General features: G+C 48.8%; 1 protein-coding gene across 3 annotated transcripts; it reads left to right on the plus strand.

Annotated features, from left to right (window-relative positions):
• Window positions 1-10,714: 10,714 nt before the first annotated feature.
• On the plus strand, window positions 10,715-48,692 carry LOC147116156 (uncharacterized). Of its 3 annotated transcripts, none has more exons than XM_085990909.1 (3): window positions 10,715-10,990; window positions 14,850-14,933; window positions 47,249-48,692. In XM_085990909.1, exons 2-3 carry the CDS (start codon window positions 14,890-14,892, stop codon window positions 48,276-48,278), a joined length of 1,074 nt encoding a protein of 357 aa, XP_085847035.1. In that variant the 5' UTR covers window positions 10,715-10,990; window positions 14,850-14,889; the 3' UTR covers window positions 48,279-48,692. The 3 variants fall into 3 exon arrangements, with proteins under 3 accessions (XP_085847035.1, XP_085847034.1, XP_085847036.1); XM_085990908.1 differs by lacking the exon at window positions 10,715-10,990 and adding an exon at window positions 13,785-14,479; XM_085990910.1 differs by lacking the exons at window positions 10,715-10,990; window positions 14,850-14,933 and adding an exon at window positions 45,487-45,569.
• Window positions 48,693-71,805: the final 23,113 nt, after the last annotated feature.

The following is a 71,805-nucleotide window of genomic DNA, read 5'->3' on the forward strand; positions in this document are numbered from 1 at the left end:
AGCTATTCCCCGAATTAAAGTCACCGGCTCGGGCTTTCTTGACGTGGCTGCGAGACAAACATCAAGTGCAGCTTTTGCCGCAAGATGGAGGCGCGTTACGTTGCGCGGCCTGGTGTGATTGACAGCTGAGGGGCGAGGCTGGAGGCTGGGCTCATTGCTCCTGCACAGGGGAAGCCAGGAAACGCTGCAGACACTCAGCAGCTCAGGCACCATCTGTGCGCAGAGAAAGAGAAAGAGATGGAGATGTATGGTTAACGGTTCAGGTCAATGACCTGTTCAGAAATGGAAGATGTTGCAGATGGACAGCCTTTAAACAGAGCTCGGAGTAAACTGATCTACAGAGCACAGAGCAGGATTAAAACGGACAAACTGTTTTATTTGGAAATAGTGGGAATTTGGAGAGGAGGGGGAAGGAGTTGCAGCTTTTTGCCTGCATTACTTGTAGTGCTTTGTGTTACAGGGAGATATTTAATTTCAGTACCCATAACTTAATCCAGATCAAGTAAGTAGTCAAGGGTCTACACTGTAAATTAAGTTACTTAATTACAAATTTAATTACATTGTAGGAGTCTACGTACTCCTAACAAAATATACTGAACTCGGAGAGGTTCAACAGAAAAGGTTTAATTGTTGAGACCACATGTTGAACACAAAAATGGCGTCAGAGACTACACCAAGTCCGACTGCCTTTACTCAGTCCCCAGCTTTGACTGCCCCTCCCCTGTTCTGGGCTTAACTATGTTGCAGATCGAGTTTCTTAAAGGTGTGATCCTTCTTAAAGGCATAACGCCTGATTTATAGTCTACGGACCGAAAAGCAGATTGTGTCCTTTCTGTGATCGGTACGCCACACAGCTCCCCCCAGAATCCGCTAGTAGGGAGTGTACGAACTGGCGTGGCAGCTTGATGGCACGGCCGGAACGGCGGTTGGTGTTGGGAGCGGGTCGGTCGGACGCGTCGGGCTCTTAGGCGGTCTGCCCCGCGGTGGGGGTTGGCCCATTTGAACGGGTTCGTCGGGCTCTAGGTGCGCCAGCTTGAGCCGGTCGACCGACACCTTGTCAGTTCTGCCGCCCACTTGGAGGAGGAAGAACTTGTTCCCCGTCTGGAGTACCTTGTAGGGTCCGTCGTATGGGGGCCGTAGAGGTCCTCGGTGGGTGTCATGGCGCACGAAAACAAATTTTGCCATGTGCAGGCTAGGTGGTACGCGGGTTGCTGGTTCGCCGTGCCGGCCAGTGGGTACCGGAGCGAACTGTTGTGCTCGGTTGGCGAAAGCGCGGCGTTGCTGGTCAGCCGACCAGGGGGTCGTGGCGGTGGGCAGGAACTCTCCGGGTACGCGCAGCGGCTGGCCGTACACGAGTTCCGCCGTCGAGGCTTGCAGGTCTTCCTTGACCGCGGAGCGTAGGCCAAGTAGCACCCACGGGAGGCGGTCGATCCAAGCCTCGTCCTCGAGGCTGGCGCGGAGGGACGCCTTCATGGACCTGTGGAATCGCTCGCACAGTCCGTTGGCTTGGGGGTGGTAAGCCGTGGTGCGGTGAATGGCCACCCCGAGGTTTCGGGCAATGGCGGCCCACAGATCAGAGGTGAACTGCGGGCCTCTATCCGACGTCATGTCGGAGGGGACGCCGAACCGAGCGACCCAGGTCCCGATGAACGCCCTCGCGATGTCGGCGGTGGTGGTGGACGTCAGTGGAATGGCCTCGGGCCAGCGGGTGGTACGGTCCACGATTGTCAGCAGGTGCGTGTGACCTTGTGATGGCGGCAGGGGGCCGACGAGGTCGATGTGGACGTGGTCAAACCTTTCTGGCACGGTGAACTCCTCGAGTGGGGCTTTGACGTGCTGGTGGATTTTGGCACGCTGGCAAGCTATGCAGGATCTGGACCAGACGCGCACATCTTTGCGCAGGCCGCGCCAGACAAATCGGTTGGCCACCAGTCTAATGGACGCGTGGGTGCCGGGGTGTGAGAGGCCGTGGACGATGTCGAACACCCGTTTTCGCTGGGACTACAGGCCGGGGTTGCGCCAAGGAGGTGTCGCATTTGACTGACGGCGGACGGGCCGCAGGCGATGTCGGTCAGTCGCAGCCCTGGGAGGGTTGTGGGCGCGGAGAGCAGATCGGGGTCGGTGTGTTGCTCCGCTGCCAGTTGAGCATAGTCCACTGCCAGGTGGGCGCCGTGGATGGCGGGGCGGGATAGGCAGTCGGCCACCACGTTGTCTCGACCGGAGACGTGCCGGATGTCCGTAGTGAATTCGGACACCGCGGCGAGCTGGCGTTGCCTGGCTGACCACGGGTCTGCAGATTTTGCCATCGCGAATGTCAGTGGTTTGTGGTCGACAAACGCGGTGAAGGGGCGGCCCTCCAGAAGAAATCTAAAATGGCGGACTGCCAGGTACAGTGCGAGGAGCTCGCGGTCAAAGGCGCTGTATTTGGCCTCCGGGGGGCGCAGTTGGCGGCTGAAAAAGGCCAGCGGTTGCCAGGCCCCGTCGACCCAATGTTTGTACACGGCGCCGACCGCGTGGTCGGAGGTGTCCGTGGTGAGGGCCACCCTGGCGTTGGGCTGTGGGTGAGCGAGCATGGTGGCGTCAGCGAGCGCCTTTTTGGTCGAGTCGAAAGCGGTCAAAATGTCCGCCGACCACTCGATCGCCATTCTGTCTTTCTTACCCCGGAGGGCTTCATATAGGGGCCGCATGAGGGAGGCCGCTCCGGGAATGAAGCGGTTGTAAAAGTTGATCATCCCCAAGAACTCCTGGAGGCCTTTGATGGTGGTAGGCCGGGGGAACTGCTGGACGGCTTGCACCTTGGCGGGCAGGGGAATGGCTCCGTCCTGCGTGATGTGGTGGCCGAGGAATTCGATCCTGCTGAGGCCGAATTGGCACTTGGCTGGGCTGATGATGAGCCCGTGCTCACTGAGCCGCTGGAACAGGGTGCGGAGGTGCTCGATGTGTTCCTGCTTGGAGGAACTAGCTACCAGGATGTCATCCAGGTAGAAAAAGAGGAACTTCAGGTCCTGGAGGACCGAGTCCATGAGCCGCTGGAAGGCCTGGGCTGCGTTTTTGACGCCGAAGGGCATTCGGAGGAACTCGAATAGCCCAAAAGGGGTGATTATGGCCGTCTTGGGAACGTCCGTGGGGTGGACTGGCACCTGATGGTAACCGCGCACCAGGTCGACTTTGGAGAAGACTGAGCGGCCGGCCAGTCTAGCCGAGAAGTCTTGAATGTGCGGTATGGGGTACCGATCCGGCGTGGTGGCGTTGTTTAGGCGCCGGTAGTCCCCGCAGGGGCGCCATCCCCCGTCTGGTTTGGTGACTGTGGAGTGGGGAGGCCCAGGGGCTGTTGGAGTGGCGGATGATGCCGAGCTGTTCCATTGTGGCAAACTCGGCCCGCGCGATCTCCAGCTTGGCCGGGTCCAGCCTGTGGGTGTGGGCATACACCGGTGGGCCTGTGGTGGGGATGAAGTGTTCTACCCGGTGCTTAGCAACTTTCGCGGAGAAGGTCGGGTTGGTGAGGGCTGGGAACTCAGCCAGGAGTGCTGAGTAGTCGTCCATTGAGCGGGCGCGGCACTGCCACGCCATTTCGGCGGGTTGGGGGGGGGCCATGGCGCCCAGGATAGGTGACATGGTGTTCATGTCCACGAGGCGGCGCCGAGGCAAGTCGACCAACAGGCCGTGGGCGCACAGGAAAGCCGCACCGAGGAGCGGGGAGAGCACCTTGGCGGTGATAAACTCCCAGTGGTAGCGGCGGCCTGCGAGGTCGATGGTGACGGTGCGGGTGCCGTACGTCCGCATGCCGGTGGCGTTGGCGGCAGCCAGCGCAGGGCCGCGGCTGCCTCGCTGGATCTCTTGGGCGGACGCGGGGATGATGCTGCGCTGCGCGCCCGTGTCGCATAGGAAACGGCGTCCGGAGGCGCTGTCCGTAACGTACAGCAGCGCGCCTGCTTGCCCCATGGCCATTGTGTAGGCCGGTGTGGGGGCGGTTGGAAACGTGCAGGGATGGCTGCAGTGGCGTGCCCGTGCGCCGAACGGGGTATGGAAGTAGCAGTAGCCCTGGGTCAGAGGGCGTGGGGGCCTCGTGGCCGAGCTGTGTGGCCGCGCGATAGAGGGTGGAGCGCGCGCCGACGCTGCGGAGGCCAGGTCGGGGGTGATGGCGTGGTTGGAGCCGGCGGACAGGAGCTTGTCGGCCAGGTCCGTGAGGCTGGACGCCACGATCGCCGGGCGGATGCTGGGGGGTAGTTGGCGGATAAAGAGCGTGCGGAAGAGGGAGCCGGGTGGTTTCTCGTCGGTCAGAGCAAACGTGTGAGAGCAAGTCTGACGGCGTGGAGTCACCGAGGCCCGGGAGGTCGAGGAGGTGGCAGTTGCGCACGAATTGGGAGGCTGTGAATTTTTTAAGGAGCGCGGCCTTGAGATGTGCGTACTTGCCTTCCTCCGAAGGGTTTTGTAGTGTTGTCCAGACTTTCGTGATTGTGGAGCTGCCCAGGGAGGTGAGGAGGTAGTCGTACATCGTTGCGTCGGCGGTGATGCCGCGGAGTCGGAATTGTGATTCGGCTTGAAGGAACCAGGCGGTGGCTAGGTTCTCCCAGAACTCCGGCAGCTTCACAGAAACTGCGCTTGTGTCAGCCATGGTTACGCTTAGGAGTCATCCTGAGCGTCGGGGTCACCAATGTAGGAGTCTACGTACTCCTAACAAAATATACTGAACTCGGAGATGTTCAACAGAAAAGGTTTAATTGTTGAGACCACATGTTGAACACAAAAATGGCGTCAGAGACTACACCAAGTCCGACTGCCTTTACTCAGTCCCCAGCTTCGACTGCCCCTCCCCTGCTCTGGGCTTAACTATGTTGCAGATCGAGTTTCTTAAAGGTGTGATCCTTCTTAAAGGCATGACGCCTGATTTATAGTCTACGGACCGAAAAGCGGATTGTGTCCTTTCTGTGATCGGTACGCCACAACATTTAATTAAATAAATCAAGGTCATATGGGGATGGCAGTGCAGGCGGTGTGCTGCAACTGCAGCATGTGGGAGTTTGTGGAGAGCATTGTGATTCCGGACAACCACATTTGTAGTAAGTGCCTGCATCTTGAGGAACTTCAGCTCAGAATTCTTGAGCTGGAGTCTGAGGTGCAGACATTGCAGGACATCATGGATGTGGAGAAGTTACCTGGACACTTCGATCCAGGAGGCAGTCACACCCCTTAGGTTAGGTAGTGGTACAGGTCTGGTTAGTGGTCAGGGACAGGAGGGTGTGACTGCAACTCAGGCAGGTAAGGGGACCCCAGGTGCAGTGCTGGAGGAGTCTCAGCCTTTGCCCTTGTCCAACAGGTATGAGGTTCTTGCTGCTTGTGTGGATGAAGGAAATGCCTGCAGGATGGATGAGCAAGCTGACCATGGTGCAGGAGGCCATTCAAGTGGGGGGAGTGAAAGGGAATGTAGTTGTGGTAGGGGACAGTATAGTCAGGGGGATAGATACTGTTCCCTGAAGCCGCGACCGAGAGTTCCGAAGGTTGTGTTGCCTGCCTGGTGCCAGGGTTAAAGACATCTCCTCACGGCTGAAGGAGAACTTGGAGTGGGAAGGGGAGGATCCAGTTGTGTAGTCCACGTAGGAACCAATGACATCAGTAGAATTTGGAATGAGGTTCTGCCGAGGGAGTTTGAGGAGCTAGGATCCAAATTAAAAATCAGAACCTCAAAAGGTAATGATCACTGGATTGTTACTTGAGCCACGTGCAAATTGGCACAGGGACAAACAGATTGCAGGTTTAAATGCGTGGCTCAAACAGCGGTGTGGGAGGAAGGATTTTCGATTCACTGGCACTAATCCTAGGGAAAGAGGGAGCTGTTCCGTTGGGATGAGCTGCACTTAAACCGGGTTGGGACCAGTGTCCTGGTGAACCAAATCAATAGGGCAGTAGACCGGGCTTTAAACTAATGAAGGGGGGATGGGAGGATTCAGGAAAGAGTAAATTTAAAAGCAGCAAGCGAAATGTCAAGGCTCTAGAGCAGAGCAGAGTTTTGGATAAAAATAGGCAGAGTGGGACAGGAAGGGATACAGAGTAATAGGCATCAGTGACTCGGGAAAAATAGAAATAAATCAAAGCTAAATGCACTATATCTAAATGCACGAAGCATTTGCAGCAAAATAGATGAATTAATAGCGCAGATAGAAATGAATAGATTTGATCTAATCGCCATTATGGAGACGTGGTTGCAATGTGGCCAAAGTTGGGAACTAAATATTCCAGGATACTTAACTTTTAGAAGAGATAGGCAAAATGGAAAAGGAGGAGGGGTAGCCCTGATAAAGGATGGGATAAAGACAGTACAGAGAAAGGATCTTGGCTCTGAAAATCAAGTAGTAGAATCAGTTTGGGTGGAGCTAAGAAACAGCAAGGGGCAGAAAACATTGGTGGGAGTTGTTTATAGGCCCCCAAACAGTGGTTGTAATGTAGGGCAGAGTATAAATCAGGAAATTAGAGCTGCATGTAACAAGGATAATACAGTAATCATGGACTTTAATCTACATAGACTGCGCAAACCAAATTTGCAGTAATAGCGTGGATGACAAATTCATGGAATGTATGCAAGATAGTTTTCTAGATCAGTATGTTAAGGAACCAACTAGGGAACAGGCTATTTTAGATCTAGTATTGTGCAATGAGAAAGGGTTAATTAATAACCTTGTAGTAAAGAGGCCTTTAGGGAAGAGTGACCACAATATGATAGAATTTTATATTGAGTTTGAAAGTGACTTAGTTAAATCCGAAACTAGGGTCTGTGACCCTTCGTCAGAACTGGTAAAAGTTGGAGATGTAACAGGTTTTAAGCAGGTGCAGAGGCAGGGAAAGGGGGGTGATTGAGTGGAGGACCAGGGTGTTGCGGAGGGAGCGGTCCCTTTGGAATGCTGAAAGGGGAGGGGAGGGGAAGATGCGTTTGGTGGTGGGATCATGCTGGAGGTGGCGGAAATGGCAGAGGATGATCCATTGAATGTGGAGGCTGGTGGGGTGAAAAATGAGGACAAGTGGAACATATTGTGGTTCTGGGAGGGAGAAGGGGTTAGAACAGAAGTGCGGGACATGGAACGGACACGGTCGAGGGCCATGCCAACCACGGTAGAGGGGAATCTTCGGTTGAAGAAAAAGGAAGACCTATTGGAAGCACTGGTATGGAAGGTGGCGTCGTCAGAACTGCTGCGGCGGAGACGGAGAAACTGGGAGAATGGAATAGAGTCCTTACAGGAAGCAGGGTGGGAGGAAGTGTAGTCCAGGTAGCTGTGGGAGTCAGTGGGCTTCTAGTGGATGTTTGTCGATAGCCTATCGCCAGAAATGGAGACAGAGAAGTCAAGGAAGGGAAGAGAAGAGTCGAGATGGAACATGTGAAGGTGAGGGAAGGGTGGAAATTGGAAGCAAAGTGAATGAAATTTTCCAGTTCAGGGCGAGAGCAGGAAACGGCAGCAATACAGTCATCAATGTACCAGAAAAAGAGGTGAGGGAGGGGACCCGAGTAGGACTGGAACAAAGAATGTTCCACATATCCCACAAAAAGGCAGGCATAGCTCTGTCCTTGACCTCTTTCACTGTTCCAATGAGGCTCAACGTAAGCTCGAGGAACAGCACCTCATCTTTCGATCAGGCCTTTTACAGCCTTCTGGACTCAACATTGAGTTCAACAACTTCAGACTATAACCCCCCCCCCCATTTTTTCAGGCAGCAGCTGTTGATGATTCTGCCATCCCCATTTGCAACATTTTATCTCTCCTGAGTTCAATCCTAGCACAGATTGTGCCTTGAGTACCTTCTCCCCACCCCCCTTTCCCAGCCTCTGCATCTGCTTAAATCCTGTTACATCTCCAACTTTTACCAGTTCTGACGAAGGGTCACAGACCTGAAACATTAACTCTGTTTCTTTCTACACGGATGCTGCATGGCCTGCTGAGTGTTTCCAGCATTTTCCGTTATTTCAGATTTCCAGCATATTTTGCTATTGTATGATAACATTTTATATTGAATTTGAAAGTGATTTAGTTCAATCCGATACTAGGGTCTTAAATCTAAACAAAGCAAACTACGTAGGTGTGAGGGGCAAGTTGGCTATGGTAGATTAGGAAACTGCATTAAAAGGTATGACGGTAGAGAAGCAATGGCTAGCATTTAAAGAATTAATACATAATTTACAACAAATAAACATTCCTTTAAGGCACAAAAACCCCACAGGAAAAGTGGTCCAACCGTGGCTAACGAGAAGTTAAAGATAGTATTAGATCAAAGGAAGAGGCTTATAATGTTGCCAAAAAGAGTAGTAAGCCTGAGGATTGGGAAGATTTTATAATTCAGCAAAGGAGGACCAAGAAATTGATGAAGAAAGGAAAAATAGAATATGAGAGTAAACTAGCGAGAGACATAAAAACAGACTGCAAAAGCTTGTATAGGTATGTAAAAAGGAAAAGATTAGTGAAAGTAAACGTGGGTCCCTTACAGGCTGAGACAGGAGAAATTATAATGGGGAATAAGGAAATGACAGAGAAATTAAACAAATACTTTGTGTCTGTCTTCACGGAAGAAGACGCAAAGAACTTCCCGGAAAAAATAAATTAGTATTAGTAAAAAAAAGTACTGGAGCAATTAATGGGACTGAAAGCTGATAAATCCCCTGGACCTGATGGCTTACATCCTAAGGTTTTGAAAGATGTGGCTATAGAGATAGTGGATGCATTGGTTGTCATTTTCCAAAATTCCATAGATTCTAGAACGGTTCCCACGGATTGGAAGGTAGCAAATGTAACCCCACTATTTAAGAAAGGAGGCAGACAGAAAACGGGGAACTACAGACCAGTTAGCCTGACATTAGTAGTAGGGAAAAACTCTAGAATCTGTTATTAAGGACGTGGTGACAGGGCACTTAGAAAATAGTAATCGGATTGGGCAGAGTCAACATGGATTTATGAAAGGGAAATCATATTTGACTAATCTGTTAGAGTGTTTTGAGGTTGTAGCTAGCAGAATAGATATGGGGGAACCAGTGGATGTGGTGTATTTGGTTTTTCAGAAGGCATTTGATATGGTGCCACACAAGACGTTATTAAAAAAAATTAGGGCTCATGGGATTGGGGGTAATATACTAGCATGGATTGAGGATTGGTTAATGGACAGAAAACAGAAGGGTAGGAATAAACGGGTCATTTTTGGGTTGGCAGGCTGTAACTAGTGGGGTACCGCAAGGATCAGTGCTTGGGCCTCAGCTATTCACAATCTACAGCAATGATTTGGATGAGGGGACCAAATGTAATGCATGCTGATGATACAAAGCTTGGGTGGGAATGTAAGTTGTGAGGAGGATGCAAAGAGGCTTCAAGGGGATATAGACAAGCTAAGTGAGTGGGCAAGAACATGGCAAATGGAATATAACGTGGAGAAATGTTAAATTATCCACTTTTGTAGGAAAAATAGAAAAGCAGAGTATTTTTTAAATGGTGAGAGATTGGGAAATGTTGGTGTTCAGAGGGACCTGGGTGTCCTTGTACACAAATCACTGAAAGTTAACATGCAGGTACAGCAAGCAATGAGGAAAGCAAATGGTATGTTGGCCTTTATTACAAGAGGATTTGAGTATAAGAGTAAAGATGTCTTACTGCAATTATACAGCGGCCTGGTGAGACCACACCTGGAATATTATGTACAGTTTTGGTCTCTTTACCTAAGGAAGTATATACTTGCCATAGAGGGAGTGCAACGAAGGTTCACCAGACTGGTTCTTGGGATGGGGGGATTGTCCTACGAGGAGAGATTGAGTAGACTAGGCCTATATTCTCTAGAGTTTAGAAGAATGAGAGGTGATTTCATTGAAACATACAAATTCTTACAGGGCTTGACAGTGTTGATGCAGGGAGGATGTTTCCCCTGGCAGAGGAGTGTAGAACCAGGGGTCACATCCTTGGAATAAGGGGTCGGCCATTTAGGACTGGGATGAGAAATTTCTTCACTCTGAGGGTGGTGAATCTTTGGAATTCTCTACCCCAGAGGGCTGTGGAGGCTCAGTTGTTGAGTATATTCAAGACAGAGATCGATAGATTTTTGGATATTAAGGGATATTGGGATAGTGCAGGAAAGTGGAGTTGAGGTCTAAATCAGCCATGGTCTTGTTGAATGGCAGAGCAGGCTCGAGGGGCCAAATGGCCGACTCCCCTTATTTCTTGTGTAGGGGGTGGCGTGTACCCAGTCAGTTATGCCCCTGACTGCCTGTGAGCGGTTCGTATCGCTCCCACACCCCTGGGTTCTCGACACCGGACTTAGGTACAGGCGGCGATACAGAAAACGAGTAAACAAGTGGTTTGGTGTAAGAAAACCAAGATTTTATTAAAACACAAATAAAAATTACAAATACTGAAAGGTCACTATGTAGTTACAGGCTTATCAAAAGAATATATTCAAATGGGAATGGGGAACACATGGCACATCGAGGGAACAACACACATTAATAAAATCCCTTAACCCTTATCCCAGCTATAATACCTAACTAGATTAAGCTAAGAGGGGCCAGGAATTCATGCTCACCAAGTCAAAATCTGCTGAGTTATAACGGTTGTGGGGTTTGGGCTTCGCTCTTTGTGCTCTCTGGGGTCTGCCGTCGTCACGTGGTCTCAGGGCGCTGCAAGGGCGTCGTCCCGGTAAAGGACCCTGAGATTAAAAGTCTTTGCTTGGGTACTTTACCTCACAGGGATGATGGTTCTTCTTCTTCGGGTGGCAGTTGAATTTTGCATGAAGATCGTCGCACGGAAGCTGGATTGAAGGCCTGATTATTCAAATCATCTCGTCTCAATTCGTCTGGCCCGGCCTGGTCTGCCCGTGTTCGCCTGGTGCTGTGCCGGACGTCCCTGATGGATTTGGGGAAGACACGGGCAGTGGCCAGGTAGCAAGCGCAGGAGGAAGAGAGAGCAACGTGGCTATCAATGGGCCTATAATTATACTCCCGTCGAAAGCCCTCATCTGCGTGCCAAATCAGGTCAGTCTATTGTCCAATTTAGGCGGGCTCGTTAATATAATTATACCAATCTAAGTTAACTGGCTTTAGATGACCGTTTATCGCACCTGATGGCCCCAATGTCCGGGTTGTATTGTCATTAATGCATTTTAATCGGCCTGTCCAGCCTTGGTGGCTCCCTTGAGCTGTTTCCGATTAGTTATGCAGACAAACTAATGGCCTTATGCTTAGGCCTAACTGGGCTGATCTGTTTCGATCTGACGCAATGCATATTCAATGTTTGCCTAGCTGTCTGGCTTTTCAAACACAAAGTCCTTTTCACAGAAATGCATTTTAAGTTTCGATTTCCCAAAGCTGCCTGCTTGTGCTGCAGAGTCCATGCTTTTAAAATCTTACAGGCTTTTGGTCATGAGGTGCGGACGCCATCTTTTTGGGTACCCTTTTTAAATTGTCCATACAGGGTCCCTTTTATTAATAACCTTGGGGGAATGTAGGAATTTTGAGAACCTTACATATGTAGGGGAAAAGGGTGCAGTGAAAAGGAGAGGTGTGATTGGGTGGAGGCTAGGGGATGATGAAATGAAAGGTGCTGATGGTTCCAGGCAAAAGGGGAGAGAGAAACAACAACAACTTGTATTTATATAGCGCCTTTTAATGTAGTAAAATCAAACAATAGTACAGCACTTGAAGGAGGCCATTCGGCCCATCAAGTCTATGCCGGCTCTTTCGAAGAGCAATCCAGTTAGTCCCACTCCCCTGTTCTTTCCCCATATCCCTGCATTTTTTTCACTTTCAAGTATTTATCCAATTCCCTTTTGAAAGCTACTATTGAATCAATATCCACCACCCTATCAGGCAGTGCATTCCAAATCTTAACCATTTCGGTTTTTCCTCATGTCGCCTCTGGTTCTTTTGCCAATTAACTTAAATTTGTGCCCTCTGGTTCTCGACCCTTGCACCATTGGAAACATTTTCTCTCTATTTTTTCTATTTAAACCCTTCATGATTTTGAACAACTCCATCAAATCTCCTCTTAGCCTTCTTTGCTCCAAGGAGAACAACCTCAGTTTCTCTAGTCTGTCCACGTAACTGTATTCCCTCATCCCTGGAACCATTCTAGTAAATCTCTTATGTAGCCTATCCAGAGACTTCACATCCTTCCTAAAGTGTGGTGCCCAGAATTGGACACAATACTCCAGGTGGGGCCGAACCAGTGTTTTATAAAGGTTTAGCATAACTTCCTGGCTTTTTTACTCTATGCCTCTATTTATAAAGCTCAGGATCCCATATGCTTTATTGACTGCTTTGCTAACCTGTCCTGCCACTTCAAAGATTTGTGCACAAGCACCCCCAGATGCCTCTGTTCTTGCACCCCTTTTAAAATTGTACCATTTAGTGTGTATGATCTCTCCTCATTCTTCCTACCAAAATGTATTACCTCACATTATCTGTGTTGAATTTCATCTGCCATCTGTCTCTTAATTCCACATGCCTGTCTGTGTCCTCTTGAAATCTATTACTACCTTCCTCACTGTTTACTACACTTCCAAGTTTTGTGCCCTCTGCAAGTTTTGAAATTGTGCCCTGTACCCCCAGGTCCAAGTCATTAATGTATATCAAAAACAGCAGTGGTCCTAGTACTGAACCATGGGGAACGCCACTGTATACCTCTCTCCAGTCCGAAAAAGGCCACCCATTACATTTTTTGCTTGCCAGTGTTTGACTCAGATTTACCCGGGCCAGATCCCTCCTCAATTCGCTGAAATTAGCCCTCCTTCACTTAAGTATTTTTAATCTCGATTGCTCCTTGTCCTTCTCCATAACTAATCTAAACCATATGATACTATGATCACTATTCCCAAGATGCTCCCCCACTGTGACATTCTCCACTTGACCCACTTCATTCTCCAGGAGTAGATTCCTCATTGGGCTGGAAACATATTGATCAAGAAAATTCTCCTGAACACATTTCAGAAATTCCACCCCTTCTCTGCCCGTAACAAAATCACTGCCCCATTCAATATTGGGGTAGCTAAAGTCTCCCCTTATCACTGCTCTATAGTTCATGCACCTCACGGTAATTTCCCTGTGAATCTGCTCCTCTATCTCCTTCCCACTATTTGGTGACCTGGAAAATACACCAAGTAGAGTAATAGTTCCTCTATTGTTTTTCAACTCCAACCAGATAGATTGTATCTTTGATCCCTCAAGGACATTCTCTTTCTAGCACTGGAATATTTTCCTTAATCAAAACTTCTACCCTCCTTTTTTCCCTTCCCCATCTTTCCTGAATACCTTGTACCAGGAATATTAAGTATCCAATCCTTTTTTTTTGGGCCAGGTCTCCATTATCACCACTATCATATTTCCACGTGACTACTTGCACCTGCAGCTCACCAACCTTATTAACCACACTTTGGGCATTTACAAAGAGAGTGGGCAGCACAGAGTGATCCTAAATGGAGTGTTTCTAAACAGAGTGCTAAACTGGGAATTTGGAGAGAGTGGGAGACTCTGGGAAGTACTGGGTAAGTATTAGCTGTAAAAAGTGGAATTTAGTTGAGCATTTTGAATTTAACCTAGAACTTTAAAAACTGTAGTTAACCGAAACTGCCTGCCAGTGGCAGTTACTGTCAGTCGGCTGTAAGTGTTGGTCTTGGATAGGTGCTAATTACTGGGAGCAGGGGAGCTGAGTCTGCATTTGTAACTTGGCTGTGGCTCCAAGTGTATAAAAGTAAACAGTATCTGCTGACGCACAGAGTGGAGTGCTAAATTGGGAATTGGGAGAGAGTGGGAATTCAGAGCAGAGTGGAAAGGAGGAGAGAGCGAGAGGAGTGGCTGGAGATAAAGGTAGGCCCGAGAGTCCAGAGGGAGTGCGAGTGTCAGGGAACGAGGTAAGTGTAAGCATCAGCGCAGGCCCCAAGGATTTTTGCATCGGACATTTTATATGATTGTTACTGCTGATTGACCAGCAGCCTGTTTGGAGAAGATGGGAGGGGCCCAGGTGTTCGTGATGGACAGGAGATTCCAGCCAGGCCTGCAAACTGATGAGATAGCCCCGAAAGGCGGGAACCGGACAAAGGAGAGCCATTGGAAACTAATGGGAAACCACTTAACCCGGGATCGGGTAAGAAGTGCAGCCCATCATCTGCCATTAACACCAGTACCTAGATGAGATAGCCCCGAAAGGCAGGAAATCAGACAAAGAAGGGTGATTAAAAAGACATCACTGCAATACACAGAGCTTATTGAACTTTTAGGGTATAAGAGAAGGCAGCTTTGGCCATTCTCGCTGTCTCTCACCTTCGCGTGCCTTCATCTCTGAACCAAGAACCGAGCACTCCGTCCGACACGGAGAGAAGAAACCACCACGAGCGACAAGAGCCTCGCCTTGCTCTTCGACTGTAGGAATGAACCTCGAAAGTAGGACTTGGATATTGCATCGGCGATACGGAACCAGGAGACACACTCTACACAGGGAAACGGCGAGCAAGAAAATGGACAATCGGGGTGAGCATTGACAAGCCCACGCATCCTTAAGACCACCAGTACTGTGTGAGGGGGTGTTGTGTGTCCCAACCAATCCAGAGGGGCTTAGTGGGGAGGTTCTGTGTGTATCATATAGTGTATGTTCCGGGGTTTGTGGGACAAGTCCATGTTATACTCTGTATAGTAACACAGTGTGATTTTAGGCATCTTAATACAAAACAGGGGCCTGTTCGACGGGCCAAGTTGTATTGTTGTACTGTTTGTTTTACGCCACCAGGCATTTTACGTACTGGAGGCGGGTGTGTGTGTTAACCTTATTAAACACCGTACGGTTGAGTCCGAAAAGCTTGTCTGTGTTCCAATCCCATTCACTGTAATTCCTGTCATCTAGAACTAAGTAGGAGAGGTGATTCGAACCACCTACGTAAGTGATGTCAGCACAAGGGAAGGAGCTGAAGAGAAAAATAACAAATTGGTGAGTAGCTGGTGATTGTTCTTTATTAAGTCTTGAATTTATTTCTATTAAGTTAGTTAATCTATTAAGTAGAGGCATGGCACGGCACCTCAGTCCCGTGGAATGCACATCTTGTACCATGTGGGAACTCCAGGACGCTTCCCGTGTCCAGGACAACCACATGTGCAGGAAGTGTCGTCGGCTGGAGGAGCTCAAGCTCCAGGTTGTGGAGCTTGAGCAGCAGCTGGCATCACTGTGGTGCATCCGTGAGGCTGAGAGCTACGTGGATAGCACGTTTCAGGAGGTGGTCACCCTGCAGTGTAAGGGTGTTGAGGCAGCAAAGAAATGGGTCACCGCCAGACAGACGAGGAGGACCAGGCAGGTAGTGCAGGAGTCCCCTCAGTGCATCTCGCTCTCCAGCCAGTAGAGTGCTGGTGAGGGCGATGGTTCCTCTGGAGAGTACAGCCAGAGCCAAGTCCACGGCACCACGGGTGGCTCAGCTGTACGGGGGGGGGGGGGAGGAGGAAGATCGGGAAAGCAATAGTGGTAGGGGATTCGATAGTTAGGGGAACAGATAGGCGTTTCTGCAGCCGCAGACGTGACTCCAGGATGGTATGTTGCCTCCCTGGTGCCAGGGTCAAGGATGCCACTGTGCAGCTGGAGGACACTCTGAGGGGGGGAGGGTGAACAGCCAGAAGTTGTTGTCCATATTGGTACCAATGACATAGGTAGAAACAGGGATGAAGTCTTGCAGGCAGATTTTAGGGAGCTAGGAAATCGATTAAAAAGCAGGACCACAAAGGTAGTAATCTCTGGATTACTCCTGGTGCCATGAGCTAGTGAGTATAGAAATAGGAGGATAGAGGAGATGAATGCGTGGCTGGAGAGATGGTGCAGGAGGGAGGGCTGGAACATTCGGACCGGTTCTGGGGGAGGTGGGACGTGTACAGGCTGGACAGGTTGCACCTCAGCAGGGCCGGAACCAATGTCCTCGTGGGGCGGGGGGGGGGGGATTGCTAGTGCTGTTGGGAGGATTTAAACTAATTTGGCAGCGGGATGGGCACCAGGATGTAGCATTAGAAAGGAAAAACAAAGTGCATAAATGACTGGGAGAGACAGATAGCACTGAAGTAAGAAATGGTAAGGTATTAGGTGGGGTCAGACGAAGAGAGAATACAAGAAGGTCTAAGACAGGTTTACAGTGCATGTGTGTAAACATGGGAATATGATGTGGCGATAACAGAGACCTGGCTCAAAAAAGGGTAGGATTGGTTTTTAAATATTCCTGGATATAAGGTGTTCAGGAAAGATAGGGAATGAAAGAAAGGAGGTGGGGTGGCAGTATTGGTTAAGGAGAATGTTAGTGCTGGAGAGAGAGGATATCCTGGAGGGGTCAAGGACATAATCTATTTGGTTAGAGTTGAGAAACAATAGAGGTGCCATTACACTACTAGGTGTATTCTATAGGCCACCAACTAGTGAGAAGAATATAGAGGAGCAAATTTGCAGGGAAATTACGGAGGTGGAAGAATAATGGGGGACATCAACTATCCTAACATAGACTGGGATAATAATAGTGTAAAGGGCAGAGAGGGGGGAAGAATTTCTGAAGTGTATTCAGGAGAACTTTCTTGATCTGTACGTTTCCGGCCCAGCGAGGAAGTAGGCATTGCTGGATCTGGTTCTGGGGAATGAGGTGGGTCAAATGGAGCAAGTGTCAGTAGGGGAACATTTAGGGAACAGTGATCACAGTATCATAAGGTTTAAATTAGCTATGGAAAAGGACAGTGAGCGATCTAGAGCAAAAATACATAATTGGAGGAAGGCAAATTTCAGTGAGTTGAGAACGGATCTGGCCCAGGTAAATTGGAATGAAAGATTGGCAGGCAAAACTGTAATTGAACAATGGGCTGCCTTTATAGAGAAGATGGTTCAGGTACAGTTGAGGTACAATCCCACGAGGGGGAAAAGATAGGGCAACTAAAGTCAGAGCTCCCTGGATGACGAAAGAGAGAGAGAGAGAGAGAGAGTGTAAGATGAAGCAGAAAAAGAGCGCGTATGACAGATGTCAAGTTGAGAATACAAGTGAGAATCAGGCTTAATATAGAAAGTTCAGAGGGGAAGTGAAAAAGAAAATAAGAGGGGCAAAGAGAGGGTATGAGAATAGATTGGCAGCTAACATAAAAGCGAATTCAAAAATCTTCTATAGGCATAGTAAACGGGTAGTAAGAGGAAGGGTGGGGCCGATTAGGGTCTAAAAATGAGACCGACGTATGGAGGCAGAGAGCATGGCTGAGGTACTAAATGAGTACGTTGCATCTGACTTCACCAAGGAAGAAGATGCTGCCAAAGTCATAGTGAAAAAGAAGGTAGTGGAGATACTGGATGAGATAAAAATTGATGATAGAGGAGGTACTAGAAAGGCTGGCTGTACTTAAAGTTGATAAGTCACAGGGACTGGATGGGATGCATCCTAGGACACTGAGGGAAGTTAAGGAGCAAATCGTGGAGGCACTGGCCATAATCTTCCAATCCTCCTTGGATACGGGGGTGGCGCCAGAGGACTGGAGAATTGCAAATGTTACACCCTTATTCAAAAATGGGTGTAAGGATAAACCCAGCAACTACAGGCCAGTCAGTTTAACCTCAGTAGTGGGGAAGCTTTTAGGAACGATAATCAGGGACAAAATTAACAGTCATTTGGACAAGTGTGGATTAATTAAGGAAAGCCAGCACGGATTTGTTGAATGCAAATCGTGTTTAACCAACTTGATTGACTTTTTTGATGAGGTAACAGAGAGGGTTGATGAGGGCAATGCGGTTAACATGGATTTCCAAAAGGCTTTCGACAAAGTGCCACATAATAGGCTTGCCAGCAAAGTTGAAGCCCATGGAATAAAAGAGACAGTGGCAGCATGGATATGAAATTGGCTAAGTGACAGGAAACAGAGAGTAGTGGTGAACGGTTGTTTTTCGGACTGGAAGAAGGTATACACAAGGGGTCAATACTAGGACCACTGCTTTTCTTGATATATATTAATGACTTGGACTTGGGTGTACAGAGCACAATTTCAAAATTTGCAGATGACACAAAACTTGGATGTATAGTGAACAGTGAGGAGGATAGTGATAGACTTCTAGAAGACATAGACAGGCTGGTGAAATGGACAGACATGTGGCAGATGAAATTTAATGCAGAAAAATGTGAAGTGATACTTTTTCGTAGGAAGAATGAAGAGAGGCAATATAAACTAAAGGGTACAATGCTAAAGGGGGTGCATGAACAGAGAGACCTGGGGGTATATGTGCACAAATCGTTGAAGGTGGCAGGGCAGGTTGAGAAAGCGGTTAAAAAAAGCTTATGGGATCCTGGGCTTCATAAGTAGAGTCCTTGGGCTGCATTTTACTTACCGAGACAGGGTGGGGGCGGGACTGCTGCCTTCCGGGTTCTAGTCCCGCCCCCAGCGACGTCTGACGAACAGACGTTATTTTGCCCTGATTGGCCTTGTTAAACCCGCCCTGCGGACTTGCCGGCCAATTAATGGAAAGCCGGTCTCAGATGACGTCAGTTGATGACGCTTCATCTGCCAGCTTTCTTAAAGACATATGCACCGCACTTGTTTGACAGATGAATTGTCAGTATCCAAAGATGAGCCCTTGCAATCAGTCTCTCCAATTACTCTCTCCTTAGAATAAAACAGATGGCAGCTGCAGCTGAGATTGCAGAAGCCATCTGTCACTTCTGCCGATGAGATGAGGCTACACAAACACTTAACAGCTTGTCACCTGCAGAAATATCTAACCACATTAAAAATTACTTTCCCAACATTTCCTTCCCTCTGATACTAACCATTGTCCCATTGCATCCTTCACACCACTTCTGCAGCTGTCATCTATACACAAACATTACAACAGAGCACGGTGGCATAGTGGTTAGCACTGTTGCCTCACAGCGCCAGGGACCCGGGTTCAAATCCAGCCTCGGGTGACTGTCTGTGTGGAGTTTGCACATTCTCCCCGTGTTTGCGTGGGTTTCCTCCGGGTGCTCCGGTTTCCTCCCACAGTCCAAAGATGTGCGGGTTAGGTTGATTGGCTATGATAAATTGACCCTTAGTGTTAGGGGGAGTAAATACGCGGGGATAGGGTGGGATATGTGTTGGTGTAGGGGTTACAGGGATCGGGTGGGATATGTGTCGGTGCAGGCTCGATGGGCCGAAATGGCCTCTATCTGCACTGTGTGATTTCTGTGATAACAGACCCACAGCATGCCTCAATTACCCTGGCGGGGTTCCCCGACATCAGGAAGCCTGCAGCAGCAGTCGAAAAATTGGAAAAAGGCTCAACAGGCAGTTAAATGGCTATAATCTTTTCCCCGTCGCTAGGAGTCGGGTCCCTGCGCAAATCAGGGACCCAAGTCCCGGGAAGATTGGTTGGAGGCTTGTTGGGAGTGGGTTTGGGTCCCGCTCCCATTCTTTTGACTTTCCCAGCAGTCCTGCCTCCAAACTCGCCTCCTCAGGGCTGGTATAATCCAGTTCCTAGAGTACAAAAGCAAGGAAGTTATGAAAAACCTATATATAACACTGGTTTGGCCTCAGCTGGAGTATTGCATCCAATTCTGGGCACCACACATTAGGAAGGACGTGAAGGCCTTTGCGAGGGTACAGAAAAGATTTACGAGAATGATTCCAAGGATGAGGGACTTCAGTTATGTGGATAGACTAGAGAAGCTGGGGTTGTTCTCCTTAGAGCAGAGAAGGTTGACAGGAGATTGGATAGAGATGTTCAAAATCACGAGGGGTCTGGACAGAGTAGATAGAGAGAAACTGTTCCCATTGGTGGAAGGGTTGAGAACCAGAGGACGCAGATTTAAGCTGATTGACAAAAAAACCAAAGGCGACATGAGGAATAACTTTTTTACACAGCGAGTGGTTAGGATCTGGAATGCACTGCCTAAAAGGGTGGTGGAGGCAGACTCAATCGTGGCTTTCAAAAGGGAATTGGATAAGTATCTGAGTGCAGGGCTACAGGGGAGTGCTCTTGCAGAGAGCCGGCATGGGCTTGACGGGCCAAATGGCGGCCTCCTGTGCTGTAACCATTCTATGATTCTATACACAAATGCATTCCAAACCTAACTTAGACCTCTTTGTATTTTCTATGATTCCCACCTAATTCTTTATTATTTCTAACTCTAACTGTCTCTCCCAGTCCTCTGCACCTTGTTTCTACTTTTTAATACTACATCTTGATGCCCAACCCCCTGCCAAATTAGTTTAAACCCACCTCCGTAGCACTAGTTAACCTGCCCATGAGGATATTGGTCCCAGCTCTGTTCAGGTGCAACCCGTCCAGCTTGAACAGGTCCCAATGTCCCAGGAATATGAAGCGCTCTGGCATGTCTCTAGCCATGCATTAACCTGCCATATCATCCTATTTCTACTCTCACTAGCACGTGGCACTGGGAGTAATTCAGAAATTACTACCTCTTGAGGTCCTGTTTTTTAACTTCCTCCCTAGCTCCTTAAACTCTGACTGCAGGACCTCAACCCTCTTCCTCCCTGTGTCGTTGGTTCAGACATGGACCATGACTTCTGTCCCAAGGCGCTTCACGGGAATGTTATTGTAATATCCGTGTGTTAATGGAGACACGGAATGCAGGAGTTGGTTTAACAGGTGTTTACTGAACAAAGTCTGGAGGTGAACTAAAAGATACAAGATGCTATACAGGCTTATATACCTGAGTGGTCACTACCGGTATTACAGTACACAGGGGCTCTTAAAGGTACACACACTACAATTCCTCCCCTTTTAGATAATTAGTACATAACATTTTAAGTAATCATTAATTAACATGTTTACAAGAACAATAATCTACACATTTGCTGCAGTTAATCAATTATAAGTCAGTCTCTCTGGAGGCTTCCTGACTCGGTCCAGATAACGCCTCGGTGGTGTAGTAGTTTTCGGTGGTGTAGTAGGTTCTTTTGGCAAGGTCGATTCGGCTTGAATGCCAGTGTCGGGTTCATCTGGTTCCAGTATCACCGGATCGGAGGTAGATACTATGGGTATCTCTGCTTCATCATTAGGCGTATAGAGTTGTGGTGTAGGTTGTCCCTTTTCGGATGACTCTATGATCTGGTCAGCATGGCGCCTTATTATGCTTTCACCAACATCCACGGTATACATCAGCGGTCCTAGTCGTGTGCAAATAGTTCCAGGCTGCCATTTCCCGGTACGGTAGTCCCGGGCCAAAACTTGTTGACCTATCTGGAAGGTTCTAGTTGGCCTTTCATTCATGCCTTGAACTTGCCGGTTCTCTACGTCCCTTCTGATGTTTGGCTTGATCAAATCCAGCCGGCATCTTAGTCGTCTATTGAAAAACATCATGGCGGGAGTTTGGTTTGTAACCACATGTGTTGCATTCCTGTATGCAAACAAGAAGTTATCTACCTTATGTTGTAGATTTATGTCTTCATTACCGGCCTTCTTGAAGGTCTGGACAAACCTTTCAGCTAATCCATTGGTGGCGGGATGGTATGGGGCGGACGTGTAGTGCTTAACCCCATTGTTTTTTAAGCACTTTCTGAATTCTTCGGACACAAATTGCGGTCCATTATCAGAACAGATCTGTTCAGGCAGCCCATTCCTGGCAAATATGGTCCTTAATACTGTGATGGTTTTTTCCGTGGTGGTGGAGGACATCTTTATTACCTCCGGCCACTTGGAGTGTGCATCAACCGCGATTAAGAACATTGAGTCCATAAATGGACCAGCAAAGTCGATATGTACCCTTTGCCATGGAGATGAGGGCCACTCCCATGGATGTAGAGGGGCTTGTGGTGGGGCGTTTTGGACCTTCTGGCATCCTAGACAGCTCTTGGTCATTTCTTCGATGTCTCCATCGATACCTGGCCACCACACAAATGCTCTGGCTAGGTTCTTCATTTTCACTCCACCCAGATGCCCCTCGTGAAGCTCCTTTAGCACTTTATCCTGGAGTTTGGGTGGAATCACCACTCTGGATCCACACATCAAGGTTCCTCGGCACACTTACAGCTGTTCTCTTCTTTGCGAGAATGCTGGCAACAGTGGTTCGCCATGTGCTGGCCATCCCTTCACCGTTAAATCGTAGACTCGTGAGAGAGTCGGGTCATTTCTCGTTTCCTTTTCAATGGTAGAATTTGTTACTGGTAGACATTCTACTATGGTTGAGTGGAACATCTCCACTGGGTCCACTGTAGGTGCCTCTTCTACCGTTGGCAATGGTAGACGCGATAAACCGTCAGCATTCCCATGCTGTTTTGATCCTTTGTATTCTATGTCATATTGGTGTGCCCCTAGGAAAAGGGACCACCTGCAGCCTTTGCGCTGTCATAATGGGAACGCCCTTTTTAGGGTTGAATATGGAGACGAGGGGTTGATGGTCAGTCAGCAAGGTAAATTTTTGTCCGTGTAGGTAATGGTTGAATTTCTTCACTCCCCACACCAGGCTGAGTGCTTCCCTGTCGATCTGGGCATAGTTACGCTCAGCTGAGTTCAATGAGCGTGACGCAAAAGCTATCGGCCGCTCCGAGCCATCAGGGAATCTATGCGATAATACCGCTCCTACGCCGTAAGGGGATGCATCGCACGCCAGTCTGATTGGCAGTGATGGGTTGTAATGAGCCAGCACTTCCTTGGACGTGATCAAGCCTTTGCATTTATGGAAGGCATGTTTACAGTCTTCGCTCCATTTCCAAATTACTCCCGTTTGTAGCAGTGCGTTAAGAGGGTGCAGAACAGTTGACAAGTTCGGTAAAAATTTATGATAGTAATTTATCAATCCCAGGAACGATCTTAATTGTGAGACATTTTCAGGTGCTGGGGCTTTTGTGACCGCTTCAATTTTTTCAGGTGACTTATGCAACCCTTCTTCGTTAATTATATGGCCACAATATGATATTTGTTTCTGGAAAAATTCGCACTTGGGGAGATTTGCTCGTAGGCCCCGTTCTCTCAGCCTAGTGAGCACCTGCTGCAAATTGGCAAGGTGCTTGTTGTCGTTTTCTCCTGTTACAAGGATGTCGTCTAGGTAGCATTGAGTCCCCGGAATCCCTTGCAGGACTTGCTCCATAGCTCTTTGCCAGATAGGTGGAGCCGATGCTACTCCGAAAACCAGTCGATTGTACTGGTACAGGCCTTTGTGTGTGTTTATCGTGAGATACTTTTTAGAGGCCTCCTCAACCTTCATCTGTAGATATGCCTGTGCCAAGTCAATTTTGGTGAAACGTTTCCCTCCGGATAGTGAGGCAAAAATATCTTCTATCCTTGGAAGAGGATACTGTATCGTGTGAAGGACCGGGTTTACAGTCACCTTGAAGTCCCCACAGATGCGAATTTTTCTCTGTTCTTCAGATTTATCATTATTCAACGTTTTCTTCATGACCGGGACGATGGGTGTTGCCCACTCGCTCCAATCTACCTTGGATAACACGCCTGCTTTTTCCAAATTCTCCAGCTCTGCCTCGACTCCTGGACGAATTGCGTATGGCACCGGCCTTGCCTTAAAAAACTTGGGAATTGCTGCATCTTCGACTTTTATTGAGGCGGTGACGCCTTTCAAGGTTCCTAGTTCCTGTTGAAACACTTCTTTGGCGTTAGCCAAGATGTCTTTTAATCGTTCAGGTATGACGTCATCATCATTTTTTTTCTTACTGGTCACCGTCAGTGCCTGAATGGAGTGCCAGTCTAAACGTATCTTCCTGATCCATTCACGTCCCAACAACGGTGGACCACCATCTTGCAGAACGTATAAATACAACTTCTGTATTTCCTTGCCGTTGGACACAACAGGCACCTTTATTTTCCCTCTGGGGTATACTTTCTGCCCCGTATATGTCTTCAAGATAATGGATGTGTCTTTCAAAGGTATATGCAGAAATAGCCGCTCGTAATCCCATCGACTTATGACGGTCAGAGCTGATCCTGTATCTAGCTCCATTTTAACTGGGGACGCCGCTGTCGTGAGGGTAACCCAAATGGTCTGGTAATCTTCTTTGGCAATTACATTATGTAATTTGAGACAGCTTAGTCTCTTGTTTCCGGAGTCGCTATCGCTCTTCTGGTCTTCGGAGCTACTGTCCGTCATCATTTGTACCTTTCTGTACTTTTCCTTATTGATTTTTTTTCTGTCAGTGGATTTTTTGTTTCCAGATCGGCATACACGTGCAATGTGTCCCGTCTTTCTGCATTGCCTGCATGCTTTGTCCTTGAACCAGCAGTCCCTCTGGTCATGGGTGGATCTGCCGCAGCGATAACATCTCTTGAAACCCCGTATCATTTCATGGGTGCCGAAGTCCTGTGGCTTTTGCTGTATCTCTGCAGCTCCTCTTGCTGCTGCTTCGTATGATACAGCCACACTGAAAGCCTTGTCCAGTGTCAAATCTTTCTCAGAAAGTAGCCTTTTCTGTGTTCCTTCACGTAGGAGACCGCAGACGAATTTGTCTCGTAGAGAATCTGCCAGTCCTGCCCCGAATTGGCAGTGCTTTGACAGCTTTCTTAATTCGGTGAGGTAATCAGCATTACTTTCATTCTTGTGCTGATTCCTCCTGAAGAATTTGAATCGTTCCGCTATCAGCAGCGGTGTTGGGTTTAAGTGCTCCTGTAGGGTATCAACAATCTCCTTAAAATTCTTGTCCATCGGTTTGGCTGGTGTGATTAAGTTTCGTAACAGCCCGTATGTTCTTGTGCCCATCAGATTTAGAAGTACCGATGCCTTTTTATCATCCTCTACTTCATTCGCTGTGCAATATACCTCCACTTTTTCCACATATGTGGTCCAATCCTCTATATCACTATCGAAAGCAGTAATATTGCCAGTCTTAGGCATCCTGAAAATCAAAAATGGCGCCTCCCGCGCTTTCCTTTCTTCCCTGCCGAGAAAAAATGGCGCTTCCCGCCGCTGCCGCTGCTGACAACGCTGTTCTCCGCGGTTTTTATTTACACAGATATTTTTAATAGTTGGAGACTCGTTCCCGCCGGACCCTCTGGGACTTTTCCCTCCCTCTACTTGGTCCGAATGCCGACCTGCTTTGCAGCGCCGGCCGTCTCCCGAGTGCTCCACCCTCCGTCTCTGTTTGCCTCCGCCTTCCGACTCGCTGTTCGGCCCCGCTGCAGAGCCACCCGATCGAGCCCCAGCCCGCTGCCCAGGAAGGATTAGTGCAGTACCTGCCACCAGCCCGGCTAGCTGGTGAAACCACAGTTTTTTTTTCTTCGACCTTCGTCTGAGGAATCGATCTCCTTGAGGTGCTGCTGAATTGCAGGTAAGTCCGTTTCCAATTCATCGCCACTGTTGTATCCGTGTGTTAATGGAGACACGGAATGCAGGAGTTGGTTTAACAGGTGTTTACTGAACAAAGTCTGGAGGTGAACTAAAAGATACAAGACGCTATACAGGCTTATATACCCGAGTGGTCACTACCGGTATTACAGTACACGGGCTCTTAAAGGTACATACACTACAGTTATCAAACAAAATTTGACACTGAGCCACATAAGGAGGTATGAGGGTAGATGACCAAAAGCTTGGTCAAAGAGGTAGGTTTTAAGGAGCATCTTAAAGGAGGAAAGAGAGGTGGAGCGGTTCAGAGAGGGAATTCCAGAGCTTATGGCTTTGGCAGCTGAAGGCATGGTCACCAATGTTGGAAAGATTAAAATCGGTGCTACTTAAGAGGCCAGAATTGGAGTAACGCAGAGATCTCTGAGGGTTGTAGGGCTGGAGGAGGTTACAGAGATAGGGAAGGGCAAGGCCATGGAGGGATTTGAAAACAAGGATGAGAATTTTAAAATCGAGACGTTGCTTAACCAGGAGCCAATTAAACTTAGCGAGCACAGGGGTGATGGGTGAACAGAACTTGGTGCGAGTTAGGATATGGGCAGCAGAGATTTAGATGAGCTTAAGTTTATGGAGGGTGGAAGATAGGAAGACGACCAGGAGTGCGTTCGAATAGTCAAGTCTTGAGGTAACAAAGGCATTGATGAAGGTTTCAACAGCAGATGAGCTGAGGCAGGGCTGGAGTCGGGTGATGTTATGGAGGTGGAAATAGACAGCCTTTGGCGCAGATATGTGGTTGGAAGCTCATCTTAGGGTCAAATATGACACCAAGGTTGCGAACGGTCTGGTTCAGCCTCAGACAATTGCCAGGGAGAGGAACAAAAGCTGGGACCAGAGGTGGAAATGGTTACAGCAGAATAACAGTGGACGGGAAGCATGGAGAACTGGTAAAGAGAAGAAGGCTCCTATGACCCGGAAATGTGGCGGAGAAAGCTGGGCAGACCCAGGGGTGCGAACCACACCCCTCAGGCCATGTACTGATAGGGATCCACACCGCAAGCACCAGCCCATCCCCCCGCCCCCCCCATCCACCCTGCACCCCCCCCCCCGGGCCATGTACTGATGGGGGTTCCACACCCCAAGCACCAGCCCCGCCCCCCCCCCGAGGCCATGTACTGATAGGGATCCACACCGCAAGCACCAGCCCATCCCCCCGCCCCCCCCATCCACCCTGCACCCCCCCCCCCGGGCCATGTACTGATGGGGGTTCCACACCCCAAGCACCAGCCCCGCCCCCCCCCCCCAAGGCCATGTACTGATAGGGATCCACACCCCAAGGACTAGCCCAGCCCAGCATCCCCTCCCCAGGCCATGTACTGATAGGGATCCGCACCCCAAGGACTAGCCCAGCCCCCACTCCCAGTGGCTCTGTTGCAGCCATCCTCTGTTACCAGCACCTGCAGTCCAAAAGAGAATAGGAGCGGTGGCTAAGATCTGAAGTTGTTAAACTCAATGCTGAGGCCGGAAGTCTGTAAAGTGCCTCATAGAAAGATGAGATGCTGTTCCTCGAGCTTGCATTGAGCTTTATTGGAACAGGCTGAGGACAGAGGTCAGAGTGGGAGTGGGACGGAGAATTAAATTGGCAAGCAACCAGAAGCTCCTGGTCACGCTTCTGGCTGTACGGAGGTGTTTTACAAAGCGATCACCCAATCTGTGTTTGGTTTCCCCAGTGTAGCGGAGACTGCATTCTGAGCAGTGAATACAGTACACGAGGATGGAAGAAGTAAGTTGCTGTCTCAGCCAGAAGGAGTGTTTGGAGCCCTGGATGGTGATGTGGGGGGAATGAAAGGGCAGGTGTCCCATCTCCGGCACTCGCATGGGGAGGTGCCAGAGGAAGAATAGCTGCTGTTGGGGTCGTGGACTCCGAGGGAATGGTCTCTTCAGATTGAAGAAAGTGGAGGGGAAAATGTATTTAGTGGTGGCATTGCACTGGAGTTGGCGGAAATGGCAGAGGATGATCTATCAAATGTATAGGCTGGTGGGGTGGAAGGTGAGAACAAGGGAGACCCTGTCGTGGTTCTGGGAGGGTGGATAGGGGGTGCGAGCATAAGTATGGGAAATGGGATGGACACGGTCAAGGGCCCTGTCAGTCAACGTGGAAGGGAATCCTCGGCTGAGGAAAAAGGAGTGGCAGGAGACAGAAAGTAGGGATAATGGGTAGGTACTCTAATTGGCAGGATGTGACAAGCGGTGTCCCGCAGAGATCTGTGTTGGGGCCTCAACTATTCACAGTATTTATTAACGACTTAGATGACGGAATAGAAAGTCATATATCCAAATTTGCTGATGACGCAAAGATAGGCAGCATTGTAGGCAGTGCAGATGAAAGCTTAAAATTACAACGGGATATTGATAGATTAAGTGAATGGGCAAAACTGTGACAAATGGATTTCAATGTAGGCAAATGTGAGGTTGTGGCGGAGCCACCAGGGGGACTCTGATCTAATGTACATAATTATCTTTGGCAAATTATTAGCTACAGAATGAATCTGTATCTTTGCTCATATCATTGCATGTACATAGCGCGGTCCCTTTAAGAATGAGACCAAACGCGATGACGTCATCACGTTGATCACGTGATACTCCAGCGGTGGGAAAACGTGATGACGTCAGGCTGGGGAGCCGCCCTAGCCAGTCCTCGTGGAGCCAGCAAAGAGTACAGACCTGTAATGTAGTTCTCCTGTGTTTTTGTTTTGAACTCTGTTGATTAGTATTAAACATCGTTTGTTTGATAGACTGACTTGACCTCAGTCCTTTAGTTAGGAATGTAGCCATTCCTACAGTGGTGACCCCGAATTTTCGTGAACAATTTTCGCGGAAGAAGTGAAGTGCGACGAAACATGGAAGCGAACTCTGTGGCTTTGAAGCTCCCACAGTTTTGGGAACAACAGGTGGCCTCCTGGTTCATCCAAGCAGAAGCACAATTCGATCTCCGAAACATCGTCGTGGATCAGACCCATTACCTTTACGTGGTCTCCGCACTCGACAGCTCCACGGCTTCATGGATCATCAGCCTGCTCGAAAACCCCCCGGTTGACAGTAAGTATAATACTATTAAAGCGCGGTTAATACAGATCTTCGGGCTCACGAAGGCGGAGCGTGCCCGCCGGCTACTCGCTTTGCCCGGGCTTGGCGATTCCAAGCCATCTGAGTTAATGAGCCAGATGCTCACGCTCCTTGGCTCAGAACCACAATGTTTCCTCTTTCGGGAGTTATTCCTGAGTCAACTACCCGAGCAGGTTCAGGCTGCCCTCACCAGATCAGAAGCCACAGGTTGTGCAGCACTTGCTGCAGAAGCAGATACGATTTATGCGGTCATGCAGCAATCCTGCGCCGCCACGAGGCACCCCTCCCCCGCGAACGCTGCCCCGACGCCTCTATCCCCCGGCTTGTGTTTTTACCACGCCCGTTTCGGCGCGAACGCCAGAGACTGCCGCCCTCCCTGCAGTTTCGCGCCTAAAAAAAACCCAACTTCAACACCAGCAGCAACTCCAGAAAAGGAGGACCGAGTCTGAGGGACGTTCTGCGGCCGCGATGGCGATTGGAAATTCCGGGAAGCTCCTCCACATTACAGATTCCCTCTCAGGCCGGCGCTTTTTATGCGACACCGGGGCGCAGTGTAGCATCCTTCCTGCCTCAGCACTCGATATTCAGTCTGGGATGCACATCCTCTCCCTCGTGGCAGCTAATGGTGGGCCCATTCATTCCTTTGGCAAACGGCGGGTCCAGGTGTGCTTCGGCGGGCAACGGTTTCAGTGGGAATTTATTACAGCCAAGGTTTCGCAAGCCATCCTCAGCGCGGATTTCTTATGCGCCAACAGCTTCTTGGTGGATGTAAGAAATCGTCGATTGGTCAACGCGGCCACCTTCCACTCCATCCCTTGCTTCCGCATTTCCGCAACGTCGCACACTGTCTCCTGCGCGTTGTCCTCGCCGGACGAGTTCACTCGCCTATTAGGTGAATTCCCGGAGCTGACCAAGCCCACTTTCTCCTCCTCGGCCACTAAGCATGGTGTCGAACACCACATTACTACAACTGGCTCTCCGGTTTACGCGCGAGCTCGGCGCCTGGAACCCGGCAAGCTCGCGGCTGCGAAGGCAGAGTTTGCCACGATGGAACGGCTGGGGATTATTCGCCGGTCGAATAGTCCCTGGTCCTCGCCTCTCCATATCGTCCTGAAACCCGGCGGTGGATGGCGGTCATGCGGGGACTACCGACGCCTTAATGACGCCACTACTCCCTGTTAAATCTGTGAGTTGTTCAAGTAATTAATACTCAGACTTAATCAGTAACAATAAAACAGGTCTTTACTGGTTGGAGGTAGGGACTATACGTAGGTCTTTACTTCATGCCCACAGGCGGGAACTGAGGGGAGATCAGAACCCACAGTACTATTTATATCCCTATGGCCAGGAGTGGTACTGCGTATCACTACGCCCAACAAGTAGTGCAGTCCTGTCCATAGGTTCAAAGTAGCACACATATTACATACACAACATTCCTCCCTTCCTAGCTTTACAGTCATCTCCCCATTTAACATAACGTAATAACATATATACATATATACCTTCAGGTTTACATAACAGAATAACATAGATACATAGATAACTTCATGTCAAAACAGATCACAGATTCAGTCTCTGCGGAAAACAGTTCACAGATTCAATCTCTGTGGTGGAGTCGGTTCACGTTGCTGGAGTGACTCATTCAATAGTCCTTCCATGGATTTAACAGTTTGAACTTCCGAACTGAATTGGCTCCGTTCGGGGGGACCACGTGTGTGATCTGGTAGAGGTGATAATGGTTCAGATGGGTCATCTTCTGTTTTTACTTTTCCTTTTCTGCTTCTTGGAGACTCTCTGGGCTCCATTGTCAGCTGCCACAGCTGCCAGCTGCATGCGCAGTTCCTCCTTCTCTTCCTCCTGTTTCCGTCGTAGAGCCAGCTTCTCCCGATGTTCCGTAGACTTTTGGTGCTCCTCCATGATTTCTGCACTTTGGGAGTCGAAGTTACAAGCTGGGCAGGACAGGACATCGTAATATTCGGTGTCGTCCACCAGGTCATAGTAATATTCGGTGTCGTCCTGAGCTAGACCAGTGAGAGGGTCGTCTATTTCCTCCATACCCAGCTGGACGTTAGCCAGCTCTTGTTCCAAATCCAGACATCTTTCCTGAAGAGACTTCTTCATGTGTACCTCTGCATCCAGCTTTTTCTGGGCTTTCAGCAAGTCGTTTACTAGTGACCTCATTTGTGATTTTAATACTTCAACTTCCTTTGGAGATTGATTCATCGGACTATGCAATCCCTCTACCGGAGCAGCTGTTTCAGCGGTCTGTTGTTCTACGTTGACGTGAGTCAGCGTACTTTTGGCATCCAAGGGCTGCTCTTTTGCAGTCATCTCAGTCTGTGCTGCCACCTCAGCTCTTCCAATAACCTTTGAGAGCTCCGAACCCCTTTCGTTTGAATATTGAAGTTCGTGTTCAAGTTTTTCCCATTTCAGAGTCCTGTCCTTCAGCATATGCAGGAGTTGGCTGACCATTAACTCCTCTGACATCAGACGTTTTGTGTGCTCCTGTTCCATTTTCTCCATCAGCTGCTTCTGTTGTCTTTCCAGATTCTCCAACTCTATATCAAAGAACTCTTTCGTTGCATTCAACTCTTGCTCACAACGGCGAAGCATTTGTTCTAATTGCTGTTGTAGTTTGAAATGGAGTTGAGTTCGAGCCCGGTGTCCCTCAGAAATGGGCACATCAGTAGACTTGCCAGACTCAGAATCCACAGTTAAACTATGTTGTTGTTGCTCAGTGGAATTCTGTGCTGAAACTTTGTCTTTTGCACCTGAGTTGGGCTTACCATCATCCGTTCCAGAGTCTGGGCCGACTATCTTCACCGAGTTCTCACTCGTTATTGTTTGTAGGAAATGCCAGTCCATATTCATTTTCCTAATCCACTCCCGTCCTAGTAGTGGAGGACCTCCTTCAGATATCACATATACGTCCATTATTTGACTGTCTTCGCCCTTGTGGACCACTGCAACTTCTCTTTTCCCGATGGGGTACACTCTTTGCCCCGTGTATGTTTCCAATATAATCCCCGTATCCTGTAGGGGAATATGTTGGAATAACTTTCCGTAATCTTTCTTATTTATGACCGTCAATGCCGATCCAGTGTCCAATTCCAGTTTTACTTGGACTCCTTCTATCTGAAGAGTGACCCAAATTGTCTGGAGGTCTGCACCCTTACCAGCGTTGAGTACTCTTAAGCTAGCCAGTTCATTACTGCTAGCGTCTGAATCGGACTCCTGTTCGGTCACCTTGTGTACCTTTGCGTATTTTCCTTGCGGTGACTTCTTGTTGCTGGTCTTCTTCGCTGACCTGCATACTCTAGCTATATGTCCAAGCCTACCACAAGTTCTACATTCTTGGTTTTTAAACCAACACTGGTTCTGATCATGCGTTGTCTTTCCACAACGATAACATTTGCCAGAACTCACACCCAATTTGTGTGCACTGAGCTCCGGTGACCGTAGCTGCATTACTGCCGTGCCTCTCGCTGCGGCTTCGTGTGCTGCTGCCATAGTGACCGCCTTCTCAAGCGTCAGCTCATTCTCCTCGAGCAGTCGCTTTTGTGTATCCTGTTTAAATAAACCAGACACAAATTTGTCTCGAAGTGCCTCTGTCAGTCCCGTTCCAAACTGGCAATATTTCGCTAATTTACGCAATTCCAGCAAATAATCAGCATTGCTTTCGTGCTGTAGCTGCCTTCTGTCGTAAAATTTAAATCGTTCCGCTAGCATCAGCGGCGTGGGGTTTAGATGATCTTTCAGGACAGTAACAATCTCATCGAACGTCTTATCCGCCGGTTCATCTGGTGATAACAGGTGTTTCAATTGCCCGTATGTCTTCGCACCCATTAAATTTAATAATGTTAGAGCTTTATCTTGGTCACGAATTTTATTGGCCTTACAATAATGTTTTACTCTTTCAACATATATGGCCCAATCTTCGAGGTCACTATCAAAGGTGCTAATATTCCCGTGTTTAGGCATTGTAGATTTGCAATTTCTCAGATTTTTTTTTTTTACTGCTATCCAAGATGGCGGCTTCCCGCTCTTGCCGTCGTCCTCCGCCCACAAAATGGCGGTTTTCCCGCGCTTGGCGGTCTTCACCCGTCCCCCAACGCCGTCTCCCTTCAGCCCCCGAGTGCGGCCCTTATCTTCGCCGCGATCGCCCGAGTGCGGCCCTTATCAGCGGATGCGATCGCTGGATCGCGAAGCGGCTCTCGGCTCTTATCAGGAGATGCGATCGCTCCGTTGAAACGCCTCCCGCTCGAAGCGGCTCTCACGCCCTATTCCTCCAGCTCCCCCAGCCCCGTTCGTGCGGCCAACGCGGTCGACTGCCTGTCGTGTCACTGCCCGGCTCAGACAACGGCTTACCCACCACCAAGCTGGAGAAGAAGCTGACGGTCGCCGATGGAGGCTCCGAGGTCAGGATGTCTTCCAGTGGGGTGGAGAGGGTGGAAACCTCTCTGCAACGTCCTGGCTGTGGACGAAGCTGCCGTGGAGTGACTGCCGCAGGGTCCGAATCAGACTCGTCGCCAGTGTTAAATCTGTGAGTTGTTCAAGTAATTAATACTCAGACTTAATCAGTAACAATAAAACAGGTCTTTACTGGTTGGAGGTAGGGACTATACGTAGGTCTTTACTTCATGCCCACAGGCGGGAACTGAGGGGAGATCAGTACCCACAGTACTATTTATACCCCTATGGCCAGGAGTGGTACTGTGTATCACTATGCCCTACAAGTAGTGCAGTCCTGTCCATAGGTTCAAAGTAGCACACATATTACATACACAACACTCCCGATCGGTACCCGATCCCGCATATACAAGATTTCTCCGCCCATTTGGCGGGAAACTCAATCTTCTCCAAGGTCGACCTCGTCCGTGGCTACCACCAAGTTCCCGTACACCCGCAGGACATCCAGAAAATGGCTGTCATCACTCCCTTTGGACTGTTCGAGTTTCTACGGATGCCATTTGGGCTCAAGAACGCCGCACAGGCTTTTCAACGACTAATGGACTCGGTCCTGCGGGATCTTCCCTTTTTATTTGTCTACCTTGACAACATCCTGATAGCCAGCTCTACCAAAGAGGAACACGTCTGCCATCTCCGCACCCTCTTTCGGCGCCTCAGCCAACATGGCCTCATAATCAACACGGCCAAGTGTCAGTTCGGCCTACAACAGATTGACTTCTTGGACCACCGCATTACTTCGGAGGGCGCAATTCCGCTGCAGTCAAAGGTCGAAGCAATTACAGCATTCCCAAGGCCGCAGTCCACCAAGGCTCTTCAAGAATTCCTGGGCATGGTGAATTTCTACCACCGCTTTGTGCCCAAGGCAGCACGATTCATGCAGCCCCTCTATGAGGCCCTCAAAGGCAAGGCTGGAAAGGATACAATAGCCTGGACGGTAGAAATGGACAACGCTTTCAACAACACAAAAACCGCTCTAGCCAATACAACTATGTTGGCGCACCCTCTGCCAGGTGCCACCATCGCCCTTACCACCGACGCTTCCGACAATGCCATAGGCGCTGTGCAGGAACAGTGGGTCAACGGGACGTGGCAACCACTGGCATTTTTCAGCCGCCAACTCCGGCGCAACAAACGCAAATACAGCACTTTCGACCGGGAGTTGCTGGCGCTGTTCCTGGCTATCCGCCATTTCCATTTTTTGTTAGAAGGACGTCCCTTCACTGCGTTTGTAGACCACAAACCACTGACATTTGCCATGGCCAAGACCGCCGAACCGTGGTAGGCTCGGCAGCAGTGACAGCTAACTTTCATTTCAGAATTCACGACAGAAGTCCAACACGTAGCTGGCAAGGACAGCTTGGTAGCTGATTGCCTTTCTCGCGCGACCGTACGGGCGGTCCAGCTGGGCATCGATTATGCCCTCATGGCTACCGATCAGGCATCCGTCCCTGAAATGCAGGCGTATCGCACCGACACCTCTAGCCTCCAACCGACCGATGTGCAATTCCACGCTGCAGGCACCTCGTTACTCTGCGATGTCTCCATGGGAGATCCCCGCCCGATCGGTCCAGCCACCTGGCGCCGCAAAGTTTTTGACGCCATACATGGGCTTTCGCATCCTGGCGTGAAGGCATCTCAAAAATTAATGTCGGCTAAGTTCATCTGGAGAGGAATGCGTAAGGATATCCGCGACTGGGCTAACACCTGCGTCGTCTGTCAAATGTCTAAGGTGCAACGTCACGTTAAGGCCCCATTGGCCATGTTCGCAGTACCAGAACGTCGATTCGACCATGTCAACGTGGACCTCGTCGGGCCGCTTCCACCATCGCAGAGGTTCACACACATCCTCACCATGGTCGATCGTACTACTAGATGGCCAGAGGCAGTTCCTCTGGCGTCTACTACGTCCGCTGATGTCGCCAGAGCATTCCTCTCCTCGTGGGTCGCACGTTTCGGGGTTCCTGTGGACATTTCTTCAGACCGCGGTCCACAGTTCTCTTCTGAGCTCTGGAACGCTGTGGCCCAGGGTCTCGGCACCAAGCTTCAACGTACCACAGCCTATCACCCGCAAGCAAACGGTTTGTGCGAACGTTTCCACAGATCGTTAAAGGCATCGCTGAGGGCCAGCCTCCAAGGCGCCGGATGGGTGGATAAGCTTCCGTGGGTCATGTTTGGTCTCCGCACGGCACCCAAAGAGGACCAGCAATCGTCCACCGCGGAGCTCGTGTACGGCCAGCCACTCCGCATACCGGGAGATTTCCTGCCGCTTCCAACTGAGCCGTGGTCCGCAGCCGAACAACTCAGCAGCCACCGGGAAACAGCCAGGGCTTTTGCGCCTATCCCAACTTCGCATCACGGCCTTCCATCTTCACACATACCAGCGGAGCTAAAGAATGCTGAATTTGTATTCATTCGTCATGATGCCCATAGGGATCCGCTCAAGGCCCCTTACACAGGCCCTTTTCGCGTACTGGGGACAGGCGACAAGAGTTTCTCTGTAGACATCGGTGGTAAACCCGACCACATATCCATTGACCATCTCAAACCGGCACACCTGGACATCGACCGGCCGGTAGAGACTGCACAGCCACCACGACGTGGTCGACCTCCCGCTGCATCCACGCCAGGCCGAAGGCTTCCATCCGCCAGCCCGCCCACTGTTCAACAACGTCCACTGCAAGAACACAGGAGTTGCTCTGACAGGCTTGTCAGACCTCCTAGTCGATTGACTTTTACTGTTAAAGACAATTCTGGGGGGGGGGCGCATGTGGCGGAGCCACCAGGGGGACTCTGATCTAATGTACATAATTATCTTTAACAAATTATTAGCTACAGAATGAATCTGTATCTTTGTTCATATCATTGCATGTACATAGCGTGGTCCCTTTAAGAATGAGACCAAACGCGATGACGTGATCACGTGATCCTCCAGCGGCAGGAAAACGTGATGACGTCAGGCTGGGGAGCCGCCCTAGCCAGTCCACGTGGAGCCAGCAAAGAGTACAGACCTGTAATGTAGTTCTCCTGTGTTTTCGTTTTAAACTCTGTTGATTAGTATTAAACATTGTTTGTTTGATAGACTGACTCGACCTCAGTCCTTTAGTTGGGAATCTAGCCATTCCTACAAGGTCATCCATTTTGAACCTAAAAAGGATAGAACAGGGTACTTTCTAAATGGTGAAAAGCTTAAAACAGTGGCAGTCCAGAGACTTGGAGGTCCAGGTACATAGATCATTAAAATGTCATGAACAGGTACAGAAAATAATCAAAAAGGCTAATGGAATGCTGGCCTTTATATCTAGAGGACTTGAATACAAGGGGGTAGAAATTATGCTGCAGCTATACAAAACCCTGGTTAGACCACACCTGGAGTACTGTGAGCAGTTCTGGGCAGCACATCTTAGGAAGGATATATTGGCCTTGGCGTGAGTGCAGCGTAGGTTTACCAGAATGATACCCGGACTCCAAGGGTTAAATTATGAGGAGAGATTACACAAATTAGGGTTGTATTCTCTAGAATTTTAAAGTTTATGGAGTGATCTGATCGAAGTTCTCAAGATATTAAGGGGAACAGATAGGGTCAATAGCGAGAAACTATTTCTGCTGGTTGGGGATTCTAGGAGTAGGGGGCATAGTCTTAAAAATTAGAGCCAGACTTTTCAGGAGTGAAATTAGGAAACACTTCTACACATACGGTGTGATAGAAGTTTGGAACTCTCTTCTGCAAATGACAATTGGTGCTAGATCAATTGTTAATTTTAAATCTGAGATTGTTAGATTTTTGTTAACCAAAGGTATTCGGGGATAAGAGCCAAAGGCGGGTATATGGAGTTAGGTCGTAGATCAGCCATGAGCTCATTGAATGGTGGAGCAGGCTCAACGGGCTCAATGACCTACTCCTGTTCCTATGTTCCTATTTTGGAAGAACTGGTGTGGAAGGTGTCATCATTGGAACAGATACGACAGAGTCAGAGAAACAAGGAGAAAGGAATGGAGTCCTTGCAGGAAGTGCAGTGGGAAGAAGTATAATCAAGGTAGCTGTGGGAATGGTGGGTTCATACTAGATGTCAGTGAACAGCCACTCCCCAGAGATGGAGGTAGAGAAGTTGAGGAAGGGAAGAGCCAAAAAATAGACTGAGCCAAAGAAGGAACTATTAGGAAGGGTGACCAAAAATTTGAGTAGGGATAAAGGGTTCATTCTCTGATTGGCAAATAGGACAAGTGATGATCCTCAGGGATCTGCACTGGAGCCTCGGCTTTTCAACATCTAGATAATGGACTTGGATGAAGGAATAGAGAGTTGTATATCCCAGTTTGCAGATGACACTAAGTTAGGAGTAAATTGTGTAGTTGGGAATGGGAAGTTACAAAGGGACATTGATCGATTAAGTGAGTGGGCAAAATGATGGCAGATGGGTTTCAATACGGGGAAGAGTGAGGATATTCATTTTCGATCTGAGAAAGACAAATTGGAATATTTTCTATGAGGAGTGACTAGGAGCTGTGGAGGAGTGATGAGGAGCTGTGGAGGAGTGACTAGGAGCTGTGGAGGAGCAAAGAGATTTAGATGTCCAGGTATGCAAAGCCCTAAAAGCTGGTGTTCAGGTACAAATATAATCAAAAGGCTAATGGAATGTTGGCCTTTATCTCAAGAGGGCTGGAATGCAATGGGGAGGAAGTGATGCTTTAGCTGTACAGAGCCTTGGTCAGACGCCATCTGGACACTACGTTCAGTTCTGGCCATCTCCTCTCAGGAAGGATATATTGGCCCTGGAGGGGGGGCAGCACAGATTCACCAGAATTTTTTAAAAATTTACTTATTCGTTCAAGGGATGTGGGCGTCGCTAGCAAGGACAGAATTTATTGCCCATCCCTAGTTGCCCTTGGGAAGGTGGTGGTGAGCCAACTTCTGGAATCGCTGCAGTCCATGTGGTGAAGGTACTCCCACAGTGCTTTTAGGGAGGGAGTTCCAGGATTTTGACACGGCGATATATTTCCAAGTCAGGATGGTGTGCGACTTGGGAGGTGGTGGTGTTCCCATGCGCCTGCTGCCCTTCTGGGTGGTAGAGCTTGCAAGTTTGGGAGGTGCTGTCAAAGAAGCCTTGGCGAGTGCATCATTGTACTGGTGGTGGAGGGAGTTAATGTTTAAGGTGGTGGATGGGGTGCCGATCAAGCGGGCTGCTTTATCCTGGATGGGTTCAAACTTCTTGAGTGTTGTTGGAGCTGCACTCATCCAGGCAAGTGGGGTACATTTGATCATACTCCTGACTGATGTCTTGTAGGTTGTGGAAAAGCTTTGGGGTGTCAAGAGGTGAGTCACTCGCTGCAGAATACCTAGCCTCTGACCTGTTTTTGTACCACAGTATTTATGTGGCTGGTCCAGTTAAGTTTCTGGTCAATGGTGACCCTGAGGATGTTGATGATGGAGGATTCGGCGATGGTAATGCCATTGAATGTTAAGGGGAGGTGGTTAGACTCTCGCTTGTTGGAGATAGTCATTGCCTGGAACTTTTGTGGCGCGAATGTTACTTTGCATTTATCAACCCAAGCCTGGATGTTGTCCAGGCCTTACTGCATTATGTGAGGAGTTGCGAATGGAACTGAACACCGTGCAGTCATCCCCACTTCTGACCTTGTGATGGAGGGAAGGTCATTGATGAAGCAGCTAAAGATGGTTGAGCATGGGGCACTGCCCTGAGGAGCTCCTGCAGTGATGTCCTGGGGCTGTGATGATTGACCTTCAACCACCACAACCATCTTCCTTTGTGCTAGGTATGACTCCAGCCAGTGGAGCATTTTCCCCCTGATTCCCATTGACTTCAGTTTTACTAGGGCTCCTGGATGCCACATTCAGTTAGATGCTGCCTTGATGTCAAGGGCAGTCACTCTCACCTCACCTTTGAAATTCAGCTCTTTTGTTCATGTTTGGACCAAGGCTGTAATGAGTTCTGGAGCCGAGTGGTCCTGGCGGAACCCAAACTGAGCATCGGTGAGCAGGATTTTGGTAAGTGCCATTTGATAGCGCTGTCGACAGTACCTTCCATCACTTTGCTGATGATTGAGAGTAGGCTGATGGGGTGGTAATTGGCCGGATTGAATTTGTTTTGCTTTTTGTGGACAGGACATACCTAGGCAGTTTTCCACATTGTCGGATAGATGCCACTGCTATAACTGTACGGGAACAGCTTGGCTATAGGCACGGCTGGTCCTGGAGCACAAGTCTTCAGCGCTACAGCCGGGATGTTGTCGGGGCCAATAGCCTTTGCTGTATTCAGCGCGCTCAGCCATTTCTTGATATCACGTGGTGTGAATCGAATTGGCTGAAGACTGGCATCTGTGATGGGGGGACCGCAGGAGGAGGCCGAGATGGATCATCCACTTGGCACTTTGGCTGCAGGTTGTTAGTTGTTTAATTGTCCACCACCATTGATGACTGGATGTGGCAGGACTGCAGTGCTTTGATCTGATCCGTTGGTTGTGAGATCGCTTAGCTCTGTCTATAGCTTGCTGCTTCCACTGTTTAGCATGCATGTAGTCCTGTGTTACAGCTTCACTCACCAGGTTGGCACCTCATTTTTAGGCACACCTGGTGCTGCTCCTGGCATGCTTTTCTGCAATCCGAATTGAACCAGGGTTGATCGCCTGGCTTGATGGTAATGGTAGAGTGAGGGATATTTCAGACCATGAGTTTACACATTGTGGTGGAATTCAATTCTGCTGCTGATGGCCCACAGCGCCTCATGGTTGCCCAGTTTTGAGCTGCTAGATCTGTTCTGAATCTATCCCATTTAGCACGGTGGTAGTGCCGCACGTTGGAGGGTGTCCTCAGTGTGAAGATGGGACTTTGTCTCCACAATGAGTGTGCGGTGGTCACTGCTACCAATACTGTCATGGACAGATGCATCTGCGACAGGTAGATTGCTTAGGATGAGGTCAAGTAGGTTTTTGCCTTGTTTTGGTTCTCTCACCACCTGCCACAAGCCCAGTCGGGCATCTATGTCTTTCAGGAGTCGGCCAGCTCAGTCAGTAGTGTTGCTACCAAACCACTCTTTGTGATGGACATTGAAATGCCCCACCCAGAGTACATTCTGTGCCCTTGCTACCCTCAGTGCTTCTTCCAAGTGGAGGAGTACTGATTCATCAGCTGAGGGAAGGCAGTAGGTGGTAATCAGCAGGATGTTTCCTTGCCTATGCTTGACCTGAAGCCATGAGACTTCATGGGATCCGGAGTCAATGTTGAGGACTCCCAGGGTACCACTCTCCCGACTGTATACCACCACCTCTGGTGGATCTGTCCTGCTGGTGGGACAGGATATACCTAGGGATGGTGATGGAGGATCGATATGATGCTCCCAATTTTGGCACAAGTCCCCAGATGTTAATGAGGTGGGGTTGAGAGCGTCGGCTGGGCTGGGTGTGCCTTTGTCATGGCCGATGCCGGGTGGTCCATCTAGTTTTATTCTTGTAGTTTTTTAATGGTGAGGTGATCAGATTTGGCCTCGTCTATGATTAGAGAGGCCACGTGAGATGCCAAGATTGAATGGGTAGGAGATGATATACGGAGGTAATTTGAGAGGGCAGTGAACTCAGGAGCGAGGGCAAGGTGAGTTGAAATGGAGGTTAAAATCACTGAGGATAAGAAATTGATCAGTGCAGAGGCTGAGAAGAAATGAGTGAGGATATCTCAGTGAGGAACTTGGAGTGGGCGGTAGAGAACAAACACTTTAAAGGAGAGGTGTGGTGCTTAAAGGGGGAGAAGGTGCCAATGGAGTAAGGGTCAGACTAAGGTGACATTTGTTGATAAGGACCACACCGCAACTGTGGCGGTTTGGGCGGGGCAGACAGTGGAAGGTATAACCAGGTGGGGAGGCTTCATTAAGGGGCAAGGTATCGTCACCCGTGAGCAAAGTTTCCGTTAAGGACATGATGTCAATATAATCATCTACAATAAGGTCATGGATGGCAAGTGCCTAATTCACAAGTGATTGGACATTCTGCAGGCAGATGCGGAGAGGGGCAGTGATTTTTTTTTTTAACGAGGGCCGGTGATAGCTGATCTACTGGCAGAGTCCACAGGGTCAATGCTGGTAGGGGTGAATAGGACAGGAAGGAGATTGGAACGATTATCCCCCAGCTGGTGCACTGGGTAGTAAGGTCAGTGAGAGAGTAGGATGTGGCAGTTGTAGCTGCTGCTCGTAAGGAGGCAGCGATGAGTGGCTCGATGGGCTCTTCAGAGGATGCCGAGAGGGAAGCTGTTGACTTATCCATGAGGGAGTCAAATTTGGGACTGTGGGAGGAGAGTAGGAAGGTCGAGGAATAGTGAATGGTTGGGGTAGGGAGTGGGGGGAGAAAGTATTCGAGAGGGGAGAAATGAAAGGAGGCATGATGAGGTAACAGGAAGGGGAGGAGACGGGAAAAAAGGGCCCAACAGGGGTAAAGAGAATAGAAAGAAAAAGGGGTGATAGAAGTAATGGGCTTGGATTCGTAGTTGCAGCCAAATTGTGCATGTGAATAGACACAGAGGAAACACTGCTCCCCTGCTCCAGTGATCCGCCTGCACCGCGATGGTGGATACATGGCCCTGCTCTACACTGATCCCCTGTACCAAGATGGCGGCCTTATTCCCCTACTCCATGCTAACCCCCCTGTACCAAGAGGGCGGATAAATGCCCGGCACCACACTGACCCCCTGTACCTGGAGGGCGGATACATGCCCCTGCTCCATAGTGACCCCACTGTACAAAGAGGGCGGATACCTGCCCCTGCTCCACACTGGCCCCTGTAACAAGAGGGCGTATACATTCCCCTGCTCCACACTGACCCTCCTGTACAAAGATGGTGGATACCTGCCCCTGCTCCACACTGGCCCCTGTACCAAGAGGGCGTATACATTCCGAGTACGATAGCAAAATACTGCAGATGCTGGAAATCCGAAATAACAACAGAAAATGCTGGAAAAACTCAGCAGGTCAGGCAACATCCGTGGAGAGAAATTTGAGTTGACGTTTCGGGTCGAAACCCTTCTTCAAAACTGGAAAGAAAATAAAATAGATCGAAGGCAAGACTGCGATCGAACAAAAGAAGCAAGAGACAATAAAAGGTATTCGAAGCCAGACGAGATGGTAATAGGCCCGTGGAGACAAAAGGCAGCTCAGATTAGGTGTGAAGTGTACTGGCAGGTAAGAGACAGCTGCCAGGTGAGAGAGAGAAACAAAAGGAAAGGGGGGGGTGGAAAGGAGGACCCAAAACAAAGGGGTGGAAAAAAATATAAGTAAAAAAGTAATAGGAGTCGAGGTTATGATCTGAAACTGTTGAACTCGATATTGAGTCTGGAAGGCTGCAAAGTACCTAATCGGAAGATGAGTTGCTGTTCCTCGAGTTTACGTTGAGCTTCCGTGGAACAATACAAGAGGCCAAGGACGGTGAGGTCCGAGTGGGAATGGAGCGGTAAATTAAAATGACAGGCGACCAGAAGCTCGGGGTCACCCTTACGGACTGAACGGAGGTGTTCCGCAAAGCGGTCACCCAATCTGCGTTTGGTCACCCCAATGTAGAGGAGACCGCATCGTGAGCAGCGAATACAGTATACTAGATTGCAGAAGGACAAGTAAATCGCTGTTTCACCAGGAAGGGGTGTTTGGGGCCCTGGACAGTGGGAAGGGGGGAGGTATAGGGGCAGGTGTTACATCTCCTGCGCTTGCACGGGAAGGTGCCAGGCTTCATCAACTCTTGGACACCAACGCCCCTCCGGAACCTTCTTCCCCTTCACTTTCCTCTGACCCCCCCCCTTCTCCCAATCTCACCCCCTGCTGCGTTTTCACCATCCCCTCTGACCTTCCACTCTCTGACCCCGAACGATCAGTCCTCAGCAAAGGCCTGAGCTTCATCCCCTTATGCCCCCACCTCAATGAATTTCGAGCTCGGCACGATGTTGAGCTCTTTTTCCGCCGCCTTCGGCTCCGTGCCCACTTCTTTGGCCAGGAATCTTCCCCCCGCACGACTGACCCTTTCTCCCGCTTGCAGAATTCCCGTTCTACCTGGACCCCTTCCCCTGGCCTCTTACCCTCTCTAGATCTTTTCATCGCTAACTGCCGCCGTGACATCAGCTGTCTCCATTTCTCTGCTCCCCTCACTCACTCCAACCTACCTCCTTCTGAACTTGCAGCACTCCATTCTCTTAGATCCAACTCTGACATTGTCATTAAACCCGCTGACAAGGGTGGTGCTGTTGTTGTTTGGCGTACAGACCTCTACCTAGCGGAAGCTGAACGCCAACTCTCCGACACCTCCTCCAACCTCCACCTGGACCATGACCCCACTACCGAACATCAAACCACCATTTCCAAGACTGTCACTGACCTCATCTCCTCTGGAGATCTTCCCCCTGCTGCCAGCAACCTCATATTTCCCCAACCCCGTACAGCCCACCTCTACCTCCTTCCCAAGATCTACAAACAGGACTGCCCTGGTAGACCCATCGTTTCAGCCTGTTCTTGCCCCACGGAACTTATCTCTTCCTATCTCGACACTATCTTTTCTCCCCTTGTCCAGTCTCTTCCCACCTACATCCGCGACTCTTCGGACGCCCTCCGCCACTTTAACAGTTTCCAGTTTCCTGGCCCCAACCGCTTCCTTTTCACCATGGACGTACAATCCCTCTACACCTCCATCCCCCACCAGGATGGCCTGAGGGCGCTCCGCTTCTTCCTTGAACAGAGGCCCATCCATTCCCCATCCACCACCACCCTCCTCCGCCTGGCTGAACTTGTTCTCACATTGAACAACTTCTCCTTTAACTCCACTCATTTCCTCCAAATCAAAGGTGTTGCTGTGGGTACCCGCATGGGTCCTAGCTATGCCTGCCTTTTCGTGGGATATGCGGAACACTCTTTGTTCCAGTCCTACTCAGGTCCCCTCCCTCACCTCTTTTTCCGATACATTGATGACTGTATCAGTGCTGTTTCCTGCTCTTGCCCCGAACGAGACAATTTCATTCACTTTGCCTCCAATTTCCACCCTTCCCTCGCCTTCACATGGTCCATCTCTGACTCTTCCCTTCCTCGACTTCTCCGTCTCCATCTCTGGGGATAGGTTATCGACCAATATTCACTACAAGCCCACTGACACCCACAGCTACCTGGACTACACTTCCTCCCACCCCGCCTCCTGTAAGGACTCTATTCCATTCTCCCAGTTTCTCCGTCTCCGCCGTATCTGCTCCGACGATGCCACCTTCCACACCAGTGCTTCCGACATGTCTTCCTTTTTCCGCAACCGAGGATTCCCCTCTACCGTGGTCGACACGGCCTTTGACCGCGTCCGTTCTATCTCCCGCACGTCTGCCCTCACCCCTGCCCCCCCCTCCCGGAACCACGATAGGGTTCCCCTTGTCCTCACCTTTCACCCCACCAGCCTCCACATTCAACGGATCATCCTCCGCCATTTCTGCTACCTCCAAAGTGATCCCACGACCAAACACATCTTCCCCTCCCCTCCCCTCCCCTTTCAGCATTCCGTAGGGACCGCTCCCTCCGAGACACCCTAGTCCACTCCTCTACCACCCCAAACTGCCCTTCCCCTTCGCCTGGCACCTTCCCGTGCAAGCGCAGGAGATGTAACACCTGCCCCTATACCTCCCCCCTTCCCACTGTCCAGGGCCCCAAACACCCCTTCCTGGTGAAACAGCGATTTACTTGTACTTCTTGCAATCTGGTATACTGTATTCGCTGCTCACGATGCGGTGGTTTCTGCATTGGGGAGACCAAATGCAGACTGGGTGACCGCTTTGCGGAACACCTCCGTTCAGTCCGTAAGGGTGTCCCCGAGCTTCCGGTCGCCTGTCATTTAAATTTACCGCTCCATTCCCACTCGGACCTCACTGTCCTTGGCCTCTTGTATTGTTCCACGGAAGCTTAACGTAAACTCGAGGAACAGCAACTCATCTTCCGATTAGGCACTGTGCAGCCTTCCGGACTCAATATCGAGTTCAACAATTTCCGATCATAACCTCGGCTCCAATTACTTTTTTACTTGTAATTTTTTCCACCCCTTTGTTTTGGGTCCTCCTCCCCCCCCCCCTTCCTTTTGTTTCTCTCTCCTGGCAGCTGTCTCTTACCTGCCAGTACACTTCACACCTAATCTGAGCTGCCTTTTGTCTCCACGGGCCTATTACCATCTCGTCTGGCTTCGAATGCCTTTTATTGTCTGTTTTTCTTCTTTTCTTCGATCGCAGTCTTACCTTCGATCTATTTTCTTTTCTTTCCAGTTTTGAAGAAGGGTTTCGACCCGAAATGTCAACTCAAATTTCTCTCCACGGATGTTGCCTGACCTGCTGAGTTTTTCCAGCATTTTCTGTTGTTATGGCGTATGCATTCCCCTGGTCCACATTGACTCCCCTGTACAAAGATGGCGGATACCTGCCCCTGCTCCCCACTGACCCCCTTTACCAAGAGGGCGGATACCCGCCCCCGCTGACGGTTCTCTCCACCTGTCCCGATAGCGCGGCCCCTTTCCTGCTGTTATCCCGAGCGGTGGCTGTGGTTCTGATGCAAGGCCTGAAGTCCTACCCTTGCATGATTGACGACATTGTAACCAATAGAAAGAGCGGAGCCGGCCTGGCGGCCCGGCCGGCGCCGATGCTCCCTCCAATGGGCGGGCGAAGGACGGGGCCACCGTTGCCCTCAGTATCTCGGGCCGGAGACGGTTATTGTGCGTGGGAGGGGCTGGAGTCCCCGGCCGGAGAACGGCGGGCGGTGAGTGAGGTGCCGCTGTGTGCATGGGGTCAGTGGCGGGTTGGGCCACCGAGGGATTGAGACCCCACCCCGGGTAATTAAAGGGACAGAGATCACCCCCGGGTAATTAAAGGGACAGGGCCACCCCCTCCCCCATTCCAGCATAATTAAAGTGACAGGGGCCACCCCCCCTCGGGTAATTAAAGAGACAGGGGCCACCCCCCCCCCCCCCCCGCCCGAGTAATTCAAGGGACAGGGGTCTTCCCTTCCCAGGATAATTAAAGGGACAGGGGCTCTCCTTACCCGCCAAACCCCTCACCCAGATAATTAAAGGGACAGGGGCCATCCTTCCCCCCACCCCAAGGATAATTAAAGTGACTGGAGCCACCCTTTCCATTCCAGGATAATTAAAGGGGCAGGGGCACTCCTCACCCCGGCCCCCTCCACCCAGATAATTAAAAGGACAGGGGCCATCCTCACTAGCACCCCCCCCCCCCAAATCCAGATAATTAAAGGACCACGGGCCATCCTTCCTGTCCCAGGATAATTAAAGGGACAGGCAGGTTTGCATCCGCCATCTTGGTACATGAAGGTGGTTTGTGTGTAGCGTAGTGTGTGTATCTGCCATCTTGGTACAGGAAGGGTGTGGGGCGGGGGGGTAAGTGTGCAGCACAGTGTGTGCATTCGCCATCTTGGTACATGAACCACAGGAGGTGGGGCTCAGGGTCTATCCCCACCTGGCCCCAGGCACTCTGAGATAATGTTTGAGTTGTTTATTTTAGATAACATTTGCTGCCAGGTTTCTCCCCATCTATCCTGAAATCACTAACTCATGCTGGGATTAGTGTTTCACAGGCCTCACCTGACTGGCTATTCTTCAACTGTGAGCTGGGACAGTGAGTGTCAGCAAGAAATTTGATCATGGGTGGCATTACATGTCAGGTGAGGGGTCTCGGTTGTAATGCCTGGCCAAGGCCTGTGTACATTAGAGAGCAGGCAGTACTTATTGAGAGCCCTGCGCCACTCAATGATTGCGATCCAGTCCCACCTTACCAATGATTAAATGCAAATCCCGGAGTTCCTGAACAGCTTCCGGATCCCTGATATGCTGCTAAGTTTCTTCAGCCTTCCAACTACTTCTGAATTCCCCCAAATCTAGTATCTCCTTGATGTAAAGCAGCAGATGACAACTATATACAAGTTAGGACATTCTCAGGTTCCATCTCTGCTCCGTTAGCCAAGCCTGCAACTGGAACAGTTCTTGCACCTTTGAAAAATGAAAGGAAGAAAAAACAGCCAAGGTTCCTGCTTCCAATCATGATTCAATGACACCTGTGTGTTGACAATGGATGAGGTGAAAGTTGAGCTTCGCTGTGAGGCAACCCACCACAGTCCAATATCCAGCTCTAACACTGGCTGTCCAGGCTGACAGATGAAGAATGGGCACTTGGTTGAGTTACTGGATGACGATTATCAACGGTTGAATTATACCTAAAAATAAGTCAGTGCATTCTGGAAAAGAGGAAAATTAGAAAGGGCAAAAATTGGTTGGATACAGGAAGAGAGAGTAATGAGCAGGATGGTGTATTTACAGCTCGGTGGGAATGACCGCGGGGAGGAAGTACTCCGGAAACTACAATGGTCTCTTCTGAATTTCTATCCTATACGCGAATAATGACTTTTATAAATTCATTTTACAGCATATTAGCAATGGAGGATTTGCAAACGGGAAGCTCAAACCAAACATCAGTCGATTCGCCAGACCCTGAAAATGACCAGCTTTTGTATATGGGAAAAAAACAGTTTGAGTGTTCTGTCTGTGGGAAAAAGTTTAAAACCTCAGTGTGGCTGGAAAAGCACCGAGACACGCACACTCGAGGGAGAGCGTTCCACTGCGCTGACTGTGGAAAGAGCTTTAACCAGTCATGCAACCTGAAAAAACATCGCACCATTCACAGCGGGCAGAAATCCTACACATGTTCTGTGTGTGGACGAGGCTTCAGCCGATCGTCCAACTTGGCGAGACACAAAGGCAACCACAGTGGGGAGAAACCGTGTAAATGTGGGGACTGTGGGAAGGGATTCAATTACCCATCCGAGCTTGAAATTCATCGGCGCAGTCACACTGGGGAGCTGCCGTTCACCTGCTCAGTGTGTGGGAAGGGATTCACTCAGTCCTCCAGCCTACTGACACACCAACGAGTTCACACAGGAGAGAAACCGTTCACCTGCTCTGTGTGTGGAAAAGGATTCGCTCGGTCGTTCCATCGACTGACACACCAGCGTGTTCACACCAGGGAGCACCCGTTTGCCTGCTCTGCGTGTGGGAAGAGATTCACTCAGTCCTCCCACCTACTGACACACCAGCGTGCTCACAATAAAGAGAGGCTCTTCACCTGCTCCATGTGTGGGAAGGGATTCACTCAGTCCTCCAGCCTCCTGAGACACCAGCTCGTTCATTCTGGAGAGAGACCATTCTCTTGCTCTGTGTGTAGGAAGGGATTCACTCAGTCCTCACACCTAGTGACACACCAGCGTGTTCACACCAGGGAGAGGCCGTTCACTTGCTGTGTGTGTGGGAAGGAATTCACTCAGTCATCCCACCTACTTAATCACCAGCGCATTCACTCTGGCGAGAGGCTGTTTAAATGCTTGGTGTGTGGGAAGGGATTCATTTGTTCCTCATATCTGCTGATGCACCAGCGTGTACATAGTGATTGCAGTGGTTAGATTAGCTCTCCTCACGTCCGGCACTGAGCCAGGCTGGGGTTTGTTGAAGCTGATCTTAATAACTCCTATAACTGGACCGGGTTTTGAAATTGTATATTTGTCAAATAATTTTGCTTTGTTTTACACTCACTGAGGGTGGTATTCACGGGCAATTGTGTTCGTGTTCACCTGACCTTCTGGTCACTATTGAATGGAAGTGGTAATCAGATTGTTTTAAATGTGTTATCGCCTCTGTTGAATTAAGTCAGAAGAATGTCCTGCAAGTTAAGCTTGTTGGTGTAATAGTGTGTTTCCATATTTGCTGTTTATGATCTTTTCACATCAACCCCAAATTAATCTTTGATGCGTGATATTCCTTTCAGTGTCTGAAAGGTTCCACTTATTAAAACCTTGAATTAAAAGTGCCAACTGACACCAGCTGACAATTACTGTTACAATCTTGGGTCAGCACTAAATATTCTGGGGTTCAGTGTGACAGGCTGTGACTGTCAGTGGACTTCACATCCTCGACAATCAGGAGTGCACCTTCACTGCCCACTACCTAGTCTTATGACCTGGTGGATGTAATAAGACCCCTCATTGTGTGTACTGGTTACTATGATCTCGCTCGTGCCCCACATCAGTTTTATCTCCCAGGAGGCAGACTGGAGTAATTCAAAGCACACAAACGGGTTTATTTTAACTTCAAAGCAGTATCGTAATATAAGGAGGAGGCCATTCAGCCCCTCAGGCCTGTTCCACCATACAATTAGATCATAGCTGATCTGTATCTCAATTATATTTTCCTGCCTTTGCTCCATATCCCTTGATACCCTCACCTAACAGAAATCTAACAATCTCAGTCTTGAAATCTGCATCCTCAGCCTTTGGGGGAGAGAGTTCCAGAGAGAGGGCTTTAAACTAACTAGTGGGGGGGAGGTTCCTAGAGAGCAAATAATAAAAATGACAACAGAGGAGGTCATAGACTTAGGTAGCAGTGGGGAAATTAAAAACCAGAGCGTGTCAGGAAGGGGCAGAAGGTATGGAGTAAAAGGTAAAGTAATAAAAAGGGCAAAAGCAGGAACTAAGTGTCACAAAACATATTTGAAAGTTCTCTATCTGCACGTAGCATTCGTAACAAAATAGACGAGTTAATGGCACAAATAACTACATATGGGTATGATCTTGTGGCCATTACAGAAACATGGCTGCAGGGTGACAATGCCTGGGAATTAAACATACCAGGTTATTTAACGATCAGGAAGGACAGGCAGGAAGGAAGGGGAGGTGGGGTGGCTATGTTAATAAAGGAAGGAATCAGTGTAATGCAGAGAAATGATATTGGGTCAAAAGATCAGGATAATGAAACAGTTTGGGTGGAGGTAAGGAATAATAAGGGGAAAAAAACACTGGTGGGCGTAGTCTATAGGCCTCCGAACAGTTGCAACTCTGTTGGACGGAGTATCAATCAGGAAATAGTTGAGGCTTGTAATAAGGGAACATCTATAATTATGGGGGATTTTAACTATCATATTAATTGGACAAATCAAATTGGGCACGGCTGCCTTGAGGATGAGTTCATTGAGTGTATTAGGGATGGGTTTCTTGAGAAGTATGTAACTGAACCGACCAGGGGGTAAGCAACCTTAGATCTGGTCCTGTGTAACGAGACAGGATTAATTAAAAATGTCCTAGTAAAGGATCCCCTTGGAATGAGTGACCATAACATGGTTGAATTTCATATTTAATTAGAGGGTGAGAAGTTTGGATCTCAAACAAGCGTGCTAAGCTTGAATAAAGGAGACTATGAAGGTATGAGAGTGGAATTGAGTAGAGTGGATTGGGAAAATAGATTAAAGGGTAAGACGACACATGATCAGTGGTGTACATTTAAGGAGTTATTTTACAACTTCCAAAAAATATATATTTCACTGAGAAGAAAAGGGTGTAAAAGAAAAGACAGCCATCCGTGGCTAAGTAAAGAAATTAAGGATAGTATTCAACTAAAAACAAGGGCATATAAGGTAGCCAAATCTAGTGGGAGGATAGAGGATTGGGAAAACTTTAAAAGACAGCAAAAAATAACAAAAAGATTGATTAAGAAAGGGAAGATAGATTATGAAAGTAAATTAGCAAAAAATATAAAAACAGATAGTAAGAGTTTTTATAGTTATATAAAAAGAAAAAGGGTGGCTAAAGTAAATGTTGGTCCCTTAGAGGATGAGACCGGGAAATTAATGGTGGGAAATATGGAGATGGCAAAAACACTGAATGAATATTTTGTATCAGTCTTTACAGTAGAGGATACTAAGAATATCCCAACACTGGACAAACAGGGGGCTATAGGGGGGTAGGAGCTAAACACGATCAAAATCACTAAAGAAGTGGTACTCGGTAAAATAATGGGACTCAAGGCGGATAAATCACCTGGACCTGATGGCTTACATCCTAGGGTCTTGAGGGAAGTGGCGGTAGGGATTGTGGATGCATTGGTAATAATTTTCCAAAACTCCCTGGACTCAGCAAAGGTCCCGGCAGACTGGAAAACTGCTAATGTAACACCCTTATTTAAAAAGGGCAGTAGACAGAAGGCTGGAAACTATAGACCGGTTAGCCTAACATCTGTGGTAGGTAAAAGTTTGGAGTCCATTATTAAGGAGACAGTAACAGGACATTTGGATAATCATAATTTAATAGGACAAAGTCAGCATTGTTTTATGAAGGGGAAGTCATGTTTGACAAATTTGCTGCAGTTCTTTGAGGAAGTAACATATAGGGTGGATAAAGGGGAACCAGTGGACATAGTGTATTTAGACTTCCAAAAGGCATTTGACAAGGTGCCACACAGAAGATTATTGCTTAAGATAAAAAACACAGGATTGGGGGTAATATTCTGGCATGGATAGAGGATTGGCTATCTAACAGAAGGCAGAGAGTTGGGATAAATGGTTCATTCTCAGACTGGCAATCAGTAAATCGTGGTGTTCCGCAGGGGTCAGTGCTGGGTCCCCAACTCTTTACAATCTATATTAACGATTTGGAGGGGACCGAGTGTAACATATCAAAGTTTGCAGATGATACTAAGATGGGAGGGAAAGTAGTGAGTGAGGAGGACATAAAAAACCTGCAAGGGGACATAGACAGGCTAAGCAAGTGGGCAGAGATTTGGCAGATGGAATACAATACTGGAAAGTGTGAGGTTATGCACTTTGGCAGGAAAAATCGTAGAGCAAGTTATTATCTTAATGGCAAGAAACTGGAAAGTACTGTAGTACAAAGGGATCTGGGGGTCCTGGTGCACGAAACTCAAAAGGTTAGTATGCAGGTGCAGCAAGTGATTAAGAAGGCCAATGGAATGTTGGCTTTCATTGCTAGGGGGCTAGAATATAAAAATAGGGAGGTATTGCTTCAGTTGTACAAGGTATTGGTGAGACCGCACCTGGAATACTGCATACAGTTTTGGTGTCCATACTTAAGAAAAGACGTACTTGCTCTCGAGTCAGTACAAAGAAGGTTCACTCGGTTAATCCCGGGGATGAGGGGATGGACATATGAGGAGAGGTTGAGTAGATTGGGACTCTACTCATTGGAGTTCAGAAGAATGAGAGGCGATCTTATTGAAACATATAAGATTGTGAAGGGGTTGGATCGGGTGGATGCGGGGAGGATGTTCCCGATGATGGGTGAAACTAGAACTAGGGGGCATAGTCTTAGAATAAGGGGCTGCTCTTTCAAAACTGAGATGAGGAGGAACTACTTCACTCAGAGGGTGGTAGGTTTGTGGAATTTGCTGCCCCAGAAAGCTGTGGAAGCTACATCATTACATAAATTTAAAACAGAAATAGACAGTTTCCTAGAAGTAAAGGGAATTAAGGGTTACGGGGAGCGGGCAGGAATTTGGACATGAGTCTAGGTTTGGATCGGACATTGCCCTGTGGGTAGCGGAGCGGGCCCAGGGGCCGTGTAGCCTGATCCTGCTCCTATTTCGTGTGTCTAATTCTGTTAGATTCAGGAGATGGTTCTGTGATAGTAGATTGGCGGTTAGGATCAGATCAGCCATGATCTTATTGAATGGCGGAGCAGGCTCGAGGGGCCGATTGGCCTACTCCTGCTCCTATTTCTTATGTTCTTATTTTTACTTCCCTTTCCTAAGTTCCGAAAGATTCAACTTGACCTGTATTGGTGACAGTAATTATACTTTATTCAGTGAAAGTGAGACTTGATACATTACAGCATCTGAGCAGCAGTTACACAAAGTGCAATCCAGGTTTATATTACCCGTTGGGCCCTGGGGAGAAGACGTGATCTCCATGGGTCAACCCCTGTCGGCCCTGGCCTTTAGGCTCACTCGTCCGCCTGGTGTGACACGTATGGGTCCTCCGCCAACTCTAAACCTTCCTCGACTCATCTGGTGGATGTTCCCAAGCTTCTTGCCGAATGCTTCTACAACCTAAGTGAGAGACCCCTTATACTTCTTCCCAGCAAAGCCTATGGGGAGCAGTTAACCCAATCATTGACTCAGACCTGAAACCCTCCTGTCCAATTACAAGGAAGCCCATGTATCTAATGATCCCGCATGACCCTGTCAGCTCCTCATCTCACAACACCCTGACATCAGCTGCTTTTGACCATCAAGACTCATATCTGGGGTAGTTATGGCAACACAAACGGAACAAGTATCCATGTGTAGTGAAATGGTGTCCTTGCCGTTTGCCTATGTTTTTAATTCCCTGCAGATGTTATAACATTCCACACAGTGGCAGCTACACAGGACCTTGCTTTCCAGGCGAGCTATCTGCCGTTTGTGCCAGGATGGCTGCTGACTGAATCGTTAATTTGGCCAGGTAAGGCCCAACGCCTATGCTTCTTCCATTACCGTTTCTACCCAGGGCATATTACACTAGTGTTAAAAGCATGATTATTCAAGCATCATTATGCATTGCGTATCAGTTACATAATAAAAACAGTACAAACTTAAGACTATAACTAATAATACTTATTTCATTTACTCCAGTTAGTAGGGAGACTCAGAAATGAAGATTTCCCCCTTTCTCACAGAGCTTCCTGATTTTGCTCCTGAATGACCTAGCTCTAACTTTCCATTCCTTTTTCCCGCATATGTTTATTGTAGGGGGTGGTGTGTGCCCAGTCAGCTCTGCCCCTGACTATCTCTGAGCGGTTCGAATCGCTCCCACACCCCTGGGTTCTAGACACCGGACTTAGGTACAGGCGGCGATACAGGATTAGAGTAGACAACTGGTTTTGGTGTGAGAAAACCGTATTTTTATTAAAGGCACAATAAGATTACAACACTGGAAATTACTAGAATATTTACAGACATATAAAAGTACACTTAGTTGGGAATGGGGAACACACGGCACAACGAGGGAACAGTCACATTAATAATCCCCCTACCCTTGTCCCACCCCCAATACCTAACTAGATTGAGCTAAGAGGGGCCAGGGATTTATGCTCACCAATGGGGTTTCCTTGACAGTTCGAAACCTGTCAATTAAGCCGGTTGCTTTTTTGGGGTTCGCTCTTTGGGGCCTGCCGTCCCCACGTGGTCTCAGTCTTGGGAACTGTGAAGGTCCCTCAGTTGGGTTGAGTCCGCTGATGCGGTAAGGGCGCGGTTATGGATTTGTCCGGTAAGTCCCCTTTTCTTTTGCTAGAAATGGGGATAGTAAAGTCTTTTTGTTGGATACCTTAGTTTGTAGAGTGGAAACTTCAGGTTTTGTTCTTGTGGTGGTTTGGTCATCGAGTTTCGTTGCGACTGGGGCTTGGTTGGTGGCCTTCGGTGTCGGCTTGGTCGTGTAAGGCTGCGGTTGCGGCCTAGCTGCCTTCGGTTGAGCCTGCCCCGCCGTGCTGTTACCTCGATCTTGCTGCTTGGCTCTGTTCCTTGTCGTGCCCCGATGGCTGGCCCTCTTCTGCCGTGCTGAGCGTCCTGAGCGTTTGGCCCCCGGTGTTATGGTGGGCGTCCTCCGTGTCAGAGCGGGTAGAGAAAAGACCTTGGCTACCGGTGGGCCTACAATTATACAGGTTTCTCGTCCCTTATCTGTGCGCCAAATCAGGTCTAGTTCTTTGTTTAATTTTGGCGGGCTTGACTAAGGTGATTACAGTCATTCACCTTAACTGCTTTTGGGGCGGTTGTCTCCTTGCTTAATGGCTTCAAGAACCTGGCTGTTTGTTATTTTTGATTTTTAATCAGCGTTTTCCTGGCTCGGTGGCTACTTCGAACTGTAACCGATTATTTATGCATAAGTTAATGGTCTCAAGATTAGGTCTATCCTGAGTTGATGTGTTTCAAGATGAATGCGTATTCTGTGTTTATCTAGCTGTCTGGCTTTAGAAATGACAAAGTCTCTCACTCAGGTCCATGCATGTCAGGTTTCTTTTTCCTTTGCTAAAATTTGAATGGGCCTGCCTTTGCAGGGCCTTGCTTCTTAAAATCCTGCAGGCTTCTGTCACGAGGTACAGAAGCCATTTTCTTTTGGGTACCCTTTTTTAATAACTTGTCCATTCAGTGTCCCTGTTATAGAAACATAGAAGATAGGAGCAAGAGTAGGCCATTCGGCCCCTCGAGCCTGCTCCGCCATTCAATGAGATCATGGCTGAACATCCAAATTCAGTACCCTCTCCCTGCCTTCTCCCCATATCCCTTGATCCCTTTAGCCTTGAGAAATATATCCAACTCCTTCTTGAATATATTTAATGAACTGGCCTCCACCGCCCTCTGTGGCAGAGAATTCCACAGGTTCACCACTCTCTGGGTGAAGAAATTCCTCCTCATCTCAGTTCTAAATGGCTTAACCCTTATCCTTAGACTATGACCCCTAGTTCTGGACTCCCCGGCCATCGGGAACATCCTTCCTGCATCTAGTCTGTCCAGGCCTGACAGAATTTTATAGGTTTCGATGCAATCCCCTCTCAATCTTCTAAACTCCAGTGAGTACAAGCCCAATCGACCCAATCTCTCCTCGTACATCATTCCTGCCATCCCAGGTATCAGCCTGGTGAATCTTTGCTGCACTCCTTCCATGGCAAGAACATCCTTCCTCAGATAAGGTGACCAAAACTGCACGCAATACTCAAGGTGCGGTCTCACCAAGGCCCTGTACAACTGCCGCAAGACATCCTTGTTCCTGTACTCGAACCCTCTTGCTACAAAGGCCAACATACCATTTGCCTTCTTAACCGCCTGCTGCACCTGCATGCTTACCTTCAGCGACTGGTGCACAAGAACACCCAGGTCTCTTTGCACTTCCCCTTCTCCCAATCTATTGCCATTCAAATAATAATCTGCCTTCCTGTTTTTGCCACCAAAGTGGATAACCTCACATTTATCCACATTATAGTGCATTTGCCATGTTTCTGCCCAATCACCCAACCTGTCCAAATCGTACTGGATTTTCAAGACATTCTCCTCACAGCATACCCTCTCACCCAGCTTTGTGTCATCTGCAAATTTGGAGATATTACATCCAATTCCCTCGTCCAGATCATTAATATATATTCTGAACAGCTGGGATCCTAGGACCGATCCTTGCGGTACCCCACTAGTCACTGCCTGCCACTCAGAAAATGACCCATTTATTCCAACTCTTTGCTTTCTGTCCGCCAACCAGTTCTCTATCCAAGTCAATACCTTGCCCCCAATCCCATGTGCCTTAATTTTACAAGCTAATCTCTTATGCGGGACCTTATCGAAAGCCTTCTGAAAGTCCGAATACACCACATCCACTGGTTCTCCCTTATCAATTTTGCCAGTTACATCCTCGGACAATTCCAGTAGATTAGTCGAGCACGATTTACCTTTTGTAGATCCATGTTGACTTTGTCCGATCCTGTCACTGCTTTCCAAGTGCTCTGCTATTACATCTTTTATAATGGACTCTAGCATTTTCCCCACTACCGATGTCAGGCTTACCGGTCTATAATTCCCTGCTTTTTCTCTACCACCTTTTTTGAATAGTGGGGTAACATTAGCTACCCTCCAATCCATGGGTACTGTTCCAGAGTATATCGAGTTCTAGAAGATGACCAGCAATGCATCTACTATCTCCAGGGCCACTTCCTTAAGTACCCTAGGATGTAGATTATCAGGCCCTGGGGATTTATCGGCCTTCAATCCCGTCAACTACCCCAACACCATTTCCCTACAAATAATGATTTCTTTCAGTTCCTCCCCCTCATTAGTCCCTATGTTCCCCGACATCTCTGGGAGGTTATTTGTGTCCTCCTTTGTGAAGACAGAACCAAAATATGTATTTAATTGGTCAGCCATTTCTTTGTTCCCCATTATAAATTCCCCTGATTCTGACTGCAAGCGACCTATGCTTGACTTCACCAATCTTTTTCTCTTCACACATCTATAAAAGCTTTTACAGTCAGTTTTTATGTTCCCTGCAAGCTTACTTTCATAATCTATTTTCCCCCTCTTAATTAATCCCTTTGTCCTGCTTTGCTGAATCCTAAACTGCTCCCAATCCTCAGGTTTGCTGCTTCTTTTGGCCAATTTATATGCCCTCTCCTTGGATCTTATGTTATCCCTAATTTCCCTTGTTAACCACAGTTGAGTCACCTTTTTTGATTTATTTTTATGCCAAACTGGGATAAACAAATTCTGTAGTTCATCCATGTGATCTTTGAATGTTTGCCATTGCCTATCCACTGTCAACCCTTTGAGTGACATTACCCAATCAATCCTACCCAACTCGCGTCTCATATCATCATAGTTCCCTTTATTTAAATTCAGGACCTTGGTCTCTGAGTCAACTACTTCACTCTCCATCTTAACAAAGAATTCGATCATATTATGATCGCTCTGACCCAAGGGGCCTCGCACAACAAGGTTGCTAATTAATCCTTTCTCATTGCATAATACCCAGTCTAAGATAGCCTGATCCCTAGTTGGTTCCTCGACATATTGGTCCAGGAAACCATCCCATATACACTCCAGGAATTCCTCCTCCACAGTATTGTTACTAATTTGGTTAGCCCAATCTATATGTAGATTAAAGTCACCCATGATGACTGCTGTCCCCTTATTGCACGCTTCTCTAATTTCCCTTTTAATGCCATCCCCAACCTCTGCATTACTGTTTGGGGGTCTATACACCACTCCCACTAATGTTTTCTGCCCTTTGGTATTTCTCAGTTCTACCCATACAGATTCCACATCATCAGAGCTAATATCTTTCCTTACAATTGTGTTAATCCCCTCTTTAACCAGCAATGCTACCCACCTCCTTTTCACCTATCCTGAATATTGAATACCCCTGGATGTTGAGTTCCCAGCCTTGGTCCCCCTGGAGCCATGTTTCCATAATTCCAATCATATCATATTCATTTACCTCTATTTGCGCTGCTAACTTTAATTGATAACTTTTGGGGAATGTGGGAATTTTGAGAACCCTACACTCCGCCCTGTTGATACTAAACTCGCTTTAAGTATCATACTTTCAAGGTGAGCAGAATTCCCGACCCTCCATTGTCGACCTTCCCTGTAATTACCTATCCATGATCCCATACCACATGCATTTCCCATTCTTTAAAATGTAGTGTACGTAAGCATACATAGGCAGAATACAGTTATTTACACACATCCAAGCATGGAGGGGGTCCAACACCCCTGCACCACGCGGTACACATACATCTTTATTAAAATAATAACATGACGAAAGTCTTTATTAAAAATAACAAAAAAAACAACAATCTTTATTCATAAACACGCAAAAAATTTCAAACAGGTGTATCTCCCTCTACCTTAACATAATGTTCCTTCCAGGTCCTTTGGTTTCGGAATTCTAGTATTTGGCCTTTTCCCTTGCACTGAGTGCACACTAGGTACAATACTATTCCCAGCTGGCAAACCACGAGGATGTGGGAAGCCAGTCTAATCCATGAAGGGACCTCTATGTTTTCAAAATTGTCCCACCAGGGTGGAACCACAATATCCAATATTTTGGCCCCTATCTCTACTGTTTTCTGCTCCAGAGTGTAGAAATGTTTCTGTGAGACTATTACTGCTTTTAGTATTTTGGTAAGATGTTCTGGGAGAGGGGGGATTTCGTAGCCGAAATGTGCTACATATTTTTTCAGGTTGGTGAAATTCTCTTTTACAGTGAGGTGAGCAGTGGAGGGTTCAGGAACGGGGACAATCCATTCCTGGGCCACTTGAACTTCTGCCTCGGGTTTAAAGCAGAAACTGCTGTCACTTACCGGACACCAGCTATGCTGTCCATGCTGGTAGTGGGGTGCACCTGTGGTGACACAATATGTCCCACCTATATATGCTACCTGTGGGGGAACATGGTCTGTGCCATTACCTCCATGGTACAGTTTATAGGTTTTGCGCCAGCAGCTTTAAACCTGCACTGTGGTTTTGAATGGGCGATCAAGTACTGGGGACACAGTATTATGTGTGCTCCCCGGCTCCGGCACCCCGAGAGGTCAGTACCTGTCCTAGCGTGCTCCCACTTTATGACATAAGGTGGGACCGCTGTGAAACGGATGTGTGCACCCCCTTGAGTGACTCCAATGTTCTCTACCCTGTATACCGGTGCGGGTCGGGCTGTCCCACCCATGACCGGCATCCTTACTACTATACCCATGATAGTATGGTTTGAACATCCACAATCTACTGGGACTGGGTAGGCCTCAGAAGCTAGCCGGAGTTGACACGGGCTTAATGCATTCTCAAATGGATGGAGGGCTGCGAGGTGCTTATTGCTGATCCAGGAGGGGACTAAACCCTGTTTTAGATCCTCCAGATTACTGCGGCCCTCGCCTAGCAACCATGCCCCATACAGTACGCACACCTCGTTCTGTGCAGCCTGATCTGAAGCATTTCTGTCCTCTCTTATAAGGGCATTTACAGTTTTGACGTGTCTTTCGAGCTCAGCTATTATCTCTTTTAAATGGACCGTCATGGCCTGGTCCTCATGTAACTCTGAGCCTACTACCTTATTTTCATCTATTAAGATTTTCCTCAATTGTGTTTTTAGACCGTTTATCTGTGTCTGCAATTCTATGTCATCCAAGCTGTTTATGACAGAGGATCCTGTGTTAAATGCTGTGAAAATATAATTCCAGGCTCCCCTTCTTTGTCTCCCTGCATTACCAAAATACTCATTGTGTGTGGTGTACAGTTCTGTTTTATCTACTTTGGCAAAATCGAACTCGTAGAATTTTCTAAACATTTCCTTTAACAGGGCCTGGTATAGCTGTTCTGTCTCTTTGGGGCACCACTCAGGTAGGTGTACCTCGGTAAGGTTTAAAATCACGGAAGCTACTGCGTCGTGTACCCCCTGGTATAGCACCTGATCCATCGGCACTAGTACCAGCCCATTCCCTGGTCCCTTGGTGGTGGCAGGGCACCCCTCCCTGTGTGTCCTTGCTGCCTGGGTTGTGGGCAGGGGCTTTCGGGGGTGGGTCACAAGTTCAGTGGCATTCACTGGGATCGGGGAGTATGGGACCGCGCACGCCTGCAGGCTGGAATCGCACTCCACCCCTTCCCCGGCATCTTGCCATTGCCGGTGGAAAATGATGGATATGCCTGTGGGGCAGACTTTCTCTGACCCCCACATACAGACATAAATCCCCTGTTCCGGTTCCCAGCACACACGCAATCCCCCTTGAGTCCCTGTAATCATCCGATGGGTATCGTTCCCACTCGACTGCGGGGTTTCCCATATCCTTGCTCAGTTTTCTGAGCCACCACCACCTATCCAAAGGAACCTGTCCCTTGTATGTTAAGCATACACGTTTCCCTACAGTGACACTGAACCTTGTAGCAATGACCTGTACCCTGGGGCACAGGAGGGAGGCCTCCCCGTACGTGAACCCGGTCTGGCTGGAGTACTGAGTTGAATTGGACCCCAACCACCCTGGCCACCTTCCCTCCTCCATCGGTAAAGATTGGTGCTCTCTCTCCTGAGCACCCATAGATGTGGGAGTCCTCCACGTCACCTCGCTTTCCAATGCTCATTCCTATCGGGGCGAGTAGGAGTACGTCCCCTTTCATCTTGAAACCCTCTCCTGCAAAGAGACACAAGAGCATACAGCCAGGTCCCGAGGAGATTCTCTGGCTTGGGTGAAGCATAGTCGGGTCTTGCGACCTCGACTCAATACAAACACTCTTAACAATACTACTACTATTTAAACTACCAATCACCTCGTTTAAACTTCAACTAAACACCCAATCTTAACAATATCACACTTAATTGCATAACTATGTACATCCGCTGCCTATCTCTGTGTGGCCAGCCTAATCCCTGTTCGGGCTGCGGCACCCCGCTCCCTTCGGTGTGGCCGCACTGTCCTGTACTTTTGGTTCCTCGCAGCCTGTGGTTGCTGGCTGTGAACCTCTGTCCTTAGATTGACCCCTGACTCGGGAGGCTGTCCCTTTAAACTGGGGAGCCGGTGACCACGGTTTCCTTGGCTGGGGCATTCGTGGGGACCTTCTGGGGATTTGGGCGGGTGGGGGTTTTCTGGCTGGTGGTTCTTTAACACGAGCCACTGCCCCCTCCTGTGCGGTCTGTGAACCTTCCACTACCGCTGGCTGGGGATCTTCCTCCTCAGATTTTACCTCTCCTGAACCTGGGCTAGGGGCAGGTAGCCCTTCGCAGCCTGATGCTGCGGGCTGAGGGTCCTCGCTCTCAGGTCCCACCTCATCTAAATCTGGGTCAGGGGCGAGATCTTCGCCCTCACATCCCACCTCATCGAAATCCCAGAAGATTGGGGGAGTGTCCCAAGCGGTGGGCGAGATGGCCCCTCCCCTAAAACAAGCCACTGCACCTGCCTGTGCAGTCTGTGAGTTTTCTCCTGCTGCAGGCTGAGGATTTCTATCTTCCGACCTTACCCCAACTGGCTGTTCTCTTTTCTTGGGCTTAAACAATTTACATTGATTAATATGGGACCATTTGGTGCGCCGAGGCATCTTAATGGCGTATACCATGGGGCTGGCCTTGTCTACAATGCTGTAGGGCCCCATGTATAATGGTTCTAGACTTCCTACCCGAGCAAAATTCCTCACCATAACCTGATCCCCTATTTCCCACTCGTGGTGTTTTCGGGGTTCTAACAGCAATCGGTTACTCTGATGCTGCTTTCCCATGTTCCCAGCCGCCTGCTCATGGACCTGTTTCAGGTGCTCGAAGAGGTTCCTGGCGAACCTGTCCCAGTTTACCTTCCTGACCTGACCTTCTGTGAGCACCGGGGCTAGTACATGGGTGGGGGTCCGCATAACCCTGCCAGTCATCAGCTCGTGCGGGGAGTACCCCGTGCTTTTTGACTGGCTAGCTCGGATCCCCATCAGGACCAACGGTAGGACCTCTGCCCATTTTCTAGGCGAGTCCACCATCTCTTTCCTCAGCCTTTCCTTCAAGGTCCTGTTCATCCTCTCCACAATCCCTGAGGACTGTGGGTTGTGTGCAACGTGCCACTTCCCCTCGATGCCGAGCACCATAAGGGTATTCTGCATAACCTGCCTGGTAAAGTGACTCCCTTGGTCGGACTCCATATACTGTGGTAGCCCCCATCGCGAGAACACTTCCCGGACCAGGATCCTGGCTGTACCCAGAGCTGTGGCTGTTTTGCAGGGAAAGGCTTCTACCCATTTCGTGAACACATCTACCAGGACTAGGCAGTACTTATAGCCTCTCTGGGCAGTGGGCAGGGGCCCGATGTAGTCGACCTGTATTGACCGCCATGGTCCCTCTACCCTCCTGATGTGTCCCATAGGTACCTTCCTCTTGTGGGGGTCAGGGTTGTTAGCAGCACACACCAGACAGCTGGCGCAGAACTCGCGGACATCTTGCCTGAGTCCTGGCTACTATCCCGCCTGTTCCACCCGCTGCCAGGTGGTCTCAGGCCCTCATGGGCCAGTTGAAGGAATTCCCTCCGGTGCTGCTGTGGTACTACCCATTGTTCTCCCCTAAACAGCATGCCTTCTTTCACAGAGAGGGCTGCTGTGCCATAAAGGCCCTCTACCTTTTTCCCCTCAGTCACTGCACTGAGGACTGCCTTGAGGACGGGGTCTTGGGTTTGGACCGTCTTGAGATCCAGGGCTAAATCTACCCCTGCATTCCCTGGTGTCCCATTCCTTCTCCTGACTGCTGCTACAGGACTGGACCCATATGGATCCCAGAAAGTGCCGGTGCGGGCGCCCTCCTTAGCTAGCATGTCAGCCTGCTGGTTGCCCTGGCTACAGGGTTCTGTGGAGGAATGGGCTTTCACCTTATGGATGAAAACCTCCCCTTCCCCACTGCTGCTAAGATTCTCTCCAGCAGGGATTTCACTGTGAGGGGTCTCCCGTCGGTGGAGGTGTATCCGCGGCGGGACCAGATGGCCAGGTACTCAGTACACAAATTGCATGTGAACATACTTGTAGTGATCAATAGCATGTCATTCTATAGTGGACACTAGGTGGAGCCGTATATAGCTGTATGTAAAGGAGTACACTACCCAGCTAGATATATATTAAGACTACATTACCCATGAGGCTAGGCTACCCACAAGGCAGCAGTCAAGATGGAAGCCTCTACAAGATGCTGTACAAGTCCACATGTGCTCAATAAAAGTGTCTAACAAAAGCTAGCTGTGTTCATAATAAGAATGTTTAGTTATTAATAAAGGTAAGATGGTACCAGGGTGGTGAAGATCTGCTGAAAATTGTGAAAAGCGACATGGAGAATTTGAAGCCACCAGAGCGTTTGAATCTCGAGGGAAATGTCGACTACAACTGGCGGATTTTTAAACAACAATTCGAACTCTACATTGCAGCCATCGGATTCGGTATGGAACCAGACGCAAGGAAGATAGCGTTGCTGCTTACGGTTGCAGGCTCACAGGCGATAGAGGTATTTAATACATTTGTATTTAATCCAGCGGAGAACAGAGAAAAATTAGAAGATGTGCTAAAAAAATTTGATGCACATTGCTCTCCCAAAAAGAATGAGACGTATGAAAGATACATCTTCTGTTCTCGGACACAGCAACAAAATGAGACTTTTGATAGCTTTATAACTGATCTGAAACTGAAAGCACATACATGTAATTTCTCTGAGCTCAAAGCATCCATGATTCGTGACCAGATTGTGTTTGGTATTCATGATAAAAAAGACAGGGAACGTCTGTTGAGAGAAACCGAACTAACATTGGAAAATGCTGTGACAATATGCAAAGCCAGCGAGCTAGTTCAAAAGCATGCGAAGACTTTCAGTGAAATCAATAATGATGCGATTGTAGTAAGTGCTGCTGTCGGTGCTGTGTCCTATAAGGGGAAGAAACGTGGGCAGAACAGAAATGAAAAGCAATCGGAGGATGAAATTTTTAATTGTAAACGCTGTGGTTACAAACACCAGTTAAGACAATGCCCAGCGTTTGGAAAAATGTGCACGAAGTGTAATGGAAAGAATCACTTTGCCAAACAATGCTTTTCGAAAGTAAAAACAACGAAAGGGCAACAAGTTAATGTGATTGAGGACACTGATTTAAGTGAGACATTTTTTGTAGGAATGGTGTCATGTGACGATATCAAAAAAGATACAGAAAATGTGCAGCCCTCAGAAATGGACAATGCTGAACATAAAGTCAATGCAGTAAAAGTGGACAAATGGATGATCCCACTGCAGATAAATGGAGCATTAGTTACATTGAAACTGGACACTGGGGCAAAAGCAAACTTAATCAGTATGAGTGACATAAAAAATATGAAAGAAAAGCCCAAAATACAGAAAAAGTCAGTACTACTGAAGAGCTATAATGGACAGAAAATAGATAGCTTAGGTGTATGCAGACTTAAAGTGACAGTCAAAGACAAAGTGCATCATCTCATGTTTTCTGTTGTGGCTGAAAGACTTGATTCGATGCTAGGTGACAAAGCTTGTGAAGACTTAGAACTGGTCAAGAGAGTCTACTGTATAAACTGTGCCATAAGCAGACCAGATGACTCAGGTGATGAAGCAGAGAACCCATCAAGGATGAAAAGGCTAAAGGGTATCCATGTCTTCAAAAAGCCTAGTTTCTCCAAGAAGAAAGAAAAAGACTTTAAGGTCAAAGAGAAGCCAAAGGAAGAAAAGCACAAAGAGGAAAAACACAAGGAGAAAAAGTCCAAAGATATAACCGCAGCAGATGTTGTTAAGCAGTGGAAAGAGAAAAAGAAAAAGAAGAAGCCTGCACCAGAGCAGGAAGCAGTTCCGGTGGATACTCCTTCTTCCCTCAGGCCAATCTTTGGTGTTCCATTAGCCGAGGCTGCTGAGAGGACTATGCTGTATGATGTTATCCAGCTGCCAGCAGTTTTTCGAGAGTGCATTGGCTACATTGAGAGTTATGGCATGAAGAGTGAAGGAAACACTGAAACCCTCTCCAAGCAAAGATCGCAAGGAGACCTCGATCTATACAAGAGCAGATTGATGACAATGCCGCAACTGCATCTTGTCATTCACCGCCAGAACAATCTCATGAAGACACATCAGACTTACCCGTGTTGAGAAGATCCACACGTGAAGTAAAAAAGCCTGATAGACTTAATCTTTGAGTACAATGTAAAGCTTTGAAAATGTGTTGACTGTTTTGAAAATGTTTATGTTTATAGAGCACTAACAAAAGTGTTACTGATATTATCTTTATTGTTTTCTTGAAAGTTGATTGATATTGATTTTGTTAAACCTCAAAGAAAGGGGGATGTAGTGATCAATAGCATGTCGTTCTAAAGTGGACACTAGGTGGAGCTGTAGAGCTGTATATAGCTGTATGTATAAGACTACACTACCCAGCTAGATATATATTAAGACTACATTACCCATGAGGCTAGGCTACCCACAAGGCAGCAGTCAAGATGGAAGCCTCTACAAGATGCTGTACAAGTCCACATGTGCTCAATAAAAGTGTCTAGCAAAAGCTAGCTGTGTTCATAATAAGAATGTCTAGTTATTAATGAATATAACAATACTGTCTGAGCAAATCGTGTACGGGGTGGGGAAGATTTCGGGGTGTGTAACAACGTACACTACTGCACAGTTCAGCCTGCTGGGCGTTCATGGTGCTGAGGAGCTTAATTGCCAGGGCAATGTTTGCTGCTGGGTCATAAACTCCACACCCTGTGAGTCGCTCACCAGCAGATACTGTGCTGGAGTCATCCACATAGATTTCGCGGCCTGTGGGGTGTATCCTGGCCTGCAAACCTATGTCCACTTCCCAAACCCCTTCTATGGAACACCGATGGGCTGTTACAGGATATACCAGGTTGGCTGTGAGCTTTGGCTCGCAGAGACCTTTTACTTTTAGGTCCATCTGTGAGAGAAGCAGGGTCCAGTGAGCAATGCGGGCACTGCTCACTGTCCCATCTTTGATTCTCCCATCCAGGAGCATCTGTGTGGGTGTGTGACGGGTGATGGGAGAGGTGCCTGTAAAGATCAGTGATCTTTTCACAGCCCAATGTGTGGCCAAGAGGTGCCTCTCACAATTGGAGTAGCTCTTCTCCACATCCGTGAGAATCCTCGAGGAGTAGACCACCGGCCTCATCCTGCCATGCCGCTCTTGGAGCAACACAGCACTCAGGCTGACCCCGCTGGCTGCTACGTCCAGGAAGAACTCTTTTCCCCCCTCTATGGCCCCTAGAGCTGGTGCGGTCTGCAGGTCTTTCTTGAGCCTGACAAATGCTGCCTGGCAACCCTCATCCCAAGCCCACTCCGCTCCCTTATATAGGAGTCGGAGCAGAGGGGCTGCTGTGGCTGCATAGTCCTCAATGAAGTCTCTGCAGTACCCAGTTAGCCCTAGAAAAGATCGCACTCCCGTGACTGTGTTGGGGACTGGTAACTCCTGTACCGCTTCCCTTCTAGCCTTGTCTATGGCCCTTTCCCCAGCGCGTACAGTCAGGCCCAGGAATTTCACCTCCTGCTGGCCGATTTGCGCTTTCTTTGGGTTTACTTTAAAACCCTCCTGCCTGAGCAACTCCAGCAGCTCGGCCAGTAGTGGGCCATGCTCCTCTCTCGAATCCGTGAATAGGAGCAGGTCATCCACATACTGTTTACCATGCACTGATGGAAAATGCTGGGTCTATTGTGGAAGCCCTGAGGCAAACAGTTCCAGGTGTACTGTTGCCCTTTAAAAGTAAAGGCAAACTTGTACTGGTCCTCCCTCCTTAAAGGGATGGACCAAAACCCGTTGGAAATATCCAGCACCGTGAAAGTGGTCGCGGATGCTGGGATACTTCCTATCAGGTCGTCAACTGCTGCTACCATGGGTGCACAGGCTGGGATGTTGCTGTTGAGCACCCGATAGTCCACCGTGGCCCTCAGGAATTGTCCGGCTTTCTAACCGGCCACAGTGGAGAGTTTACATGGGTGGCTATCGGTCTCAGGACCCCACGCTGTACTAAGGAGGACATGGCTGCTTCCATGTCTGGCTCCGCTTCCCTAGGGAAGTTATACTGTTTTTGTGGTCGGGCTATGGGGTCCCAGTCTACGCTGACCTCGAACCTGTTGACCCTCCCACAATCGTGTTTATGTGTGGCAAATGTGGCTAGGTGGGCTTGCACAAATGCCTGGAACTCCTTTGGGGTATTACTGACCATGAGCTCGAGGTTATAACCCTCTTTAGGCTTCATGGTGCACAGGATCCCCTTCCCTTCTTTCCCTGAGGTGACTTCTACTCCACCTTCCTTTCCTGTACTTGCCCCCCATAGGCAATGATTTCTTAAATCCACCAGGATCCCGTGGCCTACAATAAAATCGGCTCCCAGGATCCCCTTTCCACCCTCCACTTCATTAGGATACTGTCCACTTAGAGCGGAGTGTTCCTAAACGAATGGAGAGCGGGATGGAAAATGAGCCGGCCTGTTCTCTGCCTGTGAATCCCGACAGGCTGTATGGAACCACGCTAGATAGAGGTGAGGTGGTGGGGTTAGCTGAATGGATCACAGTGCATGATGCCCCCGTGTCCAACAGATAGGTCCCCTTTACCTTTTCTACCTCCATCTCCACGAGGGGTCTCTTCCATACATTGTACTGAAGGGAACACAGGTGAACAGGCTGCACTGGCTCTAGTCAGGGCTATGGGTTGGATGGAGCTGATGGGGTCAGAGCACCAGTAGTGGCTGCTACTCTCCCTTGGCCAGTCAATAAGGACCTCATGGTGTCCAAAAATGACTCGACCGTGGCGGGAGGGATTCCTGTCTCTGTCTTTTGGGCTGGGGCTGTGGAATTCTTTCCCTTGTTGTCTTTCCAAGGGTTTTTGCACTCCTTCCTCCAGTGTCCATCCTTCCCACACCCGTAACAATTGAGCTTTGTACTAGAAGGGTTATTCCCTTCCTGATGCCACTCCTTCCTACCCTGTCTAGGTTTTACCTCATGCACCTTCCCCTTAGGTGGGTGTGCATCGGTAACCCTACCATTCCTATAGGCTAGGGTCAACTGTCTGATCACCGTAAGTTCGGTGGTCTGGGGATTCTTAGGGTCAAACCAGACTTCCGCCTTGGCCTGGACCTGTGGCAAGCTGTTTGCCACCAGGCAGCGGAGCCAGTGGGCCAGCTGATCCCGGTCCAGGTATGCCCGGTTAGGTGCCCCAGTACAGGCACTCCTATACACCGGCCATAACCTGTCCGCGAAAGCCTGTGGGGTTTACCCTGCGAGCTGCACTGTCTTCTCCACACGGGAGAAAGGACTTCCCTCAATCATCCCCATGGCCTCCAGAAGTTCCTCCTTGAGCTCCCCATACGCACACTGTCCCCTCTTACACTGGTCAGAGAGGGACTGGAGGAGCTTACCCTCCAAAGAGAACAGCAGCATTTTGGCCTGCTCAGCATCATCGCATTCATTGATGCTGGCTGCCTGTTCCACTTCCCTGAAGTGGACCGAGGGATCCCCTTTTTCGGTGAGCTTTGGGATATGGCTCACCATAGCCCTAAGCTGTTGGGTGCCGTAGGGTACTACGAACTGGTTTTGGAGGGGTCCCTCTTCCCCATCATTAGCGGGTGGGCCAAACCTCCGCTGCCGGGCTGGGCACATCGGCCCTGGCTCCAGCCTCCCTTGTGGGGGTTGTTCCACCTCCGCTTCTACCCCTAACTCCACCCCCCCTTGATGCCAGACTTCGCTAAAACCTGGCACTACGGGTGGTGGTCGTGGGACCTCCTGTTCCTCAACCGGGTCGTCCCTTGGCACTACCTGTGGTGTCTGAACCGTTCTCCCCTCATTCCCTGTGAAATCCGCCTGGGCTGCCTTCGGGCTTATGAGGCTCACCGTGCCCTTTGCCTTCCTTAGGGCAAGGCTCAGATTCTCTATCTGTTCCTTGCAGGGGCCATGCTCTGCATCTTCAAACCCCTGTTCGCACGCTAACTTATAGGCTGCCTTTATGTCTTTCACTTTCTCCTCCTGCTCTATTACTTGTTTCGCTAGGCGAGCATTCTTTTCCCACAACATCAGCTCATTGCTCTTGGCCTCGGTGACCTGGCACTGTAGGTATTCTAACCTGGCCTTATGTTCCCCATTAATTGTACCCTTTCCTGGTTTAGGGCCTGCAATGCTACCAGTAACTTCTCCCCTGCTAGAGTCCTGTCTTGGACCTCCAGGGCTGACTCCCGTATCTCGGCTGCCTGTGCTTCAACGAGCCTGTCCAAAAGCTGGATCTGTTTCTTGAAGCACATCAGCCAGACTGCCTTCTCTATCGATTTCTTGTGATCCTTCCCTTCTGTCCACTTGGCTGTGGCATCTACCGGATACCCAGCCTTTAACAGATTGGTGATCCACTTCTTCGTGATAGTCACCTTGCTGAACACATAATCAGAAATCCTCTCCTCCATTATGGTTTGCTCTTCCGAACCATTGTCTACTGTATCACACCCCTGTTGCCGGTGTCCTGCCGCGGTCGCCATTTCTGTAGGGGGTGGTGTGTGCGCAGTCAGGTCTGCCCCTGACTGTCTCTGAGCAGTTCAAATCGCTCCCACACCCCTGGGTTCTAGACACCGGACTTAGGTACAGGCGGCGATACAGGATTAGAGTAGACAACTGGTTTTAGTGTGAGAAAACTGTATTTTTATTAAAGGCACAATAAGATTACAACACTGGAAATTACTAGAATATTTACAGACATATAAAAGTACACTTAGTTGGGAATGGGGAACACACAGCACAACGAGGGAATAGTCACATTAATAATCTCCCTACCCTTGTCCCACCCCCAATACCTAACTAGATTGAGCGAAGAGGGGCCAGGGATTTATGCTCACCAATGGGGTTTCCTTGACAGTTCGAAACCTGTCAATTAAGACGGTTGCGGTTTTGGGGTTCGCTCTTTGTGTCATTTGGGGCCTGCCGTCCCCACGTAGTCTCAGTCTTGGGAACTGCGAAGGTCCCTCAGTTGGGTTGAGTCCGCTGATGCGGTAATGGCGTGGTTATGGATTTGCCCGGTAAGTCCCCTTTTTTTTGCTAGAAATAGGGATAGTAAAGTCTTTTTGTTGGATACCTTAGTTTGTAGAGTGGAAACTTCGGGTTTTGTTCTTGTGGTGGTTTGTTCATCGCGGTTCCTTGCGACTGGGGCTTGGTTGGTGGCCTTCGGTGTCGGCTTGGTCGTGTAAGGCTGCGGTTGCGGCCTAGCTGTCCTTGGTTGAGCCTGCCCCGCCATGCTGTTACCTCAATCTTGCTGTTTGGCTCTGTTCCTTGTCGTGCCCCAATGGCTGACCCTCTTCTGCCGTGCTGAGCGTCCTGAGCGTTTGGCCCCCGGTGTTATAATGGGCGTCCTCCATGTCAGAGCGGGAAGAGAAGAGACCTTGGCTACCGGTGGGCCTACAATTATACAGGTTTCTCGTCCCTTATCTGCGCGCCAAATCAGGTCTAGTTCTTTGTTTAATTTTGGCAGGCTCGTCTAAGGTGATTACAGTCATTCACCTTAACTGCTTTTGGGGCAGTTGTCTCCTTGCTTAATGGCTTCAATATGCTGGCTGTTTGTTATTTATGATTTTTAATCGGCGTTTTCCTGGCTTGTTAGCTACTTCGAACTGTAACCGATTACTTATGCAAAAGTTAATGGTCTCAAGATTAGGTCTATCCTGAGTTGATGTGTTTCAAGATGAAGAATGCGTATTCTGAGTTTATCTAGCTGTCTGGCTTTAGAAATGACAAAGTCTCTCACATAGGTCCATACATGTCAGGTTTCTTTTTCCTTTTCTAAAGTTTGAATGGGAATGCCTTTGCAGGGCCTTGCTTTTTAAAATCCTGCAGGCTTCTGTCATGAGGTACAGAAGCCATTTTCTTTTGGGCACCCTTTTTTAATAATTGTCCATTCAGGGTCCCTTTTATTGATAACTTTTGGGGAATGTGGGAATTTTGAGAACCCTACATTATCTAACTTCCCCTTAAATTCACCTATGGTATTCGCCTCAACTACATAAAAGATGTAATAGCAGAGCACTTGGAAAGCAGTGACAGGATCGGACAAAGTCAACATGGATTTACAAAAGGTAAATCATGCTTGACTAACCTACTGGAATTTTTTGAGGATGTAACTGGTAAAATAGATAAAGGAGAACCAGTGGATGTGGTGTATTTGAACTTTCAGAAGGCTTTCGATAAGGTCCCACATAAGAGATTAGCGTGCAAAATTAAGGCACATGGGATTGGGAGCAAGGTATTGACTTGGATAGAGAACTGGTTGGCGGACAGAAAGCAAAGAGTTGGAATAAACGGGTCGTTTTCTGAGTGGCAGGCAGTGACTAGTGGGGTACCGCAAGGATCGGTCCTAGGATCCCAGCTGTTCACAATATATATTAATGATCTAGACGAGGGAATTGGATGTAATATCTCCAAATTTGCAGACGACACAAAGCTGGGTGGGAGGGTAAGCTGTGAGGAGGATGTCGTGAAACTCCAGTACGATTTGGACAGGTTGGGTGATTGGGCAGAAACATGGCAAATGCACTATAATGTGGATAAATGTGAGGTTATCCACTTTGGTGGCAAAAACAGGAAGGCGGATTATTATTTGAATGGCAATAGACTGGGAGAAGGGGAAGTGCAAAGAGACCTGGGTATTCTTGTGCACCAGTCGCTGAAGGTAAGCATGCAGGTGCAGCAGGTGGTTAAGAAGGCAAATGGTATGTTGGCCTTCGTAGCAAGAGGGTTCGAGTACAGGAACAAGGATGTCTTGCTACAGTTGTACAGGGTCTTGGTGAGACCACACCTTGAGTACTGTGTGCAGTTTTGGTCGCCTTACCTGAGGAAGGACGTTCTTGCCATGGAAGGAGTGCAGCGAAGATTCACCAGGCTGATAGCTGGGATGGCAGGAATGACGTATGAGGAGAGATTGTGTCGATTGGGCTTATACTCACTGGAGTTCAGAAGATTGAGAGGGGATATCATCTAAACCTATAAAAGCTGTCAGGCCTGGACAGACTAGATGCAGGAAGGATGTTTATGATGGCCGGGGAGTCCAGAACCAGGGGTCATCGTCTAAGGATAAGGGGTAAGCCATTCAGGACTGAAATGAGGAGGAATTTCTTCACCCAGAGAGTGGTGAACCTGTGGAATTCTCTGCCACAGAGGGCGGTGGAGGC

The sequence above is a fragment of the Somniosus microcephalus genome, chromosome 6, assembly GCF_052327205.1.
Source record: "Somniosus microcephalus isolate GS21.2 chromosome 6, FLI_Smic_1.0, whole genome shotgun sequence".
In the NCBI taxonomy this organism is placed as follows: Eukaryota; Metazoa; Chordata; class Chondrichthyes; order Squaliformes; family Somniosidae; genus Somniosus; species Somniosus microcephalus.

Coding starts and splice junctions, on each gene's coding strand:
- LOC147116156 (XM_085990909.1), top strand. CDS start 14,890: ATGTCAGCACAAGGGAAGGAGCTGAAGAGAAAAATAACAAATTG. Junction 14,934..47,248: donor AAGAGAAAAATAACAAATTG/GTGAGTAGCTGG, acceptor TTCATTTTACAG/CATATTAGCAATGGAGGATT.